The sequence below is a fragment of the Hemicordylus capensis genome, chromosome 5, assembly GCF_027244095.1.
Source record: "Hemicordylus capensis ecotype Gifberg chromosome 5, rHemCap1.1.pri, whole genome shotgun sequence".
In the NCBI taxonomy this organism is placed as follows: domain Eukaryota; kingdom Metazoa; phylum Chordata; class Lepidosauria; order Squamata; family Cordylidae; genus Hemicordylus; species Hemicordylus capensis.
In genome coordinates this window covers 16,152,561-16,224,649 of record NC_069661.1, presented here as the reverse complement: position 1 = coordinate 16,224,649, position 72,089 = coordinate 16,152,561, and the positions used below count along the sequence as shown (strand labels likewise).

The 72,089-nt window shown below is 45.6% G+C and overlaps 1 long non-coding RNA gene and 1 other non-coding gene across 3 annotated transcripts; both read right to left on the bottom strand.

The window, feature by feature from the left end:
• Positions 1-33,567: 33,567 nt before the first annotated feature.
• LOC128327763 (uncharacterized) lies at positions 33,568-43,082 on the bottom strand. Of its 2 annotated transcripts, none has more exons than XR_008308773.1 (5): positions 42,846-43,082; positions 41,046-41,132; positions 39,598-39,684; positions 38,314-38,451; positions 33,568-34,170 (listed from the first exon to the last, which is right to left on the bottom strand). It is a non-coding gene; the product is annotated as an uncharacterized LOC128327763 (long non-coding RNA). The 2 variants fall into 2 exon arrangements; XR_008308774.1 differs by having other exon boundaries at positions 33,568-33,988.
• On the bottom strand, positions 37,383-37,454 carry TRNAA-UGC (transfer RNA alanine (anticodon UGC)). Its single transcript has one exon. It is a non-coding gene; the product is annotated as a tRNA-Ala (tRNA).
• Positions 43,083-72,089: the final 29,007 nt, after the last annotated feature.

Below are 72,089 nucleotides of genomic sequence, written 5' to 3'. Positions count from 1 at the left end.
CATGGAGGTCAGGTGAGTGGCGGAAGTGATCCCCTGCTGCAGGGGATGCTGGGTGGTGCGCTGATGCTCTGAGCAGCATTCAGGTGTGGCAAGAGCGGAGGTAAGCACTGGTTGACTTACTCTTAAAGGTACCTCTCATCACCCGCGCCCGAACCAGCCGAAACTGGTTTCACACAGTGGCCCACCAGATGCCTCTGAGAAGCAAACAGGCAAGAAGTGAGGGCACGCCCTCTCTCCTGCTGTTGTTCCCCTGCAACTGGTATTAAGAGGCATCTTGTGTCTGAGACTGGAGGTGACCTACAGCCACCAGGCTAGTAGCCATTGATAGACCTGTCCTCCATGAATTTGTCTAAGCCCCTTTTAAAGCCATCCAAGCTAGTGGCCATCATCACATCCCATGGCAGAGAATTCCATAGATTAATTATGTGCTGTGTGATAAAGTACTTCCGCTTGTTGGCCCTAAATTTCCCAACCTTCACTTTCATGGGACGACCCCTGGTTCTAGTGTTGTGAGAGAGGGAGAAAAATTTATTTCTGTCCACTTTCTATACTCCATGCATAATTTTATACATCTCTATCATCTCCCCATAGTTGCCTCTTTTCCAAACTAAAAAGCCCCAGATGCTGTAGCCTTGCCTCATAAGAAAGGTACTCCAGGCCCCTGATAATCTTGGTTACCTTCTTCTGCACTTTTCCCAGTTCTACAATGTCCTTCATAAGATGTGATGACCAGAACTGCATGCAGTACTCCAATTGTGGCCACACCATAGATTTGTATAAGGGCATTATAATATTAGCATTTTTATTTTCAATCCCCTTCCTAATGATCCCTAGCATCAAATTTGCCTTTTTCACAGCTGCTCTGCACTGAGCTGACACTTTCAACGAGCTGTCCACCACAACCCCAAGACTTCATCAGTGTATATGTGAAGTTTTTTCACAGTGTATATGTGAAGGTATATTTTTCACAATACACTCCATCATTTGCCCCAATAAGCATCACTTTACACTTGCTTACATTGAACCACATTTGCCATTTTGTCACCCACTGACCCAATTTGGAGAGATCTTTTTGGAGCTCCTCACAATCTGCTGTGGATTTCACTACCTTTAATAGATTAGTGTCATCTGCAAAATTGGCCACTTCACTGTTTACCCCAACTTCTAGATAATTTATGAACAAGTTAAAGAGCATTGGTCCCAGTACAGATCATGGGATCTGTACTGAGCATGGGACCCCACTTCTTACTTCCCTCCATTGTGAAAACTGTCCATTTATTCCTACCATCTATTCTGGTTGAAGGAATACCCTCTGTTATTTCTTCAGCCAGTTACCAATCCACACATGAAACTGTCTCCTTATCCAATGACTGCTAAGTGTACTCAAGAACCTTTGGTGGAGAACGTTGTCAAAAGTGTTTTGGAAGTCCAAGTGTACTATGTCAACCGGATCACCTTTATCCACATGTCCGTTGGCACTCTCAAAGAACTCACAAAGGTTAGTGAAGTAAGTCATGCCCTTGCAGAAGCCATGCTGGTTCTCCTTCAGCAGGGCCTGTTTGTCTACACATTTAACAATTTTGCCCTTAAGTATGCTTTCCATCAATTTCGTTGGCACAGAAGTTAAGCAAACTAGCATGCAGTTTCCTGGATGACAATTTGAGTGACATTAGCTACTTCCCAGTCCTCTGGTACCAAGTCTAATTATAGGGACAAGTTACCTATTTTTGCTTGGAGATCAGCAATTTCACATTTGAGTCCCTTCAGGACTCTTGGATGGCCATCTGACTCTGGAGATTTGTGCTCAACATTGGCCATCATACAGATGTTGGCTTACAACTCTCATCATCCCTGATTATTGGCCACTGTTTCTGGGGATGCTGGGATTGTAGTCCAAAAACAGCTGGAAAGCTGAAGCTGAGTAGCCCTGGTTTAGAACATCCTCTCTTGTCACCTCAAACTGGCCCAGTTCTTCAGCTTCCAAGCCTGAGAAGCTCAGCTCCAGAGTGGGTATATGGTCAGTATCGTCTGCCATGAAGACAGATGCAAATAACTTATTCAGCTTCTCTGCAATCTCCTTATCCTTCTTAATAATCCCTTTCATCATCTAAAAGTGCGGGCAGGTTTTCTGCTGCTGATATGTTTAAAGAAGTTTTTGTTATTCCCCTTGATACTTCCAGCTATATGCTCCTCAAACTCTCTCTTTGCATCCCTTATTGTGTCCTTGCATTTCTTTTGCCAGAGTTTATGTTCCTTTCTCTTCTCTTCATTTGAACAGGACTTCCATTTTCTGAAGGAAGTCTTCTTCCCTTTTATAGTTTCCCTGACTTGTTAGCCAGGCTGGTATCTTCCTGAGCTTGGTGATACCTTTCCTCCTTCTTGGTATATATTCCAACTAAGCTTTTATTACTATGGTTTTAAATAAGTTCCATGCTTTCAGAAGTGATTTGACCCTCCTGACTTTTACTTTCAGCTTCCTTACCTGTCCACTCATTTTTGAGAAGTTTTCTCTTCTGAAGTCCAACACATCTGTGTTGGATTTCCTTGGCAGTGCTCCATTTGCATATAAGCTGAATTAAATTATACTATGGTCACTCTTCCCCAATGGTTCTCCAACTCTGACATCTTGGTTCCATAACCACAATCATTTAGCATGTCTAGAAATTTGGCCTGTCAATACCCGCTTCTGAATTTTGCCATTCTATGAGGCTCTTCTCATCATTAGTGAGAAGAGCCATGAGGGGGTTAGCGGGGAGAGCGGGCTTAGCCCACATGACTGCCGGCTCCGTTACAGAGCTGGCAGGGGCTGGGGGGGATCGGGGGCCGCATGGCCCCCAGAAGCTCCAGCATGCCTTGTGTGAGTGCGCAGGGCATGCTGATGAGACCCCTGAGCCGGGAGGCTGCTTTTCAGCCTCCCGGTCGAGGGACTCCTCATGAGTAGCCGTGGCGTGGATCCACGTTCCAGCCGTGGCGTGGATCCAGGAGCAGAAATCCAGGTTTGCAGAGCGTTCACTCTGCAAACTCGGTTTAACTGCCGGGCTACATAAGCGGGTGACCCGCTTAAGAACCACCGGGCTCGCAGCCAAGCCCGGTGGTTCTCACGATGGGAGGAAATCAGGCTAGTCTCCAAGAGGGGTAATTGAAGTCATCCATTATTACAGCAATGTCTCTCTTTGATACCTCTCTCCAACTCCAGGTCACTCTCAGCATTTTGATCTGGAGGGTGATAGCACAGCCCTAGCAACACATTTCCTTTTAGTCCTTGTGTTGATTCTGTGGTGGACTCCAATCCTTCTAGGTTTTCTAGCTTGTTAGATTCTATCCCTTCCTTAACACACAGTGCTACTCCACCTCCAAGGCGCCCCTCCCCGTCCTTTCTATAGAGTTTATATCCAGGGATAACAGCGTCCCACCGGTTCTCATTGTTCCACCAGGTTTTCATTATGCCCACTATATCCATGTTTTCATTAGCAGCCAAGCACTCCAGCTCACTCATCTTGGCTCAGAGGCTTCTGTCACTGGAATATAAACACCTATACACTGAGTCTCTTACCTGGCATTGGTGTGTGCTACGTATCTCACTGTCATTTGACCTTTTTTCCCAGCTGTCATGTACTTCCATCTGCTCTACTCCTAGTTCCGCTTCATCCCCTTCTGGTTTATCAGGAAAGTTTGCTCCCTCACACCTTAAAGGATTTTGCTTGCCAAACCAGATACCAATAACACTAACACTAATAACAATAACAATAACAACTTTATTTCATAACCACCCCATAACAAATTGTTCTCTGGGCGGCTTACAGCACAACATTAAAACATGAGATAAAAAACGCACCGTTCCTGCCGTCAATCCCCCAGGCATCATTTTAAAAGCTGCTTATTGACCTTTTTGATTTCAGGTCTTTGGTGGGTCGGCTTTTCCATAAAGAAGAAGTTCCAACAATGTCAATTAGCCATTGGCTTTCTGTTGAAAAGTCTTTAGAGTGCAATTTGCTTGCGATGAAAGATCTATTCACACATTAAGTTCAGTGCACCTACAATCTCTGTACAGCATATGCACATATAGATCTGTGCACATGTACATTTATTCACATTACATTCGAAGCACTTACAGCAGTCCTGCATTTGAGGGGGCCTGTACCCAAGTTAAGTTCCAAAAGAACCACCTGTACCGTCATTCACACAAGCCTTGTTCAGACCTTATATAAACTGGGGATGCTGCCGTGTCTTACAACATCCCCAAAAGCACACATGGAAGTGTCACTCTTGCCCTGACATGCTCTATGCACTCAAACTCAACCCACCTCTCTGCATGGTTGCAGCATTTGAGAGCTGGTCTTGTGACAGCAGGCACAAATTGTCCCCATTACTAAGCAGGGTCTGCCCTGCTTTGCAGTCAATTGATTGATTGATTGATTGATTAAATAAACATACTGGTATGCCACCCAAAACTTGCATTGCTGGGCGGTTTACAGTAAAATAATACAAATTACAACATAAAAGGTTAAAACATTACAATGATTTAAAATTAGGAGAGCTGGTCTTGTGGTAGCAAGCCTGACTTGTCCCCTTAGCTAAGCAGGGCACACCCTGGTTGCATATGAATGGGAACCTAGAAGTGTGAGCACTGTCAGATAGTCCCCTTAGGGGATGGAGCTGCTCTGGGAAGAGCAGAAGGTTCCCAGTTCCCTCCCTGGCATCTCCAAGATAGGGCTGAGAGAGATTCCTGCCTGCACCCTTGGAGAAGCCACTGCCAGTCTGTGAAGACAATACTGAGCTAGATAGACCAATGGTCTGACTCAGTATATGGCAGCTTCCTATGTTCCTAAAACCATATCTAATTAAAAGCCTGGGTGAACACATATGTCTTGATTGACTTTTTAAAAGTTGTCAGAGATGCAAGTCCCATTCGAAACATGTGTGAGCGCTATAAGACATTCTCCTTAGGGGATGGAGCTGCTTTGGGAAGAGCAGAAGGTTCCAAGTTCCCTCCCTGGCATCTCCATGATAGGGCTGAGAGAGACTCCTGCCTGCAACCTTGGAGAAGCTGCTGCCAGTCTGTGCAGACAATATTGAGCTAGATGGACCAATGGTCTGACTCAGTATAAGGCAGCTTCCTGCATCCCTGTGTTCACAGAGACAAGTGCTGTACACCTGGAAAGATTGTTTCCTTGGCTGGAACACCAGGTTGCCCCAGTGTGCTGCATTACAGGGAGAATCTCTCCAGGAGTTCATTGGTCTCTGCAGACAAATCAGGAGTGGATCTCCCATAGGGTAACACAGGTTGCCCAATGGGGTCAGGCCTCTGGGAGCCATGGGCCACCTGCCTCCAGTGCTGCCTGCCCTCTGCTTTGGTCACTGGTGGCAAAGAGCCAGCACGCAGGCCAATCATTTCATTGTCCAGAGACATGCACTGGGTGCTGACCTCATAAGTCCATGTGTGGACTCTTTGCCACTGGTGGTGATGGAGTGGGAAGCAGGCATAGGAACATAGGCAGCTGCCATATACTGAGTCAGACCGTTGGCTCATCTAGCTCAGTATTGTCTACACAGACTGGCAGCGGCTTCTCCAAGGTTGCAGGCAGGAGTCTCTCTCAGTCCTATCTTGGAGATGCTGCCAGGGAGGGAACTTGTAACCTTCTGCTCTTCCCAGAGCGGCTCCATCCCCTGAGGGGGATATCTTACAGTGCTCACACATCAAGTCTCCCATTCATATGCAACCAGGGCAGACCCTGCTTAGCTAAGGGGACAAGTCATGCTTGCTACCACAAGACCAGCTCTCCTCTCCTGACATAGGAACATAGGCAGCTGCCATATACTGAGTCAGACCGTTGGCTCATCTAGCTCAGTATTGTCTACACAGACTGGCAGCGGCTTCTCCAAGGTTGCAGGCAGATTGCAGGCAACTGTGGAGGGAGGGAAGCAGAAGCTAGCAGTGGTGAAAGTTACTAAAAAAAAAAAATCTAGCTGTGGGCCACAGGTCATTCACATTGCTATGCTAGTGAGACACATGCTAGGGGGTGAGGGACAGGGTTTCTAAGCGTGCTTTCAGAGTTACTGAACATCTGGTTGTAGCTCAGTGGCAGAGCATCTGCTCTGTATGGCCCCAGGTTCAATCCCTGGCAGCATCTCCAGGTGGGATTCAGGAAAGACTCTTGCCTGAAACTTTGGAGAGCTGCTACCAGTCAGTGTTGACATTCCTGAGCTAGCTGGACCAATGGTCTGACTCAGTATACGGCAGCTTCCTATGTCTTTTTGAGTACAGCACCCCACAATTTATATAATGCCTGAACAAGACTAGAGAAACATGAACATGCGTAATGTATGAATACAGCTTAAGTGGCCTTTTGATCTCCCTGTAGTTATTTTAATGCTGGGTTGTTCCAAACCCCTATTTCAATCAAGAGGTACATGAAGGATGCCAAATTACTGCCAAAAAACCACAAAAAAACCACTCAAAACAAAACTGCAGGCTGAAACGCTTCTATTATTTGATGAAGCAATTGACAGCTCATCTATGTATGGCAGCCAATGTTTAAACCCCAACATCTTGGCTATTTATTTTTCTCAAATGCCACAAACCATAAGTGGATATTATAGACAAACTACTTGTCAAAACTCTGTTCTTTGCCCCATTTTTATTTATTAGTGCTCTTCAAAAGTGCAAAGTGGCAACTTAAACAGATAACATTCTTTTTTTCGCACTTGCATCAAATGAAAATAGCCAATCCCCCAAAATTGGCAAGTTACTTTGCAACAGCAATGGCTCTGAGCAAAGACATCACTGCTTGCCAACTGCTTATGTTAGCGGAGATGCAGATATTATGAGTTATACAATCAAAGCCTCCTGCTGGGGAATATTATTGGGCAATTTAGAAAAGAAAATTAGACAGGTCCACACACAACTTTCGAAAAAAGCCTGGAAACCTTCAGGGAAAAATTAAAACCTTTTCTTTCCAGGAGACTCATAAGAGAAATTGGGGAACAGAACTGGACAACATCCTGCCCAACGCTGTGCTTGCTCAGCAAATCAAGTTGTGCTAGTGCAAGAAGACTGCATACCTGTGCCACATCATGGGGAGTTTTGGAATTGCACAATTGTGCTCTTGTGAAAAGGTTCCCGGAAAACCATATAAGGCATGCCACAGAGTGTGCACTTTGTTGGGCAAGCACAAATATCGTTGCACAAGAGTAGTACTAGTCTGGTACCAGTAGAGACTCATCCTAATGAGTGTATGTGGGGGGGGGGCAAACAAGGCGCAGCTACCTTTGCTTCCCAGCGCCTCTTTCTTAGGGATGTGCAAATCAATTCTAATTCAAACCAATTTGACTCTATTCTGGGTGATTCGATTTATTCGAATTCCAATCAAATCACCTCTTAAAAGGGCAATTCGATTCAAATTCAAAAAGAATTTTTGACATTCGATTCAAATTAGATTCAATAGTCGTTCGGCACCTTTAAAAAACCATTCAGGCCCCCTGATTGGTTAAAAGAGATGACAAAACAGGGTCAAATTGATTTGAATTCAATGTGAATCAAATTTGAAATGAATTGAAAAATCTGTTTCATGCACATCTCCACTCTCTCCCATACTGCCCCTCCTGGGCATTAATGAGAGCCACACTGCCTGCAGGCTGGCCATTCATCGGGTAGAGTTGTGTGGGCTGGTCAGTGATTAACCATCCCTCACAGTACTAGCTTGTGTCCAGGGGTTATTAATGCTTCATCATCATTCCCCCGCCCCCACACACACTGCTATTATGGCCTCCTTCCTGAATTAGTCCCAAGGGTGATCCCAAACAATCAAGGATCACATAAGTGAGTAACATCCTGATTGATGCTGCATTTGCACGATGAACATCGCTGTCCTAGTGCAATATCCTTGCCTAAGTGCAGTGTTAGGATGTCATCTATTGAATGGTATAACAATGTGAAAGTTAATAGCTAATCGCATTTGGCTACATGGATGACATCACTGTGGGAAAATGAAGACAATTGACAATGAAGGCAACAGTTGCTGGACAAGTGGATGATCTCATCAGTCAGGGCTACATATCATTGCTACACATCCAAGCAGATCTGACTATGTGATAACTGAGGGCAAGTGGAGGCAATTGAAAGAGGCACAAAGAGAGGGCAATGTAATTGAACAATTGAGTAGTTTTTGCAAGGAGCGCTGAAAAAAATGTTGAAAACAGCAAGTATCAGTTAAATATTTTTGGCAGTACTAAAAAAAATGAGCAGAGACACACAGCGCTCTTTTTATTTCCCAGAATGCCTTCTTGTGAACAAATACCTTTTAAACTACAGGGTGTACAAGGCAAATGAACATCAAAAACAATAGTTCCTTTTAAGCTTCTCCACATTTCCCATTGTGGGCTCCCTTTCAGGGCTCAGAGATTCAGTGATTTAAATCACATATCAAGAACTCCATCTGCTGCATATCATTGGACAAGATTATGCAAAGTACATTCCGGGAACTCACACTCACTTGGATCTATGGTACCAATAGGTAGGAGTCATATGCTTCCCATTCTCCTCGCTCTCCTGGGTGTTTCCCAGCCCCCCTCAACACCAGCTGTCTGGTGCTTGAAAATCCACCTGCCAACATGTCTCATTGGTATTAGGCATGCAGTCCAAGATTATTTTGTTGAATTCCTCTTGGAAAAGATCCAGAGTGCCAGTGATGCTCCTAGCCTAGAGGGTTCTCCTCTGCCTGCCTCTGGGCCATGGTTGCTGCAGACTTTCAGGATCCTCATGTGGAATCCAGTTCACTGGATCTGGACACTATGCAAGGTTCCAATTCCTTCTTGGGCTCTGCTAAAGGCCTTTTGGTGATGGTGCAGGAATCCGCACAGATACATGCAGCTTTGCAAGTTGCAGCACACTATATTTATTTATTTATTTATTTATTTATCTAACTAACTAACTAACATACATACATACATACATACATATTGTTATATGGCCCAAAACTTACATTTCTGGGTGGTTTACAAGACAAATCCATAGGCCCCATTTGGACATAGCATGAAGCCAAGCGTGAAACGAAGCTGTGGTTAATCTGTGACGCCAGGAATCATGCCGCAGAGGATTGACTAACTGTTGTTTGGCAGTCTCTGGCTTGTGGGAAGAGGAACCCCTCCTCCTTCCTAATCTGCATCCCAGCAAGCTGCATTCTGCTTGCACTGTGGGCAAGGCATCAGCATGCTAGTGAAAGTGCAACCATTGGCCACGATGTTAGAGGGGGCGTGCTCAGCACGATTGTGTTTGCCCGCCCTTGGCAGGGCAAATATATTTTAACCCTTTCCTCACACCACTCATACCACTGTCTTCTGCAGTTGAGGAGGATGGGTCTTGTGGCCTCCTCTTCCCTCCCCTGGGAAGAGAGGATCGGGCCCTTCTCTTCCCACTTGTACTGGTTAAAAATAGATAGATAGATAGATAGATAGATAGATAGATAGATAGATAGATAGATAGATAGATAGATATGTATCTATAATTTTACTATGCTTTTTGTTACCACTGTTCAGCCTCATTTAAGATTTCGCACTGCTTTGTCCAGGTCTGCTAGCCGAGTGGCGCTCTTGATTACAGTGGACCAAACCCACAGATCCTTTGCCTGCCTTAATATACATAATATCCCCTCCTAGGAATTCAGTAAGATCTGTTCCTGGATTACCAACCAGCCTTAGACCTTCGATGGTCTGGCAACTGATGTCTTCCCCCAGGATCCTTGGGCATGTCCCTCAGTCTGGTTCCCACCTGCACCTTTGTGTACATTAAGGCCAAAGAAACCACCCTCCATTGATAGCATCTGAGAACCCCAGGAACGGGGCTAGATTGGGTGTTAGGTCAATGAAAGGGCTCCTTGCACATGTGTCTGTTCTCCTTCTTTTATTTAAAGTGTGCCTTCCCCAGTGCTGTTCTGTATCTTTAAATGCAGGAACTACAGGGATGTGGCATCCCTGTTGCTAAGCCCCTGCTAACTTGTCAAAGAGGCACCTTTCAATGTGATTATTATTTATTATCTTTATTTAGCAGGGGGAGAGTAACTGGCCCTATCCACCTCCAGCACAGCATCCCTCCAGTGACTGCTGCTGGTGTGTATCTCATGTTTCTTTTTAGATTGTGAGCCCTTTGGGGACAGGGATCCATCTTATTTATTTGTTATTTCTCTTTGTAAACCACCCTGAGCCATTTTTGGAAGGGTGGGATAGAAATCGAAATATCATCATCAATCATCATCATCATCAGGAGGAAGAGCAAGGAGATGGCAGAGGGCGTATCATCAGCTCTAAGCGGCTGCCAGTGAGAAATGCGGCCACCCTGGTACTGATGCATTTGTGGGCTGCTCTAAGCCAGCCTCTCTATGGTGGCGGGAGGAGCTTGTGTATGAAACCCAGGTTACAGCAACAACAGAATTCGGATGACACAATGCTGCCTTTTGACCTAAGATTTCAGGAGTGAAACTCACTACAAACCCAGGGTTCAAATTCCCAGGATTTGGGAGAGAACATGGAGCTGGTGATGAAACCACGACTTCACGCTTTTGGACGTTCACAAACTCAAACCTCTGGCACGTTTACCTCTGCTTTGGTATTGTGTTTGAATGGGGCCATAGAGAATTGTTCATTTTTTGGAGGGAGTTACATAAATGGTAATTGACTATGTATGCTGGAGCTTTTCCAAACGGTGATGGAACGCAGCTTTGTTACACTTAGGCTGGGTGGGAGTTCATATTAGGGAACCATTTACAGCAATGTCAGGATGACGACAGAAGGTGCTGTTCATACAGCCAATGGCATTCTTCAGCTTTGCTCTTGACAATTTGCAGTTACTGCACATTATATGTGTCTTTTAAAAGTAGCACTTTGGTGCCGGGCTCAAAATAGCTTAACGTTAGGCACTTTCTGCTGCAGTAAAGCCGCCTGTCTGGAAAAACTCCTGGTCTAGTAGAAGCTACTAGGAGGCTACCACCCCACTCTTTTTGCAACCCAGGTTAGGCAGCTATAATAGGATCCTAAGGATGTAGATCTGTCAATGATTTGGGCTGTCACACAACAATTAATGGAGTCAGTGAATAGTGGGATTCATTGACTTGGTGGCACAGGAACGTGGAGAGGGGAGCTGGTCTTGTGGTAGCATGAATGAAATGTCCCATTTGCTAAGCAGGGTCTATCTTGATTTGCATTTGAATGGGAGACTACGTGTGTGAGCACCTTGGGAGCAACATCCCCTTAGGGGATGGGCCCACTCTGAGAAGAGCATCTGCATGCGTGCATGCAGAAGAAGGTTTCAAGTCCTTGGCATCTCCAAGAGAGACTCCTGCCTGCAACCTTGAAGAAGCTACTGCCAGCCTGAGTAGACAACACTGAGCTGGATGGACCAACGGTCTGACTCGGTATAAGGCAGATTCCTATGTTCCTAAGCTGAACCAGCCTGATCTACAGCTCCTAGTTAGGATAGCTACATAGGAGCTATATTTCAGAGGCTGTTTACAAGATGGTGGGGAGAAGCAACTGGCACATGGCCATCCTGGGAATGAAATTCACCCCCACCATTGAGCCAGCGGTGGAGCTGAGTTAGTTGAACTTTTCAGAAGCACTTCCTGGTGCTTTCCCCACTGCACGGCTGCTTTGTTAGACTGGTTGCCAGCCAGGGCTGCCTCTCAAAACAGGCAAGTGCTTTCAGTAATTTTCAATGGCTGGCCTCCAACGTAAAGTATTATAAGAGAGAAGCCCTGTGTTGTATTTGCATTCAGATGTCTGTACACACATCCATGAACCTCCATTCATTTTAAAAGTGAACTTGGGTGCAGACTCCCTGAAAGGCAGAATACAGATAGGAAATGCACTTCTGTACCTGTGTTCAACATGACCTGTGAATAACTGTAGCCCTGTGCAGCCTTTAAAACACACACACACACACACACACACACACACACACACACACAATCCAGGTACATGAGCACCGGGAAACAAAACTCTTTTCATCTTCTCCCTTGCATGGTGTTGCTGACCATGCAAATGGTGCCCACGCATGTACACACACCATGTGCATGCTGGCGTGGAGCAGGGGCATCGGCCCGAGCTCTGCCCCAGCAGGAAGGTGCATGGGGTGGCAGACAGCAGGTAAGGAACTGCTCTCCTCTTTCTTAAAGGTCTTGCTCCCAAACGGTGCTCAAACCAGTGCTTGAACCATGGTTCGGGCACATCCCTTGATATGAGTTGTAGTTTAACACAGCTGGAGGGCCATGTTTTAGTACAGCAGGGGTGGGCAGACTTTACAAGTGTTGAATAATATAACATGTGAATAAGGCTAGAAGAGATACATTTCTTGCATGTCTCTCCCTCATGAGACCAGAAGTTTTTTTTGTTGTTTTTTTTGTTTTTTACATGTATATCCCGCTCTTCCTCCAAGGAGCCCAGAGCGGTGTACTACATACTTGAGTTTCTCTTTCACAACAACCCTGTGAAGTAGGTTAGGCTGAGAGAGAAATGACTGGCCCAGAGTCACCCAGCTAGTTTCATGGCTGAATGGGGATTTGAACTCGGATCTCCCCGGTTCTAGTCCAGCACTCTAGCCACTACACCACGCTGGCTCTGCGGCGGGATCAGCTGTTGAAATTGGCGTGAGATTTCAGAGAGAGAAGAGAAAGTGCTGCTTCATACAAGCCATACCTAAATTGTAGAAATCACTGTCACAAAATGTGATAAGCAGGTGCTCTTAAAGATATCTAGTTCTCAAAGCACAAAGGACTTCAAAAGGTCAAAACTAACACTTTTAACTCGTTCTGGAAACTGGAAAAACATACACACACATATATTTGAGAAATGTCAAAACTGTTCCTGTCAAAACTCTAGCTGCTGCATTTTACACCAGTAGAAGATTCTGAACACTTTTCAAAATCAGACCCACACAGAACATGTTAAAGTAACCTAATGTAATTGAATTAACATTGACATTATTGTAAAACACTAATTTGGGATTCAGGTGTGATATGACTAGAACTGCAGATCCAGAGTCCTTTGTGTTCTGTGATGTAAAGAAGAGTGTTCTGACGGGCAAGGGGTTGTAGTTCAGGGGCAGAGCATTTGCTTGGCATGCAGAAGGTCTCAGATCCAAACCCTGGCCTCTCTGACTAAGGCTAGGGAAACCCTTGCCTGAAACGCTGGAGAACGACTGCCAATCAGGGGAGACATACTGAGCTCCATGGACCAAGGGTCTGAGTCAATATAAAGCAGCTTCCTCTGCGCTCTCCATAAATGGTTTCCCATCCACTTCCATGGTGGGAGCAGCATGCATGTTTCTGTATGCAACAGATGGAACTATCCCTTCTGCTGAAGTGGGTGGTGATGACCTCGTGGGCAGGATAATTCTGTGTGGATATCAGAGTGTTTATTGCTGTTAATTGGGCAAAGAGGCATCCTTTAAAGTGGCAATTCTCTTACACAGCAGGTGGTGGGGGTGGGGGTGGCAGAGCAACTGTTCCTATCGAGCCTAGCAGGGTTTCCTTCCTAGTGGCCATTGCGGGTGTCTCCCTTTTGTTTCTTTTTAGATTGCAGAAGGGAGCCATTTTCTTTATTTTTTTCCTCACTCCCAGGAACACTGGAAGCTGCCTTATTCTGAGTCAGACCATTGGTCCATCTAGCTCAGTACTGTCTCAGTTTCTAGCTCAGACTGACAGTGGCTTTTCCATGGTTGCAGGCAGGAGTCTCTCTCAACCCTATCTGGAATTGCCCAGGAGGGAACTTGGAATGTGCATGATGCTCTTCCCAGAGCGGCCCCATCCCCTAAGTGGAATATCTTACAGTGCTCACACACGTAGTCTCCCATTCAAATGCAAACCAGGGCAGATCCTGTTTAGCAGAGGGGATAATTCATGCTTGCTACCACAAGACCAGCTCTCCTCCCATAGACATTTGCAATATAAAGAGCTTGGTGAACTTTTTTTTTGTTGAAAAGTAGCATATAAATATTCTTAATATCTTCACCACTAGGCAACACCTGACTTAGGAAATAATACGCTTGATCTGGGCTACCATGTATGATTGAGGTTTCTGCTGAGTTCTTCCTTATGTGTGATACATACAGTCTCCAAAACCCTTCTCCCTATACAGGCATTCCACTCCACACTCATAATATCCCTTTGCTATTACACAGGCCCTTATAATGCTGGAATAGTATTCCCTGGGTATTGCACAGGTCTTCACCAATTATATGGTGAGGGGATGGTGTACAGTGGAGAGGAGCGGTGCATGAACACATGCTTCCCCCCCCCACATGATTTGATGGAGTGATCAGTGGTATCATCTGTACTGGACCTCTGTGTTTATATTATAAGGCGGCAACTCTATTCATGATTAGGGATGTGCAAAAAATTTCGGGCACAGAACGATCTGTGCCCGAAACGAACAATTTTGGGTGATTCGGGGATGAACCGAATCACCCCCGATGTCCCCCGAATTTTTTCGGGCACGAGCCGAATCACCCAAATTTCGGGCACAAAAAATTCGGGTGATTCAGTTCATGGTTGATTTTTGGTGATTTTTTAAAGTTTTAGTGACTTTGGGGCAGTTCGGGGGCATAGCATGGGATCTGGGCAAAAGGAGTGGGGTGGGGTGGTAGTGCCTAATGGGTGCAGGCTACCACCCCAATTTCAGGGGGATTGGGCAAAGGGCTGATTTTTGGTAAATTTCTGAAAATTTCATGTCTTTGGGGCATATTGGGGCAGAAAGTGGGGCCTGGGGAAGAATAGTGGGGTGGGGTGGTAGTGCCTAATGGGTGCAGGCTACCACCCCAATTTCAGGGGGTTTGGACAAAGGGGTGATTTTTTGAGAATTTTTGAAGTTTTGGTGACTTTGGGGCAGTTTGGGGGCAGAAAGTGGATCTGCCCCAAAATATTGGGGTGGAGTGGTAGTGCCTAATGGGTGGAGGCTACCACACCAATTTCAGGGGGATTGGGCACAGGGCTGATTTTTTGAGAATTTTTGAAGTTTGGGTGTCTTTGGGGCAGATTGGGGGCAGAAAGTGGATCTGCCCCAAAGGAGTGGGGTGGGCTGCTAGATAGTGTCTAATGGGTGGAGGCTACCACCCATCCCCAATTTAAGAGTGATTGGGCAGGGGGTGAATTTTGGTGAATTTATTTGTATGAGGTTTGTCTTCATAAGGTGAAGTGTGCTAAATTGATTACTTCCTCATATTCATAGTAAGTGTGAAAAAGTGAAAGTGGGGTCATGAGAGTTGTCTAATTGAAAAAAAATCTCATTTGCTATGATAGAATGAGAATTCACACCTCAGAAGTTTTTTCTGAGGTGTGAATTCTCATTCTATCATAGCAAATGAGATTTTTTTCAATTAAACAACTCTCATGACCCCACTTTCACTTTTTCACACTTTCCTTTACTATGAATAATATGAGGAAGTAATCAATTTAGCACACTTCACCTTATGAAGACAAACCTCATAAAAATAAATTCACCAAAATTCCCCCCTCTGCCCAATCACTCTTAAATTGGGGATGGGTGGTAGCCTCCAGCCATTAGGCACTATCTACCAGCCCACCCCACTCCTTTGGGGCAGATCCACTTTCTGCCTCCAATCTGCCCCAAAGACACCCAAACTTCAAAAATTCTCAAAAAATCAGCCCTCTGCCCAATCCCCCTGAAATTGGTGTGGTAGCCTCCACCCATTAGGCACTACCACTCCACCCCACTATTTTGGGGCAGATCCACTTTCTGCCCCCAAACTGCCCCAAAGTCACCAAAACTTCAAAAATTCTCAAAAAAATCACCCCTTTGTCCAAACACCCTGAAATTGGGGTGGTAGCCTGCACCCATTAGGCACTACCACCCCACCCCACTATTCTGCCCCAGGCCCCACTTTCTGCCCCAATCTGCCCCAAAGACATGAAAATTTCAGAAATTTACCAAAAATCAGCCCTTTGCCCAATCCCCCTGAAATTGGGGTGGTAGCCTGCACCCATTAGGCACTACCACCCCACCCCACTCCTTTTGCCCAAATCCCATGCTATGCCCCCAAACTGCCCCAAAGTCACTAAAACTTTAAAAATTCACAAAAAATCAGGACTTTGCCCAATCCCCCTGAAATTGGGGTGGTAGACTCTACCCATTGGGCAATACCACCCCACCCCAAAATTTTGCCCCTGGGACCCTTTTTACCCCCCCAAATCGATTCAGATTCAGATTCGGATTAAATCTGAATCCAAACCGAATCAAGGGTGATTCGGGTGACCCAGATTCGGGCACAAAACAGAACGGGGGTGATTCGGCTTGGGTCCGAGCCGAATCACCCGAAAACCCAAATTGCACACCCCTATTCATGATAGCAGTCTGTGGTTGCTGCTGCAGGTGCGATGCAGATATAAGCCACATTTGGGTGTAACATGAAACTGGAGGTAAAGGAGCATCCGGTTGAAATTTTTGTACGTCCAAATCCATGCAACTGCACTTTGGACAAAAAATGGCCCCTCGGTTTTCCTCTCCAGACTCCTATTTGTACCTTGAGTTTGTAGTGAGTTTTGCTGCCTTCAACTCCAGTTCTGCAGTGCCAGCATTACGTCCGAATGCAGCACTGCAGTTTCCCTCACTGGCAACTGGAGTTGAGGGAGGAAGTTCCTCCATCCCTCCGGCTGTGATTGGCTGCGAGGACTGTCCTTCAGTCAAGAAGGAAAACCAGGCAACCAGTTCCCCCTCCTCTCTGTAGTCTTGCTGACTGCAGAGAGGGAGCTCTCCCTTATGTCCGAATTCAGATGGGGTGGGGGAGTGGAACATGCTAATGCAGCCATAATTTCAGTCACTAAGTGAGGAATATGGCTGATCCTAATATTGAGCCCGGTAGTTCTTGAGCAGCTAACCCGCTCCTGTAGCCCGCCCCTTAGCCCGGGTTTGTGGAGTGAGTGCTCCACAAACCCAGGCTATCTGTTCATGAGTAGACCCCCGACCAGGAGGCAAAAAGCCACCTCCGGGCTCCAGGGGTCTCCCCAGTATGCCCTGCGCATTCGCGCAGGGCATACTGGGTCTTCTGGGGGCCGTGTGGCCCGAGTTCCCCAACCCCTGCCGGCTCTGTCTCGAAGCCGGTAATCATGTGGGTGGCTGATCCAGCCGCCCAGGGCTCCCTTCCCACTCACAGCCCCAAACTGGGTCTCATGGAGCATGAGACCCGGTCCTTTATTTTTTTACTTATTGCACTTCTGTATAGTCCTTTGTCAAAGATCTCAGGGTGATGTACAAAATCTAAAAACAAAAATAAACATTCAGTACAATTTAAAAGACACAATAAAACAACAGCAGCCATAATATTGAGTACATCAATCGTTCACCGACAGAGGCCCTTGGAATCCCATGGTCATTCAGGTAATTGGGCCCAAGCCATTTAGGGCTTTAAAGGTGATAACTGCTCCTTGAATTGCAGCCAGAAACAGTCAGTGCAAGTCCCTCCAGACTGGTGTAGTGTGTGTGTGCACTGTGGGCAGTCCCAAATAATAATCTGGCCACCACATTTTGCACCATCTACAGTTTCCAAGTGGTTTTCAAGGGCAGCTCCACACAGAGCACGTTGCCATAATCTAATCATGAGTATGACCAAGGCACGGGTGACATCACAGATATTAACAGAGCTGCTGCCTTATACCGAGTCAGATCATCTTGCTCAGTCTTGTCTACACCAACTGGCAGCATCTTCTCCAAGGTTTCAGGAAGGAGTTTTTCCCAGTCCTACCTGGAGATGCCATGGATTGATCCGGGGACCTTCTGCATGCAAAGCAGATGCTCCACCACTGGCCTAAGGCCCTATCTCCATCACCCAGAAGCAGGGGCGGCCCGTGAATGCGCCTCCGGGGGGGGTGGCATCTTTAAGTGTAAACGGAGCCCGTGCTCCATGCTGCCCAGCAGCCCCCATGGCAGGGAATCACCTCTGCCACTCACCTGGCCACTGGTGGGGGTTCGCCTCCGTGGGAGCCAGGTGAGTGGCAGAGGCGATTCCCTGCCACAGGGGCTGCTGGGTGGCATGGAGCACCAGCTCCATTTACACTTAAAGATGCCGCCTGCCACCACCCCCACGAGCTGCACCTGCCCAGAAGCTCTACTGGTTTCAGTGGGAGTCACTACCAAGCAATAGCTTGGCTCCGAAGATTCCACTGCACAAACAGAAGGCCCTTTCACTCACATGAGCCCCTGGTGGCGCAGTAGTAAAACTGCCGCCCTGTAACCAGAAGTACACAAGTTCGATCGTGACCAGGGGCTCAAGGTTGACTCAGCCTTCCATCCTTCCGAGGTCGGTAAAATGAGTACCCAGAATGTTGGGGGCAATATGCTAAATCATTGTAAACCGCTTAGAGAGCTCCGGCTATAGAGCGGTATATAAATGTAAGTGCTATTGCTATTGCTATGAGTGGGGGCATGGATTCTCCTCCGGCTGCAGTCTCTGCACCCCACAGAAATGGTCTCCAGAAGGTCAGATGTCCATCCGGAGCAGCTGTTCAGGGAACCTGGGGTGGGGGTTGCATGTGAAGGGGATCAACTGAAGTGCTTTTCACTCAAGCAGCTCTTTGGATCCCATCCAATGTGTCTGAGATCAAGATATCTCTTTGTAAATCAGAAGTGCTGTTGTTCCCTTCCTTCACTCCCCTTTCATCTCTCCCCCAGCCTACTTTCTTCTTCTGGGTTTTCCTTTCTTCCCAAGGTCACTTTTTCTCCACTTGTTTATTCACTCCTCCGTCGTGTTTGTGATGTGCATCTGCCTCTTAATCCCCGGGCTGCTTTCTTAAACTTGAAACGAGTTTCCAGCAAAGAGATGCTTGTACCTCTCAGGGGGCTGGAAAAGAGGCAATTGTTTTTAATACACTTGTATCTCCTGCTGCCGGTCCTTGGGGAGGTTCAAAGGACCTCAAAGGCAATAGTGCTCTGCCCGGGAGCAAAGAAGCCATTACAGCTTGTACTCGAAGATTTAATAGGTGTCATAATTTATCATGTAAACCGAAAAGTGTTTCTTAATTAAGTGCGTACGTTAATGAATTTTTTAATTTGATCCCTGTAAGTACCTTGCTATACTAATTGCAATATTCTACACATTAGTCATCCGCTGTTGCCCTTGGCTATTTTCTACCCAGAGAGGGAGAGGCAGAGCTTTTCAGTTAAAGTTCATTTAACTCTTTCCACCCAACAAATTAGGTCCTCCTTTGACTTGTGTGGGAGAGTGACAGCCATATTTCACTCCCACTTGCGTATGAAAAATGCTTCCTGTGTACACAGGCTAGAGTGGTTGGAGTTTACTATCCAACAGAGACCAAAGGAGAAGGAAGAAGGCACCTTCATCATGTACATGGATCAGGCGGACTCCAGGGCTTGAACCAGCAACCTCGTGGCCTAGCTTGGTGAACTGTCTAGGACCCTAGCTGAGGCTTCAAAGCCATCTTTGGGCACAGAAAGGGGCAGAGGTTGTGCACTATCCACCTCTGTGATTGCTAGGTAGGCTCTGGATTGGCCATGCCTGACATTATTTGGGTGATTCGGGGGAGGGGGGGGTCAGATTCAGACCCAAAACAAATTGGAGGTGTTTCAATTCGGGTACAAATCGAAACAAAAAAATCAATTTGTGCACATCCCTAATTATTAATAGGTGATTGGCCTTCTGCCCTTGGCCAACAGAGCAGTGCCTTCTGAACTTCTGGCTCTAGTAACTGATTTCAAGGACTTTATGAAACAGTTGACTTTTATGGGGAAACTATCTGAAAAAACTCTGACATGTCTCCTTCAGAAAGACCCTGAAATACTCTCCATATTTTCATTTTTCCTTGGGAGAAACCCTGAAATGCTATTCAAATTTCCTCACATTTTGGATCCTAAAACACACACACCAAGCCTGTATTTGACTCCAGAGTGACAATGATCAGAAATATCTGGGCAGCTCCTTGACCCAAAGATTTAGCTCGGTGGCAGAGCATCTGCTTTGTGTGCAAAAGGTCCCAGGTCCAATCCTTGGTCTCTCCAGGTACAGCTGGGAAAAATTCCTGTCTGAAACCCTGGAGAGCGCCTGCCAGTCAGTGTAGACAATACTCAGCTAGATAGATCAAGTGTCTGGCTTGGTATAAAGCAGTTTCCTATGTTTCAGTGGCATGAACATATATGAACCTGCTTTATACAGAGTTAGACCATTGGTTCATCTAGCTCACTGTTGTGTAGAATGGCAGTTCTCCAGGGGATCATTTCCTAGACTTACCTGAAGATACCAGGAATTGAACCTGTGACCTTCTGCATGCAAAGCAGATGCTCCAATACTGAGCTATGTACACTCCTGATGTGCTTATGAAGCTGCCTTCTGCTGATCTTCTACCAAAGATCACCCGATCTCCTTGTGGCTTATTGGAAAGGGATCCAATGAACCCAGGGATTACCAGCTTCTGTGCTCTGGGTGCTACTATATTCTCCAGATACCAATTCATGGGCTAGAACTGGTCCTTCCACAAGTAATCAAACTCTGCTCACAAAGCTGGTATTGCCTAGCAGCAGGGTTTAGTACACACAGAGCACATATGTTTGTTTTATATGAGATCCTTGAAATGCTGAGGAATATTGTTTTATATGAGATCCTTGGGGGCTGATGAGAGTCTACCTCCTTTCTGACAGGACCCTTCATGAAACAGATTGATAGCTATGATTTGCCTTCAAAGAATATGTGTTGGATAGCAAGAGAAAACCAGTGCTCTGAAATATACCCAGAGTCTTGTTGCTACTTTTCTGGACTAATGCCATGGTAAGCAAAATTATTTTTTCATACCTGGATTGAGGTTTGGTAGAGCCCCCAGGGTCCAGGTGAAAGGACTTTGTGGGCCAAAGGCAGCCTATGGACCTACCATTGGTAATGCCTTGGTCTTCTCCAATGCAATGTTCTAAATCAGGGCACCCTAAATCCATGTTCATTGAATTGTATGGCTGGGTAGGCCAGTGGTGAATACATCACTCTCTCCACAATGTGGAGTCCACATATCTATTCCTGATGGCCATTGGCAATTCAGTTCCAGCCACCCCTTTAAAAAAAAAAATGCTAATGCACAAGTTCAAGGTTAAGAAACTGCTACCATTCTTCCATTCTCCATGAATGCTTCCATTCTTTAAAACAAGTGGTGGTCATTTATTTGTTTACTGCATGCATTTATTTGCATTTGCATTTATTTGCATACTGCATGCCCACCTACATCTCCACAGCATTATAAAGAAACACAGCTGCCGAAGGAGCAACAGAGTAAGACAAAATATTGAAGTGAAGGGCAGGAGATGAGCATACATTTGAAGGGTCATAAGAACATAAGAACAGCCCTGCTGGAACAGGCCCAAGGCCCATCTAGTCCAGCATCCTGTTTCACACAGTGGCCCACTGGAAACCACAGGCAGGAGTTGAGGGCATGCCCTCCCTCCTGCTGTTACTCCCCTGCAACTGGTACTCAGAGGCATCCTGCTTTGAGGCTGGAGGTGGCCTATAGCCCTCCGACTAGTAGCTGATGATAGACCTCTCCTCCATGAAGTTATCCAAACCCCTCTTAAAGCCATCCAGGTTGTTGACTGTAAACACATCTTGTGGCAGAGAATTATGTGGCAGAGAATTCTCTGGGTCACAAAACAGACACATTGGCATGGCTGATGGGCAAACTGTCATAAACCAGAGGCATCAGATATCCCAACCAGAACGGAAATTGCACAGCCACCCAAGCAACATACAGCCAAGCTACATAATCAACCAAATGATATGGTGCAGCTCTTCCCAGACTGTACCACTTCAAACTGCAGGAGGAAAATGTCGTGTCTGAATGCTCCAGCCTATACTCAATACTACCTGCACACAGAAAACTAGCATGCCTCTGAGTTTGGGGGTGACCGTATCTAATGGAGACGGCCCAAACTTTCTCCTAAGAGCAATTTGGGGGATTCAGGGTATGGGGAGAGAAATGAAACTGGTTGGTGACTGAGAAATTCTTGGGGTGGTGCAAGGGAGAAGGCTCACAGCTGTTTGTGAAGGCAACAGCAGATATTTAATTTTTTTTTTTTTAAACACACCAATTTATGCTATGCCTTTGCAACATATGCGTCTCAAACTGCTAGGCTTCTTCCTGCTGACCAGCTCCATCTGTCTGAGTCCTGTCATGTTGATTTCCCAGAATGCCTCTGGAATGATGTTACATCATAATGTCGCTTCATTCCAAACTCCCTGGAAAGAAAACCATGACAGGACACATATAGGCGCAGCATAGAATAGGGTTGTTGTTTAAGAGAGGGAAGGACTCCTGCCACTATCAGTAAAGAGCCGTAAGCGACTTCCCACAAAACTTTAAGAATTTTGAGTGCCCACCCCCAGAAAATGCCAAGTGTTGTTGCTGAAGTCAAGAATGAGGCCTGCTTAAATCAGTACTAGTCATGATGGAGGGCTATCCAGACTATGGAAACTATGGTTTACGTGGCATGATGAGGGACTAGTTCAGACATTCCAGCTTCACATAATTATGCAGGACAGGAACACCAAACCCGGGGTGGGGAAAGAGCAGTGCTCTCTCTCGCTTCACAGCCTGCGATTGGCCGCTATTTGGAGAGTTCATATACAGTAACCAGCCTGTAGTATCATTCTAAGGAGGCTTCTTGGAGTTGGTTACCAGTGGGCTTAGAAAACTATCAGGATGTCTGTCTCAGTGCATCCCACTGCAAGAAATTACAAAAATTCCCCACCCCACCCCCCATTTTTTTCTGTCTGAGAATTTGGTGGAGAAATGAGAGGGACATTTTGGGTCAACTCTAAAACCAGGAGTTAGAATACCAAATATGTTACAATGCTTTTAACAGCACACTGTTATTTTCAGGGCTTCGGCTTTTTACTATCAGCTGTTCTCCCATCACTTTCTCTTTCTAACACACACACTCTTCAGCAAGATCTGATTGAGGAATTGCAAGGGTTAGAGCCAAGCACGTTTTTAAAACAATAATATTTCATCCACTTATGAAAGATTCACTGGGAGAAAGACCAGTCTTCAACCTCTGTCTTCCTTTCATACCTCTTCCTAAGTTTAAATGATGTTAATGTGAGCAAGTCAGCTGTTAAAGTATATTACATCAGAGAAGAGAGCTGGGGTTAATTACTGTACTGCTAAAGCATATATTACAGAAAATAAAATGTTTCCTATATGGTGATGGCAGAGGGCCACATTCAACATGGATTCTCTTCCAAATGGGAACAATTAGGATCCTCATTCTTGGAGCTCCTGTTGTGGAGAGGAGAATTGGATCTCAGCCATGTCTTACCTAGCCAGACCCAAAAGACCAGTTTAATAAATCGAAAAAAACACTTATATTGAATGGTTTTGGTGATACACAAATACGTTTCGGTTTGAGGAAACTGATTGGGAGCCACATATAAGTTGTTCTGAGCTTGTCAGAGGAAGAGTTTGGAGTAGTGTGTATGGTTAAATTATACCAGGGGTTCCTAACCTTGAGTCTGCAGATATGTTGGACTACAACTCCCATCATCCCTAGCTACAATGGCTGAATGATCAACCCAGCATGATCTACAGACTCAAGGTTGGGAACCTCTGAATTATGCCACAGAGCATTTTTATGAAGCCCAATAATCATGCAGGTCTGGGTGGCAATGCCATGCACATATACACAACAGGACTGATAGCTTTTTCTTTTCTTTTCTTTTTTGGCTTGCTGCCAGGTGACCATGGAATCTCCCTCCACTTTTGCCCCTCATGTGGCAACATACCTGCCTGCAAATCCAGTGCTGATTTGTGCTCCACTCCTCTTCCAGTGTTGGCATTTTGTCCACCTTGTTTTTTAAAGCAGCTTGCAAATTTGTCTGATGAAACATTTGTTCAATGCCTTATCTTTTAAATTATTTTCTAAAAAGAGTCCAGAGGAAGGGTGTGGCTTTGGGCTGTCACAAGAGACAGCCAATCAGCACTGCACAGGGCATAGCCAGCTTCTGCTGGAAATTAGCATAGCTGGGCCTTTCCCAGACAGCAGGCTTCGCTGCAGGATTAAGAGACGTGAAATACTGCGAGTTACGGGGCATATAAGATATTTTGAATTTGCCCCCCAATCCAATGCAAAAAGTGGAATTAGTTTTACCCCTGACTTAAATTGGGCTAAACTCCAATGCACCACGAAAAACCTGAATCTTGTTTGGAGTGCTCCCTGCGAGCTCACAGGGACTTTGATGTAAATCTGGACAATATGTGAACGCACACCTGCCCTTCCAAAGTAAAATCGCCATCTGGTTTCTCCTGAACGCATTCCTGAAAGAAACATGGTTATGTCTGACCAAAATGGAGCAAGTGTGGTTTCACAGAGCCTTGAGCAATCTAATATAGGTGTCTGGATATGTTCCTAAGAAAATGCTCCCCCCGCACACCGTCCCGAGTCAGACCATTGGTCCATCCAGCCCAGTATTGTCTATCCTGCCTGGAAGCAGCACCCCAGGATTTCAGAAGAGCATTTCCCATCTTCTCCCATCTTCCCTACCTGCAGATGCCAGGGATTAAACCTGGACCCTTCTATATGCAAAGCAGATGCTCTGCTGTTGACCTATGGCCCTGTCCCTACTGACACACCCTCTGAGAATGGGCCCCAGAGAACCACAACTTCAGAAATTGCATCGTAATTACTCACATGCTTTTGCACTCAAGATGAAACACACGTGCACCATTGACCATAATACTACTAACCGTAACTGCAGGGCTTGTAAACCCCGACTAACACCGTCTGCTACAACTGTTGTCAGTTCTATTCATTTTGAAGAGCTGGCCGGATGTGGGTGCAGGTCCAGGAGCCAGCGCTCCAATTATTGACCTAGTCATCAAGCCTGGAAGTCTAATTTATCTCTGGACTCATAGAAGCTGAACACTGCATTACCCAGAGCACATCTGTTATTTAATCTCTTTCTGCTGCTATGCTGAATGCTATTGATTTTCTCTAGCTGGACGTCCTACTGACAAGCTGTTGTATTCTATCTAGTAATAATATTTTATGTTGTGTTGTTGAGAAGTTTGTCCCAGTGGGGATCCTGTAGAGAGAGTGTGTGGGGTGGAGTCAGAAAGAAAAAGGAAGGGAAAGGAGAAAGAGGAAATGGAGTTGTTAAATCTTTAGTTAAATCTACGTAAGATTCCTTTGTGTCTGCAAGGGAAGCAGCTATAAAACAAGCTTGCATGTGCAATTAATTAACTGGATTATAGGGAACGTGTTTAAATAGCGTAAGAACTTCTGAAGCAAAAAAGGCTTTTGCAGAGCAAGTCCTCCCAGATCATTCACTCATCAGCCCAGCCGCCTGCCCACCCATTCAGATCGAGGGCTGGTGAAATCAATAGCATCCACCCAACCCAGCACACTATTTGGGAGTGCAACTCTCTGGCTTGGGTGCCTGTCACCTGCTTTTCAATGGATTTCAAACGGTTTCGCCTACAGCAGCCTGTTGTACTAGATCAAATGAATCTTGACACCTTTCTTACTCTATTATGCCTGGCTGCTAAAATCTTGAGATACAAACCTATACAAGATTCCTCTCTTTTTTATGGAGAAAACTCTGCCCAGTAATTGCCATGGGCTACATAGTGTGAGTTTTGAGGTTAAGAGAAGGCTTCCTATGTGTGAAATTCCATCACACACATGGGCTTTGGGGACTCTCTCTCCCCCCCCCTCCCCTGCTAAATCAGACATTCCAAAGTCAGGACACTATAGTCCTTTTCAGATATTAGACCTGTTCACACTATCATTTATGCTGGCCTTGGGCCAAAATAAACCAATACATACATACACACACTATCATTGAAATCAGGGTAGGAGGCATTCTACTCTGGTTGGCATGATTGTGTGAACTCACAAAAATCCCTCCAACCCAGATTGCACAAAGCAGGGTAGCCCAGCTTTTGTACCCTACACTTAATCAAGGTAGGAGGAGCTCTCCTCTCTTGCTTTTCTGGTTGTGTGGGCCCATTTACCTTGGCTACTCAGCCATTGGCATCCAGCAGGCCTGGAAACACTAGAGAGCTGTTGTTACAGGGGCTGCCATCCATGGATGTGCCACTCTGCAAAACACACTCTATGATCCTATTGCTGGAGCTGCTTCAGCAGGGCTGGGTCTGCCTCCTGCTCCTTTGTGGCCAATCAGAGGTCAGCTGCTGATGTAATGAGGCTTTGCAGTCTACTGCAAGTGGAAGTACAGTCATACTTTCCCAAAAGGAATAGGTTCGCAGTCTGGGAGTACTTCTGGATCCACACCTCTCCCTGGTATCTCAGGTTGAGGTGGTGGCCAGAGGGGCTTTCTATCAGCTTCGGCTGATATGCCAGCTGTGTCCATTTCTTGAGATGAATGACCTCAAAACAGTGGTACATATGTAGGTAACCTCCAAACTTGACTTCTGCAATGCGCTCTATGTGGGGCTGCCTTTGTATGTAGTCCAGAAGCTTCAGTTGGTACAGAATGCAGCGGCCAGGTTGGTCTCTGGGTCATCTCAGAGAGACCACATCACTCCTTTGTTGATAGAGTTACAATGGCTGCCAGTAGGTTTCTGGGCAAAATACAAAGTGCTGGTTATAACTTATAAAGCCCTAAATGGCTTAGGCCCTGGGTATCTAAGAGAACGTCTTCTTCATTATGGCCCCACCGCCCATTGAGGTCGTCCGGAGAGATCCATCTCCAGTTGCCACCAGCTTGGATGGTGGCCACACAGGGATGGGCTTTCTCGGTTGTTGCCCCAAGACTGTGGAATGCGCTCCCTACTGAGATACTATCCTCCCCATCTCTGACCATTTTTAAAAAGCATTTGAAAACCCACCTCTTCACCCAAGCCTTTTCAGTTCTTTAAAATTTTAAGGTTTGAATTTGTAGGTGATTTTTAACTTGTTAAATTGTTTTAAGTTTTTGTATATATTTTAACTTGCTTTATGCTATTGTTAACCACCCAGAGATGAAAGTTTGGGGCAGTGTACAAATTTGATTAATAAATAAATAATAAAATAATAAATACCGGCAGTGCAAAAACATGCTGGGAAGTCCTGCTATGTGTGCAATTTCAGCTATGGATGCCTCACCTGGATTACTTGTGTGTTTCTTGGTTTTGCTGACCCAAGCAGAGGTTCTGATCATTTGCTGGGTAGGAGCTCTCTAATACCAAATGGTCAAGTGAACAGGCTTATTGCACTGTACCTGCATTCAGATGTCTCTACACACATACATGCTTTTGTGTAATTGACATTGAATGTACCTGTGTTCATTTTAAAAGTGAACCTGGGTCCAGGCCCCCTCATATGTGGGATACAGGTAAGAAGTGTATCACTGTATCTGCATTCCACAGAGCCAGTCAATAACTGCACCTGTATACAAATCTGTACACAGATTGTACGAGTGTCAAACATGATTTCAGGAGATGCATTTTATAACCAGTTCTCACATCCCTCACTCATACTTAGAAGGGTCTACTGAATTATGACCACTGACTGACATCCTAACGAAGTGCTTGCAGAAGGATGTTGCACGAAAATGCAAAGCCATTGAGCTGGCTACATTCCAGACTAGTGCACTGCCACAGGCATGCTTCCACCTGCTCCTTGGAGCCAGGGCAGAAGAGGAACCTATTGGCTGATACGATGTGGAAAATTTCTCAAAGTCGTCCTGTTGAAATGAAAAGGACAACTTAGGCACTGAGGCTGTCGCCAGCCAAGTCTGGGCTTGGCTGCCCATGAGAGCCACCGGGATCTGCTGGGATTTGCCAAACCACCGGGATCTGTGGGATCTGCCAAGCCTAGCACTGAAGCCCATCTTTGAATGCACGCTTTACTCAGCTCCCAGTATCGTGTGTCAGAGCGAGCTGCAAACAGAGACGGGCACCTAAAGACAGACACAGAGATGGGTGCTGTGAGTGCCCATGCCCTGAGGGATACTGGAGGCTGGGATAACAAGTCCCGGCCTCAGAGCAATCCATGCTGCTGAGCACTGCACAGAGCAGTGCTGATTGTGTGAGGACATGCTCCACACTCCCACCAGTCTAAGAATGCTCATCTGGGGGGGGGGGAGGCAACGTTTGAGGCCTTCCCCCACCCATCCCCGCCTGCCCATTAGGTTGTGAGAACAGCCTCATTGCCTATCTTGGCCTTTTAATTTCCGTGGGACTAATTTGAATAATTTTCCTCATCATGCCAGCCATTAACTACTAATAAAAGTTTGTTAAAAGCCCAGCTGTGGCCATAAACAAGCACACAACTTTATGGATACTCTGCAACGTCTGGAGAGAGAGAAAATCAATGAGCCAATACACTTGTCACATGGATTTGTTAAACAGGCTTATGAACGTACCTCTTTTTCTTCGCCTAGTAATACTTGTCTGAATAGCTTCTCAGTGTATTTCAAGGATGGTTGTGAGCAAACGGTAAGCATTAGTATCCTTGGACTTTATATAAGTTATTCTTTTGAAACTGGATATATCACACACACACACACACACACACCACTTTAAGTAGTGAGAGGTCCACTAACTTAAAGTATTGTGCAAGCAGACAAATATTTTTAAAAGTAAATAAACCATAAACAATCCTTTCTGAACATATACAGCAGGCATGGAATTAAAGTCTTGCAGGTTGTACACTAGCTGCTGCAGAAAGTAAATGTTGAAATGTGACCTGCAGCTTTCATTGGATTAAGGGGACCTCTGTGATCAAACGAGACAGTTTGATTTGTATATTATTGCTTACCAGTTTCTGCTGGGATCAAGCTACTTTTTACAAGTTACATTTGAGATAGTCCCATTTGTAATTAACACTTGACAGTTGAGTATTATTTTCCTTTCTAAAAATCCCTTACTTAGAAGGCTCTATTTAGCTTTTATTGTATATTTGTATAAACCGTATTAGATTATTAGAAAAGGGGTTCCCAGCCTTGTGTCTAGGGGTGTGCAGAACCAGTTCAAATCGAACCGGGTTTGATTTGAACCGGCCTGGTCCAATTAGTTTGAGCTCAAGCTGGCCTGGCCCCCTGAAAAGGCAAGATGGTCCATGTTTGAACCCAACTGGGCCTGATTTGGATCAAACCAGTTCAGCCCAGTTTGAGATGCCTTTAAAAGCATTGGGGAGATCCCTAGAGACTGAATTAGTGTTGAAAAGAGTGGCAGGGGGCAGGCGGGAGGTCACCTTACTCGTGATGGCTCCACTGCATCGGCTGGCCAGCGGTGACTCCTCTAGGCCTTACCAGCACTCACCCCCATCAGTGTGGGCTAGCTGGAGCCTGGCTTGGGCCTCTGCACATGTGCAGAGGCCCAAACCACTGATGTGGGCAGCACCAGCAGGCCTAGAGGAGCTGCCGCTGGCCCACCGCCGTAGTGGAGCTGCTGTGGGTAAGGTGACCTCCTGCCCTCCTCACCCCGCCACTCTTTTCAACACTAATTCAGTCTCTAGGGATCCCTCCGATGCTTCTAAAGCAGACTCCTTACCAGATTCCCCTTTACAAGCATCCCGTACCAGGCCCAGTCAGTTCAACCCGATTCAACCCAGTGTGTGTGCACGAACTGAACCGCCCTGCTGGTTCTAATGATGTTTTAATCTTTTTATCTGTTTTTGTTGTTTTGTTATGAACCGCCCAGAGACTTGTGTTTTGGGTGGTATATAAATGCATTAAATAAAATAAATAAATAAATAAATAAATAAATAATGACTACTGGTCCACGGACCAGCCGTTGGGTTCTAATTCAGGTTGAATTTGAATTGAACTGTCTCCGGCATTTCTGTGCACACCCCTAGTTGGGTCCGCAAATGCTTTTGGACTACAACTGCCACCATCCCCTCTCACAACAGCTTTGTGGCAGGGGATGATGGGAGTTGTAGTCCAACAGCACCGGGAATCCCAAGGTTGGGAACCCATGGATATATCTGTGCATACTATTGAATCATTCATTTGTGAGCACAGCATTGGGTGCTGGGTTGTGAACTGCCTAGAGCCTTCAGAGTCAGGCGGTAGATAAATTAAATAGTAAATATGTTCATTTTTGCAGAGTCTTTGGCAGGTTATATTGTCTGCCATTCACGTTAGTTTTAAAAACAAGGTCAGAGGTGGCAGCAGTGACAGTGTGCTAAACAGCAGCTAGGTCGGAGGGTTCCGTCCTACCCTGGAGATGTACCCAGGTCTGGAGATGTACCCAAAAGCCCTCCAACCCAGCTGCTACTTAGCACACTGTCACTGTCACCACCTCCAACTTTGTTTTTAGTTCACACATGAACAGATAACAAGAGTGTGTGCAGCTCCCAAACTAGGGTAGGACATGTCTCCGGCCCTAGTTAGGATAGTCTAATATGTAACAACGAGAAAAACAGAGTGAAAAAAATAAAATCACAGCAATCTTGCAGCTTCCTTAAACCTGGCAGATAAAGGTAGCATGCTTTCCCCATGCTATACGGAGGTGCATTACAGTAGTTGCTATATTGAGGCTGACAACTGCTTTAAGCATTACAAACAGTGTGTTTTCATGCCATGTAGGTGGTCTGACTTGCCTGGGAAAGGAAGCCACAGAACAGCTGGGCAACACCTTTTCTCTTTCCTTCTGGCTGGTTTCTTGATGTTTGTTTTCTCTATCATTACCATTAGGTGTGTGTCTCCCACCCCCTGCTCAGCTTTAAGTCTTCATCTAAGAATGAGTGATATGCTACAATTCATCAAAAAGGCAAAATGAAGCAGGAGAATGGAGAGAAGAGGAGGGGAAAACACTATGCAAGCCAAATTTTCTGCAGTTCTATGAAGCTTTGAATGCTCACAGGGGAGAACCTTCCATACAGCAAGTGTGTGTATTATTATTATTATTATTATTATTATTATTAATTAGATTTCTATACCGCCCTTCCAAAAATGGCTCAGGGCAGTTTACACAGAGAAATAAATAAATAAGATGGAATCCTGTCCCCAAAGGGCTCACAATCTAAAAGAAACATAAGACAGACACCAGCAACAATCACTGGAAGTACTGTGCTGGGGGTGGATAGGGCCAGTTACTCTCCCCCTGCTAAATAAAGAGAATCACCACGGTAAAAGGTGCCTCTTTGCCCAGTTAGCAGGGGTATGACAGCTTACTGAAGGTTTTCAAAAAAATTCCAATAATAACAGTAATAATCTTTATTAGCCACCACGTCGGTTCTCTGGTTGGTACGCGACATATTAAAAAACATCCAATTTTAAAAAAACACAACAGCAAATCACAACACAAAATACAATACATTTTTAGAACTTGTTTTAGAAAATCAATTTTTAAAAGCCTGAGTGAACAGAAAGGTGTTCTCCTGGCAATTTCCCCCTTATCCTCTCCCATACCTTACCCACCCCCAGTTAATGTTCTGTGCTTCTATATTTTAAAAATTTAAATAAAAAAATGTTTAACACATAGAAAAAGAACCCCAAAAGAGGGAAGAACTATTACTACTGCTGCTACTACTAGCTACTACTACTGCTACTACTAGCTTTGAACCAATTTACTCTGCATATAATTCCACAAAATTATGCCAGATTGTTAAGAATCTGTCTTCTTTCTGTCTTTCTATATATTTTCCCCCCAAAGCAGCCTACTTTAAAAGATCACGTGCCCAGCCATCAATATTTGGGGCAGACCTTGATTTCCAGAATAATATGTTTGGCTACCAACATAGCCCTGGTAAACTATGGTTGTGCACAAAACAGATTTTAAGTTTTGTTTCAAGCTCAAAATGAAACACAAAATGCTATAAACATTTTTTCAAAACAGCGACAGAGCCAGCTGTTTCAATGAAACAGGCTCAAAACATTTCAAGCGTTTCAGCCATAGGGAACAATGAGGAACTCAAAACACCACATTGTTCCCCACGGATAGCTCCTAAGTAGTTTAGGTGGTAGGGCATGATGGGTGATACCTACACCCACCCACAAAAGAAGTGGGCAAGCTGGCAATTGAGAAAAAAAATTTACCTTCCCCCCAAACCCCCATAGGATCCTATGGAGAAAGGTTAAAAAAAATGTATAAGATCTCCAGCTTGCCCATTTCTTTTGTAGGTTGGATGTTAGGTAGCACACATCATGCCATACCACACAACCCACTTTGGTGACCCTAGGAGCTATCCAAGGGAAACAATGGGGTGTTTTGAGTTCCAATTTGTTCCTTATGGCTGGAACAAGCAGAGTGCACACATTTTGCAACCCTGCCTTGAAAAAACACTGCAGAAGCACACAGATTTCAAAGACAGTCCAAAAATGCCCAAAGAAGAATCACTGACCCAGAATCCATTGCCAGCCACAGTGCCTGCGCTGCAGTTACATCATTGACACAAGTTTCTCTCTCACACACAAATATGCCTCCTTATGCAACAGCTGTCACAGCAGCACCCTTAGCAACAAGCATAGCCAGTAGCCCAATACTCAACTAGAGCAGCTTCAGCCACATTTTGACTGAGTACACCTTACAATGCAGTATACAGAGCAGACCAGAGCAGAGTGTGAAGCACAAGTTAGTCTCAAGGCCAGACATGGAGCTCATCACAGCACTCACCAAGAAATGTTACATATGCACACTGTCAATTTCTCACCAGAACACTATTTCACAAACAAACCAAGCCACAACTCAAGGAAGGAAGGAAGGAAGGCACCTAAGTTCTGCCTTTGTCAATCTGAGATCCAGCTAAACCAGATAGTCATAGCAGCAATAGCACAGCATATTATACTCAATGGTGAGAAAAGAAAACCACAAAATCAAACGTACGTTCGTTCATTCGTTCGTTCGTTCCTTCCTTCCTTCCTTCCTCCGGCCCATGTGCTCTTCTTCAAGTGAGGCATAAAGGCTCACTCTCTCTTCCTCCCAGTCCCTTTGAATACATTTTGAAATTCCTTCCATTGTGTTCTCCCTCCCTCCTGCCTCCCCCAGCCAATCAGGACACAGTTGCCCATGACAACAGTTGATTTGGATGCTAACAAGCCAACCAAGAAGAAAGGCGATCGCAAGCCAATCAGAAGCCAGGGCCAGAAAAAAAAACAGCAAGGGAAAAACAGCCTGCCATAATGGCAACCCAAACACTTGAAATGTTTCAAGTTGGGGTTCTGTTTCAAGCTCGAACCAGGCCCTTTATCGAAAGGGTATTTTGTATCAGGCTTAAAACACTCAGGTTTTGACACTGGCTGACATTCAGACTAAGTTACTCAACAGTACTTAGGAGATACTAAAAGAATAGGAAATCAAAGTAGGAAATTACTCCACAGGAAATTACTCTGGAGTAATTTAGTCTGGATGTCAGTCACTGCCCTTAAAGGTCTGGGATCTCCATCTTTATTTATCCTTGATGACCTGCCCTTCCTTCCATTTCTTAGACATGTTCTTTTTTAGTTTCAACTCATCACTAAGCTTTTTCTGCAGCCTTATTGACTTTTTAAAATATCTCCATTTTCTTTTTCTTTTTCATTGGAATTATTTGTGACCAGGCTTACTACTTGAAGAGCTCCAAAATAAGGAGCCTGTTGCAAGACCTTAATAAAAGCCATATTACGTGTGTCAGAACATAACAGTACTTTATTAGTCCCAAAGCCAAAGGAACAAGCTGTGTTCCTTATTAACTTGAAAAAGAACACAACATTTTAATTCAAAATAAGGAGCAGTTCCTTGAAATAAGGAACAGTTCCTTGAAATACAGAACTGGTGGCATGCTTGCTTTTAGTAACTCTTTCTTCAGGGCCTTCCATCCATCTTGGGTTCCTTCTCCTAGCAGTTTATCTAGCAATGGAATCCTGTGCAGTGCTTCTCTGAGTTTATTAAAATCTGCTGTCCTGAAATGCAAGGTACACATTGCCTCTAGGACTGCTTGCCAACTGTTTCTGGCTAGGCACCTGTGCTTTTTACAATGCCTTGCATGTAGAAAGCTAGCAAGTGAGGCTTCTCTTGGCATGGCGACAATTGTTGGGGGATCTTCACCTGCTTGCTATCCGTGTGTCCAACTTCTGTTTAAAAACAGGAACAGAAACATATGCTGGCACTGGTGGCAACCCTGGTTACATCTGTTTAGAGCATTCAGTTTATGCAGAGCATCAGTCTTCCATTATCCATGCAAGATCAGGGCCTCTGTAATAGCAGCCAGATCCTTAATCTCTAGGAAAAGGCATAGCTGTAGAATCAGGAGCAACTGATGGAAGATAATCACACTGATGTTAGAATAATTGGATATTCAAGTTATTTGCTTTGGAGGGTTTTTTTTTTTTTTTTTTAAGGGGAAATTGTGAAAACAACACAAGGAAAACTGACAGACTGCTGGAACTTTGGGTTCTACTTAGGCTGGAGATAGAAGTAGTCATCTAAGGACTGGTTTAGACAATGGCCCCATTCACATGTAATGGGAAACTGGAGTTAAAGTGGCCAGAGGTTGCTAAACCTGTACATTCAAATGCCTGCAACTCCGGTCCCGCATGGAGAACAACCCGAGGTTTTGTCTCCAAACCTCATTTTGAATATTTGAATTGTAGTGAGTTTCGCTGTTCCAACCCAAGGATAACAGCTGACTGCAGTACGACTGAATGTGGAACTGCAGGCTTGGCGTTCTGAAACTGGAGTTGAGGGAAGATGCTCCTCCCTTTCTCCAGCTGTGATTGGCTGGGCGGACTGTCCATTCAAGAAGGAAGCCTGTGCCACCAGTTCCCCCTTCTCTCTGCAGTTTCCCTGACTTCAAAGAGCTTCCTCTCCATTACGTCCTAAAGTGGACAGGAGAGCAGGGGTGTGTGTGTGTGTGTGTGTGAGTACTCATGTGCAAATGCAGCCAATACTTTGTCCTGGTAACACGTGATAAAGAAATGTTATCTGCCCCCCCCCCCATGTGATAAAGACAGTGCTCAGTAAGCATTCATTTCTCCCCCAGTGCACCATTCCTTAACCACATGGAAGGGGTTCATCTGAACTATCCCTATATATTTGGACCACATGTAGAGGTGTGATCCATGGTTGGATGAATCATAGTCGGATGAACCATGGTTGGATTAACCATGCCCCTATTCAGTTAAGGAAGACAAGAGCACTCACGGCCTGTTCATGTCTTTATCATGAAGGGTGGGCCAATCAGGCAAAGTATTGTTCAAACTGGCCCTAAGTACTGAGGAAGTGGCATAATTGTTGGTTAGTTTGACAACACATGCTGGAAACCAAAATTGAGGAAAAACCCAATACATATACACATTCTAGAACATGTGTACAAATTGCTTCCACAACACTGAAAATGTTGTCTCTCTCTTCACCCTTAATCTTAGCAGTCCCTGCAGGAAAAGCAGGGCAAGTTGTGTTTATTTGTTTGTTTGTCTCTCTTACTTAATATAGTCTACCCACCTTTTCAAAACAGGAGTTTCATTGCTCTATGTCTCTCTCTCCCAAAATACAAAATCTGGTGGTACAGCAGTGCCACCAATGGCAATCCCTTGAATAGCAGTGATTATCCAGTGGAAATGGCAAGAGAGGTTCACAGGCTGTTCACTTCATAACAGTTTGTGATTCAAGGTGAGCTCAAATGTTATCGGTTTTACTGTTGTTTGCTCAAATGTTACCCATTTCACTCCTTGAAATGGTTGTACTGGCATTTTCTGTCATTTGCCATGCCTCTTTGTGTTCAGCAGCAACAAAAAACTTATAATCCCCATCATGCTCGATCAATGTATCAAGGGAAACTAATTTCCAGTTAGCCCTGAGTCATTCCACTTTCTCCTGATACTGGCAGTGCAATATAATTTTCCCCTATTGCACTGGGCCTGGGCCAGTGGTTGTAGCAGGCAGAGGAAGAGAGCTAACATCAGGGGCGACCCTTCCATGGGGCGAGGTGAGATGGTCACCTCAGGCAGCAGTTTATTGGGACATCAGTGAGGTGGCAAACGGCCCTTCTGTTCCCCTGCTTTTAAAGAAGGGAGAAAGGAGGGGAGCACACCAGGGGAGGCAGCATTTGGCACCTTGCCTCAGGTGCAGGGAAACCTCATCCACATTCAGGGCCATATTCTTGGTTATGTTAAGATCATCACATAAACTTATTATGTTATGTGGGGACACAGAAGAGACGAAGTGCGTGTTGCCGGAGTGAACTTTGTCTCACATGTCAGAAAAATAATAATTTCTAAAAATATATCAAAAGTGATCCTGTGCTTCAGATTGGGGTTAATAATAGATACTGAGTCTGAAAATGTTGAAGACTGATCCAGATGCATAGCTAGGGGAGAGTGGGCTTGTGTTTGCCCCTCTCCCCAGCAGCCCCTAGCACACACCAGCACACACAGGGTTAATGGCTGGCACCTGAAAGGGCCCATACATGGCCCTCTGCAGCTTATTTCCCAGCTGCTTCGTTGCTGGCTGGGTATTTTCTCCATTCTCTCCCTCACTCTGAAGAAAATACCTAGAGGGAAATGAAGAAAATACCCAGCTGGCAACAAAGCCAGCTGAGAAATGAGACCGCTGGAGCTCAAGGGGAGGGGAGCCACTGAAATGCCTAGTGCTATTTGGACTGACTGATACCAATCTCCAGATAGGTCTAGGACATTACTCCAGATTTACTGAAACTTCTCTGTGTTCTTCCATTTGACATAGGTCACCTTTGCCTTAGCTTTTTGATCCAGCTGGTTGCCACCCCTCGCCCCACCTCCCACTACTCAATTTCTAGAGGAAGTTTTGACTTCTTGAATTGCTGTTGGTGGCTGACATATTGTGCAAAGTTCTGTGTGTGTTTTAACAGAATGTGTGTGCTGTTGCTCAAGAGCACTGTTGTGCAAAATGCAAAAAATGGCACAATCACAGTCGCATGAAGGAAAGCCATTTTTTCCAATCGCCATCCATCACGCAACTGCTTTTGTGCAACTTTTGTGGCTTGCATGGAAGCCACACATATGTTCTGTTAAAATGTGCTCTATGCATTGTGCAACATGTCAGCAGTCAGCAAATGTTATGCTCACCAGCATAGCCCTTGGAAGACATTCTTCTATGTGCCAACATTTCCCATATTGCATCTGACGTCAGATGTGGGGGGCATGTCTGTGGCCACATTCATGGCCCCTAATTGGTGGCGGCCCAGGTTCTTTGAACCTGTTCACCCAATGGTTCCTCCGCCCCTGATTGTACAACCCTCAAAGGAATATGTTCAGGTGACACGGAGGGCTTTGGGGAAAACTGAAGCTGAACCCATCCAACTCACCCATGAGTTCCAGTGCTGTGTTAGTCTGGAATTCATCCACAGAACCAAGGCTTCTCACAGAGCACTGCAGTTTCACAGGTACTTCTACCAAGTCAGACCATTGGTCCATCTAGCTCAGCAGTCTACACTGACAGGCAGTAGCTTATGTGAGGTCTCAGGCAGGAGTCTTTCCCAGCCCTACCTGGAGATGCTGCCAGGGATTGAACCTGGGACCTCCTGCATGCAAAGCAGATGCTCTACCATTGAGCTACAGCCCCACCCCCCTTTCATTAGTTTGGATGTTGGCCATTGTCTGCAGAAGTCCATAAGCCAAAATAGCAGGCTGGAAATAAGGAAGCTTTCATTTTCTAAAGCTACCTCTGGATTTCTAGGACAGTTGGTGCAATATGCCTCAAAGTTGCAAGCGGAGAACCAGGCAAGCAAAAATCAGAATGGAGGATCCCAGCATTTCCTTAATCTATAAATATTTAAGCAGCCCCTCTTCCTCTGCAACCAGCCCCACCCCCTTCCTCTGGCAACATATGCCAGTGTCTCCTCTAGCTCATAAAACTCCACCTCCCCCTGCTTCTGAGCACCAGAAATCTCTGAGCGGTGATTAGTAGATTACGTGCATCCAGAGGACTCCTTCCAATCACTTTCTCCCTGAAAATTGCCCAAGGTTGATGCACCAGCACAGCGCCGAATGGGCTCTCTCGCTGGGGCCTAGTCCTCATTAAAGCCTGAAGGACTTCAGGAGTTTGTTTACACGGCTGGAGCAGCAGCCTCCCTGGACAACTAATCAGCCTTCCCCAGGGTTTCTGCTCTTTGAATACTTAAAGGTAATCAGCAGCAGCCGACGACACTGGGAGTGCATCTAAGCAATTTCGCCATGTCAACTGACAACAGCTTGAAGTAATATTAGCCCCTGTTAGAGGAAGACAAGTGCTCTTTCCATGCAATGATCCTGGAGCCTAGCGCCACTCAATAAATCAGAGCAACAGTCTCGAAAGCTTGCTATCAGTTCTGAGCCATTAATTTTTTTTTATTTTTTTTTAAGCTAAGCCTCTGACACCATTGTATTCAGAGCTCTGGATAATAATCATCTCTTGCTGAAGTTGAGTTATAAAGGCCAGATACCTTGAAAGAACTTGCTTAGTAGTACGCTATTTAGGCCCTCGATGAAACCCATTAGATAAATCACTGGACAGAAGGAGGCTTCCGGTTGGGAGGTCGGTCACATCTGGGTGCTCCCACCAACTCCTCAAGATACCGTTTCTGAATCAGAATGGAGTCAAGATTGCAAGGTAAGGTAAGCCTTGGATTAGAACATATGAAGAGCATTGCTGGATCAGGTCAAAGGTCCTAGGGGTGTGCACAAAACCACCTGGTCTGGTCTGGTTCGAGTTCTAACTGGACCCAAACTGGACCGTGCCAGTTTGCTTCTCCCACCCATTGGGGGGAAAACCGATTTGGTTCGGTTTGGAGAGGGGTTCATTGAAATGTGTGTGTGTGTGTGTGTGTGTGTGTGTGTGTGTGTGTGTGTGTAAAACTTACCCCTCTGGGGGGCTTCTCTGAGGTGGCAGGGGGTCTGCGGAGGTTCCCCCTCCCCTCGCCTCATGCAAAAATCATCCTGTGGTGACTTTCAGGTGGTCTTTGGCCCTTTCCTTGCCTATTCCACATGCACAGTGAGACCCTGCATGGCCTGGGTCATACCTGGCCAATCAGGGTCCCACTGAGATTGTGCAGCAGCCTCCAAAATGGCTACTGCACTGGGGAATAGGACCAGAAGGGGCCAAAGACTGCCCAGACCGGGTGGTTTTTGCATGAAGGATGGCTAGTGAGGGGAGGGGGAGCTTCATGGACTGCCCCCCCACCATCCCCTTCCCCTGTCAACATCCTTCTGACCATCCATTTAATGCAGAAGCCAGAGGGGAGGCTCTGCTTCATTGGCAGGTTCTGAGTCACGTGCTGCAGGGGCACAGATAGGTAGGCCCAGCAGGTATAGCTTGCTTCCTTCATGGGCTGGTCTTGGAGGTTCAGCGTATAAATTTCTGATTATTGGAAAACTTTTTGGCAGTAGCAATTGAGAAGAGAGTTGCTAGCTTGACCAAACTATAGGACATGCCTGATCTAGTACTATCAGATGCTAGGCCGTGTTTTTCTGCTTTTGCCCAGAAATGATTTGCTCTTTGGAGCTGAGAACTGAAAAACAGGTAGTTGGATAATAGAATATTTCAACATGGAGGCAAAAAGGTAATGAACAAGTGAGTGCAAACATCTGGTACACTGGTGTGGCACATACATTCTTGGAGGGCTGGTCATGTAATGTGCATAAGCATGTGAAGATCCAGTCAGAAAGCAGTAAACAACTATCATCACTAAAATGTGTAAAAATAATTGTATTTGGTGGTATGGGGTTACCGATCTTTGTAGAGAAGTGTGTTTGGTCCTTCATACTGGATGAGGGGAAACTGTTCTTTTGGCCTTCAAGCTTGAATTGTGGTAGTTCTGAAATAAAGACTTGTTCTTTAGTAAGACCTTGTCTCTGCCTGAGATTATTAAGGAAATCTATGCCTAAAAGGTAGAATCTAATTTCTGATGGTGATGTTTCTCTTTGAGGCGAGGCCAAGCTTGGTGTGAACCATCTCTATAGCAACAATAAATCTCTTTCAGTGGCTGTAGTGGTGGCGGTGAAAAGTTAGCTCACTAACTTTACCCAATTAGCAGCTACTCCTCTAACTGAGTAAAAAGGCACTTTTTAACGTGGTGGATTTCTTCTATTTTATCATGGGGATTGCAACTGGCCCCATTCAACCCAAGCACAGCATCCTTTCAGTGGCTGATGCTTGTGTTACCGTGTGTTTCTTTCTAGAATGAGAGCCCTTTGGGGACAGGGCAGCATCTTATTATTTATCTTTCTTTGAAAACCACTGTGAAACTTTCTGTTGAAAAGAGGTCTATAAAGGTTTGTAGTCGTGGAGAACAGCAAGTGAATGGGAGATCACTGGATGCCCTGCCTTGAGCCAAGAGCTGAAGTTGCTGGCCTGGCTGTGGAGAGCAGGCTGGGTGGCCCATGGGGGAGGAGGACAGAGGACTGTGTGTGTGGTCAACCTAACCAGGAGATGGATTTATGATTAAGAAGCTGGGGCCTTGAGAACTCTGCAGCTAGGCAGCAGACTGAGCAGACATACAGCTCGCCTGGTCATCAGCTTCACAGTGGTGAGTTGTATTTATTCTCAAATCATCCCATTTTTATCAAAATATGCATCTATAATCCCAATAAACATATGCAAATTTTATGCCAAGTGGAGACTTTTTGGAGACTTTTTTGTTGTTCAAAAGCATCCTCTATTTCCACTTTTTTGGGTGATGGATATCAACTTTTTTCACCATCTTTTCCCATCACCACCACCCCGCCCCCCGTTTTTTAAAAAAACCATGCATCCGGTGGCAACCCTAGTGACCACTGGATTCATTCAGGAAGCATGAATGCAGGATCAGGACATTGGTCTGCCTAGCTCTGTACTGTCAACTCAGATTGGCAGCATCTCTCCATGGTTTCAGGGAAGAGTCTTTCCCAGCCCTAACTGGAAATGCCACAGTTGAACCTGGGACTTTTGGCATGCAAAGAAGATGCTCTAGTACTGAGCTATGGCCCCGTCCCAAGGAAATCCCTGTCAAAGTTCCCTGAGGTTACATAGGAACATAGGAAGCTGCCATATACTGAGTCAGACCATTGGTCTATATAGTTCAATATTGTCTTCACAGATAGGCAGCGGCTTCTCCAAGGTTGCAGGCAGGAATCTCTCTCAGCCCTATCTTGGAGAGTGCAGGGCAGGAACTTGAAACCTGGTTGAGACTCTACTTACCACTGCCACTTGTGGTGGCTTCTTGCAGTGCAGCAAGTTCCAAGTCTTATGCTGGAGCCCAGCCCTGGAAGGCCTGTTGCTGACTTCCTGCAGTGGTGACAATTATGGGTAAATCAGGTTGGTGGTAGTAAGTGAGCCTCAGGTGAGGTTTGTTCTCACTCTTTTGGCCCTGACCTGGCTGCCTCGCTCTCTCTTCTCACCTCCAGCTACGGCTTTGTTTGTTTGCTTTTCAAATTTGTATACCGCCCCAAACTTCCGTCTCTGGGTGGTTCACAATAACATAAAACAGATTAAAACCATTTAAAACCACAGTCCAGTTAAAAATCTTGGCTGAATAAATGTGTCTTTAGAACTTTTAAAAAGTTGTCAGAGATGCGGAGGCTCTTATTCCAACAGGGAGTGCATTCCAGAGTCTCGGGGCAGCAATGGAGAAGGCCCATCGCTGCGTAGCCACCAGATGAGCTGGTGGCAACTGCAGACGATCCTCTCCGGATGATCTCAATGGGCAGTGGGGCTCATGGTGAAGAAGACAATCTCTTAAATACCCAGGGCCTAAGCTGTTTAGGGCATTAACACTTTACACATGGGGTGAGCATTTGTCTCGTTTTCTAGACCTGTGAACAACCAGGGTAACACCATGACCAAGCGCAGTGAGGAAGAACGAGGCAGCTGGGATAGGGCAAGAGGAGTGAGAACAAGCCTCCCCTGAGGTCCATTTACTGGCTCCTGATCCACCCAAACTGGCCACCACTGGCTTCCCCGCAGCCAGGAAGAGTCTAAGAGGCCTCCTGTCTGAAGCAGACCTGGCCTCAGTTCCAAGGTCTCCTCCTGCTGTAGGGATGTGCACGGAACCGCAGAGCTGCGGTCCGGCACTAGGGTGGGGAGTTCCTTTAAGGGCGGCAGAGGGCTTACTTACCCCTCCCGCCACCTTCCCCCCTCCGGTGCGCGTATTCTCGTTAGTAATCGGGGCAGCAGGATACCTCCTGCCGCCCCTTTCCCTGCTTGGCTGGAAAAGGCTTCAAGAAGCCTTTTGGGCGTTTGCACATTGCATGCGCGCTTCACCTCTCCACGACATGCTTGTGCACAGCAGGGAGGTGTCCTGCCGCCCTGATTCTGCCGCCCTGATTACTAACGAGAATACGCGTGCCGGGGGGGGAGCAGCGGGAGGGGTAAGTAAACCCTCCCCCGCCCTTAAAGGAACCCCCCCAATCCATCCGAACCCCAAACCACCCATGTCCGGACCGGTCTGGAGGCCTGTAGAATGGCCTCCGAACCGGTCCGGGCACATCATTATCCTGCTGGTGTGTTTGTTCTTGCTTGCTTCCTTGATCTGTCTGCTTGACTTGAGCTCTGGCATGTTCCTGACCTTCAGCTACTGGTTTAGAACACAGGAACATAGGAAGCTGCCTTACATCGAGTCAGACCTTTGGCCCATCTGGCTCCAGTATTGTCAACACTGACTGGCAGCAGCTTCTCCAAGGTTTCAGCCGGGAGTCTTTCCAAGCCGTACCTGGAGATGCTGCCAGGGAGTGAACCTGGGGTCTTCTGCACACAAAGTAGATGCTCTACCACCAATCCACGGTCACAACCTATGACTTCTGACCATCTACTTGGCTTGACCCTTGGCATCTTCCTGATCTGCAGTTACCAGATTTATCCCTGAATCCTGACTGGTTGCCTGATTCTCCTGGTTCTGGCTTCAAGCCTTGTGCCACCTAGTGGCCACTGCCCATGGCTCAGCCATGACAATAACCTCTCTCATTGTTGTACTCCAGCAAATGTTGTCCACTGGTATACTACCTCTGTACATCGAGGTTCCATATAGTTTTCATACAAATCGGTGCTGATAGACATATCCTCAATACATTTGTATAATATGAGAGGGAGAATAATGGGGACAGAGCTTCACGTTGTACAGATGATCCCACTCAATCAGTCCTTACTCCATGCATGAGTTGACATCACAATGCTGCATAGCCAATCAGATTTGTCTATGTGATGTTGCCACTAAGGGTGGGAGGGAAATGGAGAGCGAGAACAGTGTGAATGAATAGTTGAACATTTTCTCAGAGAGTGCTAAAAAGCGGAGGCTTTCTTTGCACAAAACAGTCGTCTTGGCTCTGCTTGAGTTGAATTGTCAAATTGTACAGAGTCAACTCTGCAGAAGGTTTGGCCTGTGAGATTTCTCCACATTTCACAAACAAAATGGCACTTGGAGGGAAAGGGAGGTATACACAATCACAATTGCTTGTTTTGCTCTGACAGCCTCTCCCGCCCTCTCCCTCTCCCTTCCTCTTTTGTTTATTAGCCGTTTCATGATGCACCGTACAGGACCTCTTTGCTTTGGGGGGAATCAGTGGCAGATGGGCTCTGAAATCAGCCTGAGGGGACAGCAGAGACAAAACTTCACAGCTCTGAAGTACATTGAGTTTCTTTCCTTTCATCACACTGGCTAATGGACCCACAGAGACCAAGGAAGCCCAGAGATCCCCCTGCAGGATCATACGGGTGGCTGACACGGCAGAGAAGAGCGGCTGGCTCCGAAAGAGAGAGAAGGAAGATCCTCTCCTGCAGTTTCGTGGCAGAAGCCTGGCAGAAGCAAGGGGGAAGGGGTTCGAAAGCTTGCAGCATAGACCTGTCAGAGCCAGATCCCAAATAATAGCAATAGCAATAATAACAGTAACTTCCTTTTAGTTCATTTTCTTAACTATCCATCCTTTCATTTTCTGGCTAGTAGCAGCACCATCTTTGTATCCCTTGGAGAGGGTAGTGTTTGGACAGGTTTCAGTGCAATGAATGAAGTAAGCAGTAGGATCCCTTAAGGATTGTGTAGACACTATTTAATAGGGATGTGCACAAATTGATTTTTTTGATTTGATTTGTACCTGGATCGAATCACCCCTGATTTGTTTTGGGTCCGAATCACAAAGGCGATTTGTTTTGTCCACAAATCTCCCGAAACAGGTAGATTCGGGTACAATCATTTTGTACCCAAATCGATTTGCACAGGCAGCAGGCATAGGCAGTGATTCTCTCAGCAGCAGGAAGGGGGTGAAAAAAATATATCTTCTCTTTTCCTCAGTCAGGAAAGCAGGAACAAAAAGCAGAGAATCCACTCCAGGCAGCAGGCAGGCAAGGCCAAGCAAAGCTCTTCTCTCTCTCTCTCTCTCTCTCTCTCTCTTCTCCCACAAGGCAGAAAGGCAGAATGGTGGCTGCCTGCCTCCTTAAGTACATTTGAAAACCTCTCCTTTGAACTCCCCCCACCCTTGTCCCTTCTTTGACCCTTCCCCTAGCCAATGCGGAGTCAGTCACCCCTGGCAACACAAGATTTGAATGGAAACGAGCCAATCTGGAACCAAGGAGGAATCCCCAGCCAATCATTGCACACTGTAAGTCACCAATCTGAAGCTTGGGAGGGCGGGATTTTCAAAATATTTTCCTGATCCAAAACTGAGACAGCAAGAGAGATCACAATGGAGGTCTGAATCTACAAATTTTTCATATCTGAAATCTGGACAATTCGTTTCGGACCTGAATCTGGCCAGCTAGCACAGGGGGTGATTTGTTTTGTCCGCAAACAGGTAGATTGGGTACAAATTGTATTGTACCCAAATCAATTCACACATCCCTACTATTTAATTTATTCATCAAGGAGGAGACTTCTTTAATTTGTGCAAATATGAACTAGTGTCAGAGGCAGTCAAGGGTACAGGTGACACCACATTTTCAAGATGGTGAAAACTCTGAAGAGCTCAAATTGAGTGAATGCCACCAGCACATTTTGCCCTGCAAAGACACACATTATTGCCTCCACATATCTACAAGTACTTCCCACAGAGATTCATAAGACTTACTTCAAAGTAAACATGCCTCAGCTGTATAAAAGTATGCATTGCCATACTTTTCCCCATCTGTGACAAGAAGAAGAAATACAGTAACCACAGTAACCACAGAGAAAGGGCTCCATCCTTGAGGCATTCTGATGGCAACAGCCATATACTGAGTCAGACCATTGGTCCATCTAGTTAGGTATTGTCTACACTGACTGGCAGCAACTTCTCCAAAGTTACAGGCAAGAGTCTCTCTCAGCCCTATCTGGGGATGCCAGAGGGGGAACATGGAACCTATAAATAAATAAATAAATAGATAGATAGATAGATAGATAGATAGATAGATAGATAGATATAAATTTATTTATTTATTTATAGATATAAATTTATTTATTTCTATCTATTTAAACTAAGGGCTTCAGGAGAACCTTTAAAACCTATCTGTTTGGCCTGGCCTTCCAGGGCTTTTAAACTGTTTTAATTGTTAATGGGTTTGTGCTGTTTTTAAATTGTTTGTTTTTAAAGGCCTGATTTGTGGGTTTTATTTTTGTTGTGCACTGCCCAGAGCCATTTGGATGGGTTGGTATATAAATGTAATAAACAAACTGCTTTGGGAACTTTGGTTGAAAAGGGATATATAAATATTTATTATATTCATCATATTCTGCATGCAAACAGGCAGATGCTCTTCCCAGAGCGGCTCCATTCCCTAAGGGGAATATCTTACCGTGCTCATATGTGGTCTCCCATTCAAATGCAACCAGGGCTGACCCTGCTTAGCAAAGGGGACCATTCATGCTTGCTACCACAAGACCTCCTCTCCTGGGCTTTTGCTCCACCTGTGGGGCAGTACTGAGCTCTACAATAGCCCATTAATTGTGACGTTAAGGTGTTTGTTAGAAGACACTGAACATGCCACTACAGCCTGCACACTGCAGAGGAAGGTCAGTTTTGGTGGGCAATCTGCTTTTCAGCTATTCTTCTCATTGCAAACCCTCTGAAAAGTTTCCAAGGGAAACAGGGTTCTCCAGTAAACAGCATAAAAATCACTAACCAATCACAGGCAGTATCTGTTGTATGTACAATACTATTTCACAAATAGATTGTACAAGTACAGTCCCACAACAAAAGGTTGCAGTATATCCCTGGTGTGCATGTGTTACGTGAGCCTGAGCATAGTGAAAGTTCTAGGCACCTTTCCCCCTCAGAAGCAGAAGGGGTTGTGACTGTTTGGAGAGAGTATTCTTCAAGCAGAGAAATGTCCTGCTCTTTTTGTTGAAGCCCTCCTTTCTCCCGTCTCACCACACAGTTCCATTAGCTCTGTGAACATAAGAACAGCCCTGCTGGATCCGGCCCAAGGCCCATCTAGTCCAGCATCCTGTTTCGCACAGTGGCCCACCAGATGCCGCTGGAAGCCACAGGAAGGAATTGAGGGCATGCCCTCTCTCCTGCTGTTACTCCCCTGCAACTGGTACTCAGAGGCATCCTGCCTCTGAGGCTGGAGGTGGCCTGTAGCCCTCTGACTAGTAGCCGATGATAGACTTCTCCTCCATGAAGTTATCCAAACCCCTCTTAAAGCCATCAAGGTTGTTGGCTGTCACCACATCTTGGGGCAGAGAATTCCACAAGTTGATTATGCATTGTGTGAAAAAGTACTTCCATTTGTTGGTACTAGATTTCCGAGCAATCAATTTCATGGGATCACCCCTGGTTCTAGTGTTATGTGAGAGGGAGAAGAATTTCTCTCTATCCACTTTCTCCACACCATGCATGATTTTATAGACCTCTATCATGTCTCCCTGCAGTCGTCTTTTTTCTAAACTAAAAAGCCCCAGGTGTTGTAGCCTTGCCTCATAAGAAAGGTACTCTAGGCCCCTGCTCATCTTGGTTTCCCTCTTCTGCACCTATTCCAGTTCAACAATGTCCTTTTTTAGATGAGGTGACCAGAATTGTACGCAGTACTCCAAGTGTGGTCGCACCATAGTTTTGTATAAGGGCATTATAATATTGGCCATTTTATTTTCAATGCACTTGTGCCCTTGCTTGTTTGTTAACTGCACTCTGAGGATACAAACATTCTATCCTAGTGACAAATATGGGAGCCGTCGGGGTTTTGTTTTGTTTTTGCCTCCTTCCACTTTCCCCCACTGCAGGTCTTTTGTAAACCAATAGATCTGCAGAGCACCCCAAGCCTACTGGCACTTACAACTTACCTGCAGGAGCAACTGTTATCCATCTATAATGTTTCCATATCTTGCAGAAATAAATATAAAATGTGATAAATGTAAACCAGTCAACTTCATTACTTGCAATGAGATGGGCATTCAGATTCACATCCAAATTTGCACCCCCATCCACAGTCTGTCCCAATTAGTCCTGCATAACTGACTTTAACTAGAGCTGGATTGCAACAAAAGTCTTACCATGCAGTACAGGCGGGCGATGAAACATCCAGCACAGCTGAGCGAGCGAGAGAGAAAGTATTGCTGAGTTGCCTTACACTACAACTGGACTTGGGAAAGAATGTTCTAAAATTTGACACACACACACACACCCCAATATTCTGCACCTGCAGCAGGAAAGAATGGCTAAAAGAATAAAACGGCGTCAATAAATTCTCAACCACAGATATTCTCAAAGACAGCCAACATTCAAATTCATAAAGTCCTATTGCTTCAGGGAAAAATTAAATCTGCCTTCTTTTACATATGAATAGATGCTTTTTACTACTACCACTACTAGTAATAGTAATAGTAATAGTAATATACCGCTCTTCAGATCAAAGCAATTTACACAGAAAAATAAATAATACATAAATAAGATGGTTACCTGTCCCCAAAGGGCTCACAATTGAAAATCTTTTATTACCAGCAATTACCAGCTTAGCACCAGGAATTCGTGTCTCTCAGCAGGGGAGGTAGAGTCATGCCTTCTCTAAAAAAGGAAGTTTGTTTAAAGGTATGGAAGCAAGAATTTTTTAAAAAAATTAATCAATTTGATTTTTTATTAAACTAAGCATGGGATTGGCACAAGGTTGCCTGGTTAGCTTAGTGGCTGAGGAGGAGAATTGGACATGGGTTCTTTTCCCACTACAATGAAGACTGTGGTGTGGCCATGTTCAGATTTACGCAAAGAGATTGGTACCTTATGAATCTAAAATTCTACTGTTTCCCTGTGGGTTCCCAGCTGTGGCTGGACTCCAGTGCCCATCACCTTACTGTCAGACACAGCAGGGCATGATGGGAGTCAGAGTCCAACACCTGCAGGAGGACCAAAGTTGGGCAGCTATGCTCCATGTCACAGTGGATCTTGAGGCTCGCTGGCTGTGGCTGGACTCTGATTCCCATCAACCTATCATCCAAAGGAGCAGGACATGATGATATGTGGAGTCTAACACTAGCAGGCCAGCCAAAGCTGGGCAGCCATGCTCCAGGTCAGGGGTGGGGTGGCCATCTTGAGGCTTGCCGACTGTGGCTGGACTCCAACGCCCATCACCCTATCATCCATCACAGCAGGGCATGATGGGAGACAAAATACAACACCTGTAGGTGGGCCAAAATTAGGCAGGATCCAAACTACAATGGACAATAGGGCAACGGGCATTGGAGGCCAGCCACAGCCTGAGAGCTGTGCTTTTACTGCACTCAGAATCTAATTTTGTTCTAAAGCACTCCCTGCAGCAAATTCTCCACTGGTTCTCCACACTGCTATACCTCAATTGGAAACAAATGTTTACCGCTGACATTTGATGGACAACTTCCAAACTGAAAACTGAAATTAGCATTTTCCTCTCAAATCTGAAATGTTGTTTACCTACCAATTCAAAAGATGAATGCTTGTTGGCATCTTGTGATTATTTTGGTTAATTTGAACTAGGAATCAACCTTGGCATGTGTAGTCATTAGTTAACAACTTGGCCGGTTCACACAAGTGCTAGCTGCAACATGCAAGCAGGACTGGATTACACCAAGAGTATGCCCACCCTGACATCACTGGAGAACACCCTGAAGCACTGTCCTTTCATGGCATCCAAATCTCCCCTCCACACACTCTCCAAATCTCTGTTCAAACAGGGGGTTGGAGCATATGTGGAAGGGCAATTCCAGTGAATGCCCCCTCACATGTTTAAGGGGCACACCAAGAGTGTGTTGGGACATCTTCTTGTGATGAAGTAACATCTTAAGTAGCATCTGAAGTAACAGAAGAAGTAATGTTTGCAGGTCAGCGGGGCATTCCAGGGGAAGGGTAGTCAGAAATTTAATAGCGGTCTCCCCTTCCGGCTGTCCTGCCAGCTCTTTGACCTCGGGGACCACTGCCAACAACCTACATAGCTTTTCACTGCTCCTCTGTAATGCCAGGTCGGTCCAAAATAAATCTGAACTCATCCATGATTTGATCAGGGATGAAGGGGCCGACCTAGTATGTATTACCGAGACTTGGTTGGGGGAGGCTAGTGGTACAGTTTGGTCCTAGCTTCTCCCTCCAGGATATTCTGTAGAGGAGCAGTTGAGGGGACATGGGTGGGGAGGTGGGGTGGCTGTGGTCTATAAGGATAACATCTCCCTTTCCAGGGTCCCTGTCAGGGTATCGGACCATATTGAATGTGTGTACTTGAGTTTGAGGACCAGGGATAGATTGGGACTTCTATTGGTGTACCAATCGCCCCACTGCCCAGCGGAATCCCTTACTGAGCTCACGGACTTGGATGCGGAACTCGCGTTGGAGTCTCCCAGACTCTTGGTGCTGGGGGACTTCAATGTTCATTTTGGGACCAATCTGTCTGGGGCAGCTCAGGAGTTCATAGCAGCCATGACAACTATGGGTCTATCCCAAGTGGTCTCTGGACCGATGCATATTGCAGGTCACATGCTTGATTTGGTATTTTACTCTGATCAGGGTGGTGTTCCATTGTTGGGGACTCCTGTGATTTCCCCATTGTGATGGACGGACCACCATCTGGTTAAGGTTGGACTTACAACCACTTCCCACCTCCGCAGGGGCGAGAGTCCCATTAGAATGGTCCGCCCGAAGAGGTTATTGGATCCATTAAGATTCTAAGAAGCCTTGGAGGGATTTAATGTTGGCTTTGCTGATGATCCTGTTGATGCCCTGGTTGAGAATTGGAACAACTTGCTCACCAGGGCAGTAGAAATGATTGCTCCCAAGCGTCCCCTCCGACCCGCTTCAAAATTGGCCCCTTGGTATACAGAAGATCTACGGGGGCTGAAACGGCAAGGTAGGTGACTGGAGCACAAGTGGAGGAAGACTTGACTCAAATCTGTCAGATTGCGACATAGAGCACATCTAAAGATCTATACTCAGGCAATACGTGCGGCAAAGAGGCGGTTATTTTCTGCCTGTATTGCCTCTGCGAATTCACGTCCAGTTGAGTTGTTCAGGGTTGTGAGGGGATTAGTATCTGCTCCCCCTCCCTCGAACCAGAATTTGGAGTCATCAGTTACCTGCTATGATGTGTTTAAAGAGTTTTTCGCAGATAAAATCTCTCGGATTCGGGCCAACCTAGATGGAGACGCCACAATTAATTTGATGCCTGAGCTGGAGGTGCCCAACGACTCCTCTTATGTGATTCGACTGGATCGGTTTCAGTTAGTGACTCCTGAGGATGTGGACAAGCTGCTTGGAGCGGTGAGGCCTACCTCTTGTTCTCTTGACCCTTGTCCAACATGGCTTGTTCGATCTAGCAGGGAGGTTGTTGTAAACAGCCTGGTGGATATCATAAATGCTTCTCTGAGGGAGGGCAGGATGCCTCCTTGTCTTAAGGAGGCAATCATTAGACCTCTTCTAAAGAAGCCTGCATTAGATCCCTCAGAGTTGAACAATTATAGGCCTGTTTCCAACCACCCATGGCTGGGCAAGGTAATTGAGAGAGTGGTGGCCTCTCAGTTCCAGGCAGTCTTGGAGGAAACTGATTATTTAGACCCATTTCAAACTGGTTTTCGAGAGGGCTATGGGGTGGAGACTGCCTTGGTCGGCTTGATGGATGATGTCCAATTGGCAATTGACAGAGGAAGTGTGACTCTGTTGGTCCTTTTGGATCTCTCGGCGGCTTTCGATACTATTGACCATAGTATCCTTCTGGAACATCTGAGGGGGTTGGGGGTGGGAGGCACTGTTTTACAGTGGTTCCACTCCGACCTCTCAGATAGATTCCAGATGGTGTCGATTGGAGACTGTTGCTCTTCAAAATCTGAGCTTAAGTATGGTGTCCCTCAAGGCTCCGTACTTTCTCCAATGCTTTTTAACATCTACATTAAACTGCTGGGAGAGATCATCAGGGGATTTGGAGCTGGGTGTTACCAGTATGCTGATGACACCCAGATCTACTTCTCCACATCAACTTCTTCAGGAGCTGGCATATCCTCCCTAAATGCCTGTCTGGAAGCAGTAATGGGCTGGATGAGGGAGAATAAACTGAAGCGAATCCAGATAAGACGGGGTACTTATTGTGCGGGGTCAGAACTCTAGAGACAATTTTGATCTGCCTGTTCTAGATGAGGTCACACTTCCCCAAAAGGAACAGGTTCACAGTCTGGGAGTACTTCTGGATTCACAGTCTGGGAGTACTTCTCAGGTTAAGGCAGTGGCCAGGAGTGCTTTCTATCAGCTCCGGCTGATACTCCAGCTGAGCCCGTTTCTCGAGATCAATGACCTCAAAACTGTGGTACATCTGCTGGTAACCTCCAGACTTGACTTTTGTAATGCGTTCTACGTGGGGCTGCCTTTGTATGTAGTCCGGAAACTTCAGTTGGTTCAGAATGTGGCAGCCAGGTTGGTCTCTGGGTCATCTCGGAGAGGCCATGTTACTCCTTTACTGATGGAGTTACACTGGCTGCCAATAGGTTTCTGGACAAAATACAAAGTGCTACTTATAACTTTAACTTACAAAGTCCTAAATGGCTTAGGCCCTGGGTACCTAAGAGAGCGTCTTCTTCGTTATGAGTCCCACTGCCCATTGAGGTCATCTGAGGAGGTCCATCTCTAGTTACCGCCAACTTGTTTGGTGGCGACATAGAGAAGGGCCTTCTCGGTTGCTGCCCTGAGATTGTGGAATGCGCTCCCTGCTGGGATGCGATCCTCCTCATCTCTGGCAATTTTCAAAAAACACCTGAAAACCTTTCTTTTCACCCAAGCTTTCTCAGCTTCCTAAATTGTGGGGGTTTTAATTTCTGGTTTATTTTAAAACTCAGAACCTGATTTCAGGGGTTTTAATCACTGCAATTGTTTAATTGTTGATTTAAAATGTTTTTAAATTGTTAATTGTAATATTGTTTTTTAATTTGTTTTAGCTCTTTACTGTTTTAGTGGTGTGTTTTAATTGTAAACCGCCCTGAGCTATTTTGGAAGGGCGGCATACAAATCAAATCAAATCAAATCATTAATTAATTAATTAATTAATTAATTAATGTATGTCAGATTGGGCATGCTCTTATCTTGCTCTTATAGCATGTTCTGGCCCACTGAGTAACTGTAGCCACATACTCCACATCCCAGAAGGGCAGTGATGTTGGCTCATTTGGGGGGCAGGCTACCACTGCTGTTAAAGCCCCACCCACCTACAGCTTCCCACTCACCACTAGTGATGTGCAAAAAGGTTTGATGTCGAATGTGTTCAATGTCGAACCGGTTCAGTTTGACTCTTCAGGGTTCAGTTTGACTGTTCATTTTTTAAAAATTATTATTATTTTTAGAATTTATCTCCTTCAGAGGACTTGCTCTAGGTGGTGCTGGTGGTGTCGTGTGGGGGTTCCCCCTCCCCCACCATCCTCCTTGCCTCCCAAACCGGCCCGTTTGGCCGTGGCCATTTTGGAGGCTGCTGCATCTGCACAATTAGCCTCTGCATGGCCTGGGATTGCACAGGTGTGGCGGCCTCCAAAATGGCTGCCACGCCAGAGGGGGAAGGCCTGAACAGAACTGGCTGGTTTTATTATTTATTTATTTATTTATTCGGTTTTATACCACCCTTCCAAAATGGCTCAGGGCAGTTTACAATTAAAAACAGAAACCATTAAAACCAATAACAATGAAAACAGAAATATAAATATAAACACCATTTAAAAACATCTTAAAAAACAATTAAACTATCAGAACAATTAAAACCCTGAAAACCAGGTTAGCATTAAAACAATTAAAACGAATTAAAAACCCTGAAAGGCCAGGCCAAACAGATGGGTTTTAAGGGCTCTCTTGAAGGTCAGTAAGGAATTGAGATTGCGAATTCTGCTGGAAGTGCATTCCACAGCCCGGGAGCAGCTATAGAGAAGGCCCGCCTCTGAGTTGCCACCAAACGAACCGGTGGTAACTGGAGACAGACCTCCTCAGATGACTGTAACGTGCGGTGGGGATCATGTAAAAGAAGGCACTCTCTAAGATATCTCGGACCTAAGCCATTCAGGGATTTAAAGGTAATAACCAGCACTTTGTATTTTGCCCGGAAACATATTGGCAGCCAGTGTAACTTTTTCAAAACAGGCATAATATGGTCTGTCTGGGTTGCCCCAGAGACCAATCTGGCTGCTGCATTCTGAACTAACTGAAGTTTCTGGACTACATACAAAGGCATTCCCATGTAGAGCGCATTGCAATAGTCAATCCGGGAGGTTACCAGCTGATGCACCACTGTTTTGAGGTCATCCTCTTCAAGGAATGGGCACAGCTATCGAATCAGCTGAAGCTGATAGAAAGCACTCCTGCCATGGCCTCCACCTGAGATACCAGGGTGAGGCCTGAGTCCAGGAGTACTCCCAAGCTGCGCACCTGCTCCTTCTAGGGGAGTGTAACCCAATCCAGCACAGGAAGATCTAACTCACCCCTCAGATTTTGAGCCCCCACAATGAGCGTGGATTCAGCTTCAATTGGTTATCCTTCATCCAGCCCATTACTGCCTGTAGGCAGGCATTTAGAGAATGAGTGCCATTTCCTGAAGATGAAAAGGAGAAGTAGATTTGAGTGTCATCAGCATACTGATAACACCCAGCACCAAACTTCCTGATGACCTCACCCAGCGGTTTCATGTAGATGTTAAAAAGCATTGGTGACAGAACGGAGCCCTGAGGGACTCCATGTAACAGCTCCTGTTTTGAGGAGCAACTGTCACCAAGCTCTGCCATCTGGAATCTACCCGAGAGATAAGAACGGAACCACTGTAAGGCAGTGCCCCCTATCCCCAACTCCCCCAGGCGATCCAGAAGGATACCATGGTCGATGGTATCGGTTTTGGAGGCAAGGCGGTCACCGGGGGAGGGGGAACCCCCGTGGACTGCCCCTGCCATCTAGATCAAGTCCCTGGAGGGGATAAGTTCTAAAAAAAAATTAAATTTAAAATAAAAATTCACAAACATCCCACCCGAGCTGAACCAAACTAAGGGGGGTTTGAGGGGGTGATGGACCAAACTGGCCCGGTCTGGTTTGGGTCCAGTCTGGGTCTGGTTTGGGTCCAGTCCACTTGAACCAAACCAGGCCAGCTGGTTCAGTGCACACCCCTACTCACCACCATTGCTATCAGTTGCCTGCTGTTAGCCTTTGCTCACCACCGTGGTCGGTGTGCTTCCCTTTGCTGGCTGCGATGCAGCATAGCAATATCAGCACCCAGCACATGTTATCCCTGGAATAACATGCCAGGTGGGTGGGGCGGAGCTGCCATTGGCCGAATGGGTTCAAAGAACCCGGGCCGCCACCAATCAGGGGCCGCGAGCGCAGCACCAGACATGACCCCCACATCTGACTTCATATGTAGGGGTATTATTTTGGTCCCAAATGGGGCTGAGTCAGAGTGACTCTTCTGGCCTTAAAGGCAGAGAGAGCCACTCCTGGTCCTTTAAGGCAGGGAGAGTCGCTCCAGCCCACACTGCTCACAGGCCGATCTCCTTTCCAAACGGGGCCCCGTGGCCCCGTTTGGAAGGGAGACCACGCCCCCATGTCTGACGTCAGATGCGGGGGTGTGGCTAGCTGGGCCCCGCATCTGACATCAGACGTGGGGGTGGGGCCAGGGGGCCACAGCGGTGTCTGCACACGGGCCGCCACCAGCCTCGCTTCCCTCCTGCAGGTGGGGGGTGTCATTATACCATATCACAATATGGCAAAGAGAAGCACGCCGGCTGCAGCAACATTAGCTGTAAGTGGGACCCATAGAGGCCAGCAGGATGTGGCAGAGGTGCTGGAGGTGGTGGATGGCGAGATGGGCAGGGGGCCCATGGCAGAGGTGCCAATTGGCAGGAGCTGCAGTAACTTGCCCCTTGGTTGAGCCCCTGGCAATGCATATGCAGAATGTATGGCCACTCAAATGTAGATCCATCCCTGTCACATTTGTAAGAAGGCAATAGGCATTCATGGTCAAAGTTGGGTCGTATTTCTTTTCAAAAGTTATCCATTTGGTTCCTAGAGCACTTTCTAGCCTGACATAAGAGGCAGCACAATTAAATCATCTTGGGGGAGGGATGACTTTGAGACAAACAAAGAAATATTGTCATCTGCATTTATTTACATATCTTCTTAGCATGCAGGCTTATTTTAGCAATGAAGGAATAAACAACAGACTATCAAATACTCCGGTGGCTAAATAATGAACATGTTGTTTTTTAATTGTGAAAATCCAACATAAGGTTGGATTATGAAAAGTCCATTATTTTTTAGGCACTTTGACAAACTACATTTCCCAAACACGGGGTATTGTTTGGAGTTGAGATTCACTCTTCTGGCACAACCAAATGATGTGGACTCGGCTGAGATCAATAGAAAGTCCCTTTCTCCCCACTCTTGTGTCATCTGCAGTTTAACGTTTTTAGTGGCATATGGTTGAGAAGCAGGAGGGCAGGAGTAACCCTTGGACAACTAGTTTGGGGGAGGAAAGCAGGAGGCAACGAAGATTAGAGGAGTGAGAATTTTTCTCTACCAAAGGTTTTCAAACCTGGCTCCCCAGAAGTGGTTGGATTACAACTCCCATCATCTCCAGCAACAATTACCTTTGGCTGCTGTGGCAGGAGATGATGGGAGTTGTAGTAAAACAACATCTGGGGGCCCAAGTCTGAGGGCCCCTGCACAGAGATAAGTTAATTAGTGTTACGAGTTTGTTCAACTTACTAATGAAGCTTGCTTAACGTTTTCTAACTTATTCAGAAGATGGATGAGCTTCCTCTTAGAAAATTCTTTTTGTTTTAGGCCAAACCTTCCAGTCCACTTTCCAGGCTAGTTTCCTCTTCCTGTCTAAGACCATGTGGCAGGAAAGTCTGGGATGGGAAGAGAGATCAGTCAGTACCAGGCCAGCTGAAATTTGCAGGGGGGATACCCTGAACCACTCCTCTGCATACTTGGTCTCACCCAGCCCAGTTCCTGGCAAGGAAGGAAGCCAAGAGATAGGCATGGCTCCTGGGAGGCTGGAGGAGTCTCCTGCCTACCTGGCTGCACCAGCTCCTGCTGCTTATTCTGTAGCAAAGGAGTGAGTGAATGAGGCTTCTTTAAACACTTGGGGCCTTTTAAAAATAATTCATTCACGCTATTGAACCATAATAACCTATGCCTGTATCACCTAACACTTTGCTGTCAAGTTCCAGTCTGGTGGGTGGGGTAGTGAGAAATATATTTGGAGAAGCACCCACCACCCATTGAAGCCATCCCTGCATATGAGCAACGTGACTCATGCAGATGAAACCTGTTTTGTTGATTTAGACAGAAGCAGACACACAATTTTGTCTCATTACCAGATTATTAAGAAGTTCTTTAATCTCAGGCAAAGTTGACGAATGGTTATGTGTGGAATCGTTGGCTTTCCTGTATTTTACTGCTGAACCAGGTTGTGCTATTTTATTGCTTGAAAGGAGCTGGAGGCCCAGCTGGTGCAGCATCATGGCTGTGCATGACTTACGGACTGTGCTGTGTTAGCTCAAGGAATTTACAAGAAGGCGAGCAGGACAGAGGGAGGGATGGGGATGTAGGAGGCACAGATGGACCTCCTTGTCAGCATTAAGCCGAATCCGACTGGCTATGAAGTGTTGTGACATCATCACACCCAGAACAGGATCCCTGATTGGCTGGGAGCATGTGAGGAGGAATGCAACACAGATAAAATGACGAAAGGAGCAGTAAACAGACAACACAGCATGTGAACAAGTGCGAACATCTAGGATTAAGGGTTGGGGTGTGTGCCACCCCCCAACATATTTTTGAGGCAAAAAGTGATGAAATGGGAACATTCAGCTCATCCTGAACCAATAATGTTCCAGTTTGCTACAGTACACAAGCACCAAGAGAAAAATGGAGGGTGGTGATGGAATGGGGCTTATTGATCCCTCCCCATACTGGGGGATACCTGAACACCTGTGTTTTTGTATCCCACACATAAGCCCCCTGTGCTGACATGGAGATGGATTATGCTCTTAATAATGTTTCTTCAGAAAATGTAAAGCAATCACGTTACATATCAGCTTAATAAATGCAATACTCTTATAACTGGGTCCATCTCCCTCCCCGCACCCTCAATACCTAATTTCAACAGAAATGCAATGTAATTGGCAATGATAATTGAGCTAGAAGAATCTGCTGGATCATTTCTCAACCAATTTCGTTTCAGCTCTAATCCATCCCCACATCTCTTACTCCCTCCCTCCCCCGCTTCTTTACCAATCCTTGTCTACTATTCAGGAAGTCAAGATGGCACATCTGATTAGAGGGGGCATGGAAGAGAAGAGGAACTCCAAAAACTCAGCCGGGCCTCCTCTCCAAGCAGAGGAGGAAACATGTCAAGCTCTCAGACAGGGTAACAAATGGCACAGTGGAAGCTTTCATTTTAAAAAATATATATATATAGCGCCAATGAGGGGCCATAAGCGGACACATCTTCCTCCCTCGACTTTTGCTAAGGAAGCACCCGATGCAGCTTGCCATGATAACTAAATTTATTATTAACTGTGTATTTCATGATGTTAGTGACAATATGTTAATGTGATTTTTCACGTCCTCCTGCAGCGAACAGATGGCTCCTTTTACTTTACTTTCCACATCAAGTGTGATTATTTCTTGGTGCCAAAAGCTGCCTGCCGCTCCTCGGTCTCCAGTCTAATTTTTTATGTTGGTAAAACACAGCAGGACTTGTTATCCGTTGGATGGCATCTTAATAAAAGGAGACGTGCCAACATATTGACATCATGTTCAAGGGGAAATTTCATCCCTCCTGACCCTCACCCTTGCTGCCCCTGCCCTCTTCCCTTCCTAACATTTTTTTCTTGTGGCGGGGCGGGGGGGACGGACCCCAAAACCAAAACAAAGAATGACTCTAATTTCAAGATGCTTGATTGCCATTTTTGGGCCATGTGCCAAATCGGAGATCTAGCCCCCCCCCCCTTTTGTTCTCGTACCCTGCACCTCACTCAGGGCTCTGATCTCTCATCCTGTGTAATGATAATTAGCCATAACGTATTCAGAAGTCAAATGTAAGCGGGAATACATTAACATTGAGATCAGTGCTGGGGTAATTTTCAGGAGGGGAAATGACAAAGAAGAATACACACAGACAGAAATTAAAATATGGGATGTGGAAGAGACACAGTACAACTTTCAACTCCACGAAGGGTAAATTTATTTGTTTTTCAGTCATGAATGAGAACCTCTTACCACAGAACTATAGTTTACAGGAAATAAACAGTACACATCTGACAGATGATTGTGGCTTCTCTTGCTCTTTTATTGCTGGGAGGCAAGAGAGGAGGTGTTTACGAGGACAAGGTGCACACAGATTTCTCATAGCTGCCTAAGAAAGAAACATTCTGTACACATGCAAATTTCCCCCTCTATACCCCTGTCAGTAATGAGGGTTCCATGTGCAGATAGTCCCTGAACAACAGACAAAATCCAGAGAAAGTTAGACATGTGAAAGAGAGCCAGTGTGGTGTCTTGCTTAGAGTGTGGATTAGGACTGGGGAGACCCGAGTTCAAATCTCCATTCATCCATGGAACTGATCTGGGTGACTCTGGGCCAGCTGCTTATCTCTCAACCTAACCTACCTCATGAGGTTGTTTTGAGGATAGACCTAACCATGTATGGGATCTGGGCTCTTGAGAAGAAAAAGCAGGATATGATTTATTATTATTATTATTATTATGCTATTTACACACAGTCTACCAGATGTTATTGACTGGATTTGGTACTTTAATTATCGGGCCCTTTCCAAGAGTCTAAGATAACTAAAGAAAAATTAAAGATAGCATCATAGTATTTGTGATAATAATAATTCAAACAATAATTTGAATATATGATGATGATGATGATGATGATTAAAAATAATAAATCCCACTGATTTCAAAGGGTTTATAACCTGCGCTATGCTGATGACACCACTCTGATAGCTGAGAATGTGGATGATCTGCAAGCTCTAATAATGAAAGTCAAGGAGCACAGTGAAAAAATGGGACTACAACTAAATGTAAAGAAGACTGGACTAATTACAATGGGTACAGCAACCAGGCTCAGAACTGATAATGAAGACACTGAAGTGGTGGATAGCTTCTGCCTTTTAAGATCGACCATCAACAGTAAAAGATCCAGCAGTCTAGAAATACACCGCAGACTAGCACTTGGTACGGTTGCAATGAAGGCCTTGGAAAGGAGATATAGATGCTGTGACATGTCTAGACCTACAAAAATTAGAATCATCTGAACAATGATTTTCCTGTGACACATGGATGCGAAAGCTGGACTTTGAAGAAGCAGGACAGAAAAAGCATTGACGCTTTTGAACTTTGGTGCTGGAGAAGACTTTTGAGGATACCATGGACAGCCAAGAAAACAAACAAATAGATCATAGAAAAAAATCAACCCAGAATTTTCACTCGAGGCACAAATGACCAAGCTTAGACTATCATACTTCGGACACATTATGCGAAGATCCAGCTCCCTTGAGAAGTCCATAATGCTGGGGAAAGCTGAAGGAAAGAGAAGAAGAGGACAACCAGCAGCAAGGTGGATGGACTCGATTATGACAACAATGAATGCACCACTGAGAGACCTTAAAGGCCAAGTTGAAGACAGATCATCCTGGAGAGAATCTATCTATGTGGTCACTAAGAGTCAACACCAACTTGACGGCACTCACTCACTCACTCAATCAATCAATCAATATCACAGTTATATGTCTGGCTGCAGTCCTTAGCACACTGACCTGGATGTGAGGACAGCCTTTCTGTAAGGCTGAGTGAGGCAGGGCTGGCACCCACCCTCCACAGGCCACCACCTGCTGCTAGCACACTGCCTCATTCAACTGGGGCATGTTGTTAATTTCCCTTTCCTCTCTCCAATGGGACCGGCCTCCCCTTTCCAGTAGTGTAGTGTTGCAGGACAGGCAGGGGTGTAGTCCTGCTCCATTTTCCCCTCCAAGGTCTCAGCAGGGATGCAAAGCCCTTGGCTTTCCACATAGAAATGATGATGGGCTGCTCTTGCTATTCCAACTGCTTATTACCATACTTCCTGTCTTAGGAACATAGGAAGCTGCCTTATACTGAGTCGAACCATTGGTCCATCTAGCTCAGTATTGTTTGCACTGACTGGCAGTGGCTTTCCATGCACGAGTCTTTCCCAGGCCTTCCTCGAGATGCTGCCAGAGACTGAACCTGGGACTGTCAGCATGCAAGTCCTATGGCGAACTAGTGTCAGGACATCCTAAAACGAATGACAGGGAATGCCCACTGAAATGCACTGGTTCCTTCCAAGTGGCCGTAGGAATGCATGGAATTTCTGAATGGCAAATGGCCATTCTGAAAGTCCATGCATTCCTATGGCTTTTTGAAAGGAAGCATTGTATTTCAGTGGGCATTCCCTGTCATTCATTCTAATTCCCTAGGGTCTACATGATTCTTGACTTCTTGTGACAGAACTCCTCAACATATTGCATCTATCTGAGTGGTGTGATCATTGGGGTGGGTGTGGCCAAGGGGTGTAGCTGTCAGAGTGGGTGTGGCTGTCAAGGTGGGTGTGGCTATGGGGGCTCTCATGGAGAGCACCTGCACTTCTGAATTTGTGACTACATCACTGCCCTGCCCCACCTCTTCTTCCCCCTCTTCCCTGCCCCTCAAACAAGCTAGAAGTGCTCTTGCCTCCACTGTCTGGCTTGGTGGCATGGTCTGAGAGGATGCTCCTTTGTCACAGCCACTGCCTTGGCAGCATGGCTTATTCCTGCTGCTATTATAAATAAAAACATAAGAACAGCCCTGTAGGATCAGGCCCAAGGAAGCCCATCTAGTCCAGCATCCTGTTTCATACAGTGGCCCACCAGATGCCTCTGAAAGCCTACAGGTGTAGGAGTTGAGGGCATGCCCTCTCTCCTGCTGTTACTCTCCTGCAACTGGTACTCAGAGGCATCCTGCCTCTGAGGCTGGAGGTGGCCTATAGCCCTCTGACTAGTAGCCATTGATAGACCTCTCCTCCATGAAGTTATCGAAACCCCTCTTAAAGCTATCCAGATTGTTGGCTGTCACCAAATATTTATATATCACTTATCAACAAAGGTTCTCAAAGCGGTTTACATAAATAAATAATAAGATGGCTTCCTGTCTCCAAAGGGCTCACAGTCTAAAAGGAAATACAAGACAGAAACCAGCAACCACACTGGAGAGATGCTGTGCTGGGGCTGGATAGGAGCAATTGCTCTCCCACTGCTGAATATAACGGAATCACCACTTTAAAAGATGCCTCTTTGCTCCATTTGTAGAGGTCTGAAAATGCTGAGCAACCATGCCCAGATGTGGGGCCTCATATTCTTCTTCATGAACCCTGCCCCCATTAAGATCACCAGTTTGGTGGTTTGGTGGTAGTTACCACCAGCTTGTTTGGTGGCGGGCCTTCTTTAGGGTTGCCCCAAGGCTCTTGAACATACTCCCAAATGAAATCAGAACCTCCCCATCTCTGGCTGTTTTAAAGTGGCTTTTGAAAACACACCTGTTTCATCAGGCTTTTAGTTTCCAATGTTTTAAAATTTTATTGATAATTATTTTAATGCAATTTATAGGATTTTAGGTTTTAATTGTTGCTGAGTTTTGATTGTAAACCACACAGATATTTCATTTTATCTATCTGTCTATCTATCTATCTGTCTATCTGACATATATCTGTACCACCCAAAACTAGTGTCTCTGGGTGGTTTACAATTAAAATCATTTAAACATTAAAATGCTAAAACCAGTTAAAACCCAACATTAAAAGTATTAAAACTATAAATCTAATTAAAAGCCTGGGTGAATAAATATGTCTTCAGTGCCTTTTAAAAGGTTACCAGAGATGGGGAGGCTATTATTTCAACAAGGAGCACATCCCAAAGCCTTGGGGCAGCAACGGAGAAGGCCCATCCCTGAGTAGCTACCAGACAAACTGGTGGCAACTGCAGACAAACCTCTCCAAATGACCTCAAAGGGCAGTAGGGGTCATGGCAAAGAACATGTTCGTTTAAATACCCTGGGCCTAAGCTGTTTAGAGCTTTATAGGTAATAACCAGCACCTTGTATTTTGCCCAGAAACCTATCAGCAGCCAGTATAGTTCTTTCAGCACAGGAGTAATATGATCTCTCCTAGATGTCCCATAGACCAACCTGGCTGCCGCATTCTGGACCAATGCAGTTTCCAGACTACGTAGAAAGGCAGCCCCACAGAGAGTGTTTTGCAGTAATCCAGCCTAAAGAGTACCAGCATATATACCACCATTCTGAGGTCGTTCATCTCAAGAAATGGACACAGCTGATGTATAAGTCAAAGCTGATAGAAAGCACCTCTGGCCACTGCCTCAACCAGGCAGACACCAGGAAAGGGTTCGGATCCAGAAGCACCCCCAGACTGTGTACCTGTTCCTTCCAGGGGAGGGTGACTCCATCCAGAACTGGCAGATCAAAATCATCTCCCAGGTTCTGACTCCGCAGAATAAGTACCTCCATCTTATCTCGATTCAGCCTCAGTTTGCTATCCCTCTTCCAGCCCATCACTGCCTCCAGGGAGGCATTTAGGGAGGTTATGCCTTCTCCCGATGATGTTGGCATGGAGAAATAGTTTTGGGTGTCATCAGCGTATTGATAACAGCCTGCACCAAATCTTCTTATGATCTCCCCCAGCGGTTTTATGTAGACATTGAACAACATTGGAGACAATATGGAGCCCTGAGGGACACCAAATGAAAGTTCAGATTTTGAAGAAGAACAATCTATAAGAGACACCATCTGGAATCTGCCTGTGAGGTAGAAGCGGAACCACTGCAAAGCAGTACCTCCCACCCCAAATCCCCATAGACGTTTCAGAAGGATACCATGGTCAATATGGTCGAAGGCTGCCGAGAGATCCAAAAGGACCAACAGAGTCACACTCCCTCCCTGCCACTTCTGAAAGTGTGACTTCTCACCTGACTTCTGCCACTTCTCTGCCACTTCTTCTCAAGGTGTGGAGGCTGGTGGAGGCCGCTTTCTTTAGCTACCCCTGAAGCCAAGCTAGGACGGGTCGGTTCAAATCTGGTCCAGATTCGAACCAGATTCGAACCAGCCGGTACTTCCACCCCTTTTGTGCCGTCCAAATCCACCAGTGTAAGGTTGCCGAGGCACCCTTCCCTGCACCGCCTGACATCTGCCACCCGACTTCTTATCTTGATTACAGATTTTGGATAGCGGAGGGGGAAACCCGATGTCAGCAGGTTCACATGACATGAAACGGGCAGAAGTAGAAGCTCATGCCGGGAGTACATGCTCACCAGGAAGCAGTGGCTCGCACCAACCTTATTGTCACCGGTGTCTGAACACACCCATTGATTTAAATAGAACATTGCTAAATATGTATGGCTAGGATCACATTCTCTGAGTTGTCTCTGGGCAAACATAGGAAACTGCCTTATACCAAGTCAGACCATTAGTCCATCTAGTTCAGTATTATCTACGCAGACTGTCAGCAGCTTCTCCAAGGTTGCAGGCAGGAGTCTCTCTCTCTCTCAGACTTATCTTGGAGATGCTGTCAAGGAGGGAACTTGGGACCTTCTGCATGCAAGCAGGCAGGTGCTGTGCCCAGAGCGGCCTCATTCCCTAAGGGGATTATCCAACAATGCTCACATGTTGCCACCCATTCAAATGCAAACCAGGATGGACCCTGCTCTGCAAAGGGGATAATGCATGCTTGCTGCCACAAGACCAGCTCTCCTCCCATGGTGCCACCACTTCTTCCAGAGGCAAAACATTAAAAGAAAGAAAGAAAGAAAGAAAGAAAGAAAGAAAGAAAGAAAGAAAGAAAGAAAGAGATTTTTATTTATTTTTTTATTCTTAAATTTATATACTGCTTTTCATTAAAAACAATCACAAGGTGGTTCACATAGAAAAAATTAAAACAGAACGATTAAAATTACACAATTACAATATTATGCTAAAATATAAAAACAGATCTAATTAAAATATTTTAAAATACATACATAAAAATAATCATGCAATATACAAAGAAGCAGCAATGGGGACAATCACATAAAAGCCTGAGAAAAAAGCCAACTGCTACTGCCACCACTAACCCACCCACCTGCCTGTCCTCAAAACATTACAGGAAACTTTGCGTGAATTTATCTCCTCCCAAAATCACCGTGTTTGATCCCCAAACCCTCCAGCACTTTATTTGTGAGCCAGCATGGTGTAGTGGTTAGAGTGCTGGACTAGGACCGGGGAGACCGGAGTTCAAATCCCCATTCAGCCATAATACTTACTGGGCCAGTCACTTCTCTCTCAGCCTAATCTACTTCACAGGGTTGTTGTGAAGAGAAACATATGTATGTAGTACACCGCTCTGGGTTCCTTGGAGGAAGAGAGGGATATACAGGTAATAAATAAAAAGGCTGCCCTCACTTCAGATCTTAGTTACAGATATTGGGTTCTGTGTTGCAAGTAAGGTAGACTATGCTGAGATGGGTGGGCTCGTACAACATGCCCAATCACAACTTAGCCTTGCCAACATTGGAGTAGGGTGTGTGCACATTCCTGGGGCTCTGGCCACTCTGACAAATCTCAGGTTTGGCACTATGCATGAACCCTCCCATAGATTCAGCTTTAGTTCACTTCTAAACTGTGTCTTTTTAAAAATGGCCCCAGGTTGACATACTTTAGTCAAGTACATAATCTCTAAATTTATCACTTCTTGTCTCCCCGCCACACCGCCCTTGCAACAGAGTGGCTGATTTTCCAAGCTGAACAGTGCAGGAAGCCCACGTAACCTTAATGACAGAATTAAACTCTTCATTAGGCGTCATTTTGGTGGCTGGAATGTAGTCTGTCTCCCGATAATGTCTGGTATCATTTAAAGCAAATTAATTTCTCATTTCTTGCTGATGGTCATAATTCTCAGCACGGGACACATTACCAATGACCTTAAGGATGGACATACAACAAACGTCATTAGGAAAGCAAGAGGATATATTTTTTAAAATGAAAAAGAAACAGACTATATTGCAAAAGGTCTCTCTCTTTCTTCACCCGTTCTTTGGCTTCTGAAACCTCATTTTCATAATTTAATTTATCGGATACTGGTCAATTACAGACCTCTATCCCCTTAGGCTCCTCGATAGCCCCTGTATACGCTATTATAAAATTGGTTAATTAATAATTTCTCTCTATTTCCACTAAGCAGACCTGCATGGTTAAATTGAAAAATGGCCGCTTCATTACACACACATTCAGAGACACTGAACCACATGTTTAATTGCATAAGTAAGTGTGTTTTAAGGATGTGTGTTCTCCTTTATCTCTAATAACTGTGTAGAATACAAGATTCTGGGAGATGCAGCTTTTTCACCAGTCTTGATAAGTTGAAATACCATGATTTGTACAACTCTTAGTGGGAGGAAAGGGGTATATAAAGTAAAATGTTTGAAGGGAGTTGCAGGGCATCCCAACGTATTGTGGAGGCACCCAATGCTGCTTTTTCCTATGTCCCTAGTGTACGCCAGTCCCCGTTCAAAACCAACCCCTGCAAATGTTTAAAATGTTGAAAAAGAGCCAGCATAGCATAGGAGAGCCAGCACGGCATAGTGGTTAGAGCAGGCATCCCCAAACTGTGGCCCTCCAGATGTTGCTGAACTACAACTCCCAGCATCCCTAGACACAATTTTTTGTGGCTGGGTATGCTGGAAGTTGTAGTTCAGCAACATCTGGAGGGCCGCAGTTTGATGATGCCTGAGTTAGAGAGTTGGACTAGAACTGGGAAGATCCAAGTTTGAATCCCCACTCAACCATGAAACTCACTGGGTGACTCTGGGCCAGTCACATATTTCTCAGCCTAACCTACCTCACAGGGTTGTTGAGAGGATAAAAATAATCATGTGCTGAGCTCTGAGCTCCTCGGAGAAAGAGCAGGATATAAATGTAATAAATAAATAAATAGGTAAGGGGAGAAGGGAGAAGGTTGCCATAAGCCGCTTCTCCTCTCCTTGGGCTTCTTGCAAGCTTTACAAGGAGTGTGAGGAGAGGAACTCCCTGCAAAGCTTGCAGGGATCCGATTGGTCCCAAAGAGCTGCTCTGATAGGAAGCATCCTGCGGCCCTGCTGGTGCCCCAATAATCTGCCACCGGAGGCAACCACTTCACTTTGCCTTAAGAAAGGGCTGCCCCTGAGTGAATCCCATGCCTCACTGGAATCATCCCCCTGACTGCTTTTTGCACTGTTTAACAAATGTTTTACTAACATTTACCAACGTGTACATGCACATTAGGAATGCAGAGGGAGGGAGGAGAGCAGAAGGAATGAAAAGCTTCAGCAAACTGTGCATCCTGCAGTTCCAGAATTAATTTTAGAAGTCCTCTTAGAATTAGGTCAACCAGAATTCAAGAGGAGTAGGACGCTGGACAGAGGAAACCCACAGAAAAATATAATGAGCAGACTTGGAGAACTTAGTTAAGATAATCTGGAGAGGTTCTCCTGCGGTTGTCTCCAACTCATCTGGCAGCTTCTCCATTGCTGCCCCAAGGCTTTGGAATGCGCTTCCTGTTGTAATAAGAGCCTCCCCATCTCTGGCAACTTTTAAAAAGGCACTGAAGACACATTTACTCACAAAGGCTTTTAACTGGATTTATGGTTTTAATATTTTTAATACTGTGTTTTAAATGTTTTCAATGTTTTCAATTATTTTAATTGATAATTCATATGATGTTTTCAATGATTTTAATTGTAAACCACCCAGAGACGCAAGTTTTGGGCAGTATAGACATATTTTAAATAAATAAATAAAATAAAAATAAAACTAGTTTTTGGACTACAGCTCCCATTATCCCCAGTCACAATGGTCCAACAACAACCAGTTACTCAAGACTGCTATGAAGAATTGCACACCAACTCCGGAACTGGTGATGAAAAATGATTGGGGTATATTTATGAGAGGTACCAGATTCAAGCCTTTCTTCACCTCATGTTTTGAAAGGGCAATATACACTCTGTAGATACTCAGAGACACACTGATGTAGTATTAGCATGTATCTTTTAAGGCTGAGCCCAGGCCTTCAAAAAAGAAGTGAGTCCTGGCTCAGATTAATCAATTCCCTGATTAAGAGTCTTGAACAATTAACATCAGGAGAAATGTTCCCTTTTCCATTGCTGACCATCCAGTCTATTAGGAACATTGCTAAGAGTTCAAGAAAGCAGTGGAGATTTCATTACATCTGTCTCTGCTTCCCTGTAGCCTATTAATCACTTTTTCACAAGGTGTCATCTGAGTTAATGATGTGATCCATTTCACCACCATAGGTGACTGTTTATCTTTCCAATGTCATAAGATAATGCCAGCAGCTTAATCTTGGTCAATAATGCAAACTGCAGTGCTATCTTGCTTTGATGTTCCCCTTCAATAACAAATGTGTAGAAAGGTCTCTCTCTCCTGTGTGTGTGTGTGTGTGTGTGTGTGTGTGTGTGTATGTGTGTGTGTGTATACAGGGCTGTGGAGATTCAGTGTTCCTTGTGGCCAGGGATTCAAGACACTTAGTAGCCCTATTCACACACTGAGGTCGTTCACACAATCATAAGAACATAAGAACAGGCCTACTGGATCAGGCCCAAGGCCCATCTAGTCCAGCATCCTGTTTCGCATAGTGGCCCACCAGATGCTGCTGGAAGCCAAAGGCAGGAGTTGAGGGCATGCCTTCTCTCCTGCTGTTACTCTCCTGCTACTGGTACTTAGAGGCATCCTGCCTTTGAGGCTGAAGGTGGCCTATAGCCCTCTGACTAGTAGCTATTGATAGACCTCTACTCAATGAAGTTATCCAAACCCCTCTTAAAGCCATCCAGGTTGTTGGCTGTCACACATCTTGTGACAGAGAATTCCACAAGTTGATTATGCATTGTGTGAAAAAGTACTTCAGTTTGTTGGTCCTAGATTTCCTGGCAATCAATTTCATTGGATGACCCCTGGTTCTAGTGTTATGGGAGAGGGAGAAGAATTTATGTCTATCCACTTTCTCCACATCATGCATGATTTTATTGACCTCTATCATGTCTCCCCACAGTCTTTTTTCTAAACTAAAAAGCCCCAGGTGTTGTAGCCTTGCCTCATAAGGAAGGTGCTCTAGGCCCCTGATCATCTTGGTTTCCCTCTTCTGCACCTTTTCCAGTTCAACAATGTCCTTTTTTAGATGAGGTGACCAGAATTGTACTCCAGGTGTGGCCGCACCATCGTTTTGTATAAGGGCAGAGGCGTATCTAGGGAAAATAGCGCCTAGGGCAAGCACTGAAATTGCGCCCCCTGTCCAAACATCTGACACCCATCTTTCAGATAACTTTACCATAATATCAGCTCAAAAATACAAGTCAAGCTCGTTAATCTTTTAATATTTCAAAAACTATTTAGCAGTGGACGTAGCCAGACCAAAAATTGCTGGAAAACTACAAATTTCAGTATGCTGGGGCTCATGAAATACCCAAATACTATGTTGAGGTGTACTTGGGAAACTGAACAGAAGTGCCTGTCTAATTCTCTACTATGCATTGTCGCATCACTATTACACAAGTTTTAAAAATAAATGGAGAATTTGACTTTTCCCAGATACTCTGAAAATAGTTAAAGGATATGCAGAGTAAACTGTGTCACTGCTTGGAATATATTTTAGTATTTCAGAAAGACAGTTAAAATGAGAGAAAGAGAACAAAACTCCCAGTGGGTCTTAATCCTAAGGATTTCACACTGATTCAAAGACAAACTCACCATTAATAGCCATATAATTAAGACATCACATTTAACTCACTTATCACAAGAAGCAAAGTAAGAGCAAATGAATACAAGCCTAGCACATAAACTTCAGCTCAGTATTCACAAGCCCTGATTCTCTGTACATAGTGCCAATCTGAATATGTGTACAGTGACATATTATATTATTATTTTTTAAAAAAAAATTACCTGTAACCCCTTTGGGGGGCTTCTTAAAGGCTGTGGGGGGGTTTGCAAAGATTCCCCCTCCCCCCTCTGGCCTCTAGGGCCTTGCAGGGACCATATGAGCATGTGTGGTGGCCATTTTTAAAAATATTTGGGTTTTTTTAAAATGGCAGCTGAAAACAAAATGGCCACCGTGCATACTCAAATGGCTTCTGCGAGGCCTGGCATGGTCTAGGGCCTCACAGAGGCCATTTGAGCATGCGTGGTGGCCATTTTGTTTTTGGTGGCCATTTTAAAAAAAATTAAAAAATGGCACCCCCTTCAAGTGGTGCCCGGGGCATGTGCCCTGCCTGCCCCACCCTAGATACGCCCCTGTATAAGGGTATTATAATATTACCCATTTTATTTTCAATCCCCTTCCTAATGAACCCTAGCATGGAATTGGCCTTTTTTCACAGCTGCCACACATTGAGTCAACACTTTCAACGAGCTGTCCACCACGACCCCAAGATCCCTCTCCTGGTCAGTCACTGACAGCTCAGATCCCATCAGCATATACCTGAAGTTGGGGTTTTTCATTCCAATGTGCATCACCTTACACTTGCCAACATTGAACCGCATTTGCCACTTTGTCGCCCACTCACCCAGTTTGGAGAGATCCTTTTGGAGCTCCTCAAAAGGATCTCTCCTTTTCATAAACTGGGTTTGGGAGCAGCATGTGCTCCCAATTTTTGGTTATGTGGAAACAAGGTAAGAGGAAAACCTGGGTAGAAGTGATTGTGTGGAACAGTGTTCCTTCTAACTGGGATCCCCAGAAGTTGTTGACTACAACTCCCATAATCCCCAGACAAAGGCTATTGCAGCTGGGGATGCTGGGAGTTGTAGTCAAGAACTTCTGGGAATCCCTGTTCAAGGGAATAGTGGTGTGGAAGCAAGGTAGGAGGAAAAGCCACCCAGGTTTCCCTCCTCCTTTGCTTCCACACAACTGAAAATTGGGAGCACACACACTGCTCCCAGGCAGAACACAGTTTTTGATTGTGTGAATGACCTCATTATATTCAACACTCATACAATGTGACCCTGTTCAGACAGTTTATAAAAGGACTCTGTATATGGGTACAGCATGCAGAGCGCACCCAGAAGTCCCGCCCCCAGTACATCACCAGCACATCACTCACCCTCCTGCCTGTGTTCTTCATGGTTACAGCCTTGTGATTGTGGAAGAGCTCAACCTCATACTTAAAGTGTTTGCCTCTTCAGCTGAATGCTGTAACCATGAGGAGAGTGGTGGGAGGGCGAATGGCACACCAGGGGTGGGACTTCCAGAGGCGCTCTGGATGCTTTACTCATGTACAGTGTCCCCCCCACCCACCCTGACGCACCCCACCCCAGTCTGAACAGGGTTACTGTGTTCAGGTGCTGATCTGTACACAGGTACAGTTATTCAAATGTTATGTTGAATGCAGATACAGCAGAAAGCCTGTGCAAAGTCAGATTAGTAAAATCAGACATGGTCCGATTTTTCCAAAATTGGAAAGGTTTGGTTCTGAACCCGAACTTAGCCAGCCCTGTTCGGGTTGGAATCCTCCTCCTCCTCCTCCTCCTCCTCCTCCTCCTCCTCCTCCTCCTCCTCCTCCTCTTCTTCTTCTTCTGGAGTGGGGGAGGGGGACTGGAGCTCTTCAGATCTCCAAATGCAGTCAAGATAATTTTGGGGGGGGGATTGTGGCTCAGGAGGGGGACCCATCTTCTACCCATCTGCCCATGCATATTTATTTTTTAAAAACGTTTTTAGCCTATTTTCCACTCTCAGAGCAGTCACCACCAGCCAATTTCTGGGTTTCTTGTGTGATACTCGACATTGAAAGGTTTGGATAAAGTCCAAACCTGAACTTGGCCAGCCTTGCTCGGGTTGGACTCCTCCGACCCCTTTCAGAAAAAAATGTCAGCTCTCCAGAGCTCCAAATGTAGTCGAGATCGGTGGGAGCGGGGGTTGGTTGGTTCTGGGGGGGTGTGCTCCATCTTATGCCCGTCTGCCCAGCTGCCCATGCATATTTATTTTTTAAAGAATTTTTTAAAAAATTAGCCCATTTTTCACTCAACACAACAGCCTCCAACCGATTACTGGGTTTCTCGTGTGATTCTCTGATGTTACATTATTTCCCCTGCAACTCTCTGGTGTTGTGTTACTTTTCTTCTGGGTTCACAGTGAGTATCTGTGGTTGGTTTAACCGCCCCGCCCCCATCGATTATCCCGACTCTGACCCTGATCCCAACCTGGAATCTGACCCGAACTTTCAGAGGGGTCCAAAGAACCCTGAACCAACATTTGCGGGGTCAGAAAAGGTGGAGTTGGACCCGACTTCAACGTTTAGGTCTATACAGCTGTACACAGCCTATCTATACCATGCATTTGAGGGGCCTGTACCCAGGTTCACTTTTAAAATGAATGCAGGTACAGTCATTCACCCACAAACATGTACATGTGTATATACATCTGAATGCAGGTACAAGACAATGGGGCTATTCTCACGATCTGCAAAAATCAGGCTAGGGGAGCCTAGCCTGATTTTTGCAGATCGTAAGAACCACCAGGCTCGGCTGCGAGCCCGGTGGTTCTAGAGCGGGTAACCTGCTCAAGAACCCCTGCTCTAAAACCAGGTTTGTGGAGCGAGCACTCCGCAAACCTGGTTTTGTAGATCATGGGTAGACATGGTGCGGCTCTGTGCCATGCCTACTCACGAGGAGACCCCCGGAGAGGAGGCGAAAAGCCACCTCCCAGCTTCGGGGGTCTCGCCAGCATGCCCTGAGCACTCGCGCAGGGCATGCTGGAGCTTGCGGGGGCCAATTGGCCCCTGCTCCC